The following is a 72,089-nucleotide window of genomic DNA, read 5'->3' on the forward strand; positions in this document are numbered from 1 at the left end:
CGCTCAACAAAGAGCGGTTGATCAGGTTAGCAATACTCTGTGAAATCTCGGTAGCACATGCTTTTAGAACAAAAACTGATATTTTATCTACACCTACAGATTTAGTATTTTTCAATTTGTTTATAACTCCCAACACATCATTTTCGGTTACAAGGGTAAACTCAAAACTCTTGATTAATGGTATATTGTTTTCTATAGGGAGAGGCGTATCAGGAATTTCTTTTGCTAAATTACTTACTACTTCAGCAAAGAAGGTATTGAAAAGATTAGCAGTATCAACATTACTTTCTGAATTAAGCGCAACTATTGGCGTGTCACGTTTCTTATTTGGAATGATAGATTTTAATGTCTTCCAAGTCTGTTTTGGATTAGCACTAGAAAGTGAGAATTTATCAGAGTAGTATTTTCTCTTTGCTTTTCTTACATCAGTAGTAACTTTATTACGTAGTACTCTATATTCACACATGAGTTTTTCATCTTTAAGTTTACACGCTCTCCGTTTCAGTTTGTCACGCTTTTTCATGAGTTTATAAATACCTGCATTCATCCACGGAGAGCCCCTAGTACTTATTCTTTTTGAACGATATGGCATGTGTTTGTCAACAACTTGTAACAACAGATTTTGCCATAATTCAACAGCTTCATCAATTGAATTGCACTGATTTATATACTCCCATTTCTGGTTGCGAATATCATTTCTAAACTCATTACCATTAAGTTTGCTGCAACTTCTAAAGTTAATAAATCTGGGGTGTGATGAAACATTGGCATTCCAAATTAAAAAACTAATAGAATGGTCACTCAATCCATTATGAAGTACTCCATAACTCTTTACGTTTGGGGAGTTATTAGTTAAGAGATGATCAATCAATGTAGCAGAAGCATTTGTAATTCTGGTTGCTTCATTTGTGTTAACTTGAACTAGAGAATACATATCATTGATATCCATATATTTCTTACTCATACTCGATAAAGGTTTGGCCAGTAGGTCACAGTTTACATCTCCTACTAAAATTGTGTCACAGTTCGTTATGTCAATAAAGCTAAGAAACAGCTCATATAAATTAAAGATTCCAACGTCTGAAGAGGGCGGTCTATACCAAGTTGATATGACAAGGGGTTTTGCAAGCTAATACACCTTTATTACAATTGCTTCTAATTCATCTAAAGTTTCATGCGTTAGTTTCTCAAAATGTAGAGATTTGTGAAGATATATGGCGACCCCGCCTCCCTGTCTATTTCTGTCTTTCCGAACCAAGTTAAAATTGTCAATCATGACTTCATCATCATAAATAGATGCATCTATTTTGGTTTCATTTACAGCAAAAACCTGAATGTTATTTGATTTTACAAATGTCCTTATTTCTTCAATATGTTTGAGAAGACTATTAACATTTAATTGAGCAATCTTAAGACCATTACCTTGCAATTCATGGTAGTATAAACCCCTAGAGGTGTCCATTCTTGTGCTATTTGCTTTAACATGGACATTATTTAACTCTAGATTAATGGAAAGACCCAGTTCATTATAGAAAGGTAATTCCTTAAGAATACAAATGTTACATTGCCAGCCAAAGAAATCCTCTGACGGATCATCATAGATTTGGGAGGAAATACCAGCACAAATGATGTGAAGCCATTGGTTACACTTAGTACACTTCAATCCCTTTTGATTATTTTTAACAGCTTTCATACAACAGGCACATGGGTAATTGTAGACGTTAAAGACCATACGTAAACAGTTCAAATTACAGTTTTAAAAAAAAGATACAATATTATTTAATATTAAAAAAAAAAAAAAAAAAAAAAAATACAGTCAGTTCGAGTTCTTCAATCTTCTTTTAAAAGATCGGTTAGGAATAAGGAAATCAATCGATCGTAGACCATGTCTCATTGTATCTGCAAAGAATTAATTCACTTATAGCAGTGCATGGTGAGTGGCGTGAAAAAGAGAGTTTGTCCGTTATTTTCAATCGGTGGTTGTCATTCGAAGCACTGACCCGTTCGTCGAGAGCTATCTGTACGTAGAGCGATTCACGATCCGAGAAAACCTATTGCCGCGGAGATGTAAAGCTCGTTGGTCGGATTAGTTCCATAGTTACTTGACGAGTGGGTCACTGTATTCTTCCCTAGGTTTAGTGATGCGTGAACCACAGACTAGCTATACACCCAGGATAAGAAGATTACGTCTATACACACACATTGCGATAGCTCCAATTAAGTTGGCATATCATTACACAGGCATGAACTTCGGGCCACTTAAAAAGCTCTCCTCCAACAAAAGAGGAGGGGCTAACTGAATAATGGAGAGGATCCATCCACACCAGCTTAGCGTTAAGACGAGCGCTTAGTTCATTCTTGTAGGATGATGGCTAATGAAGAAGAATTCAAGCTTTGCTCAATTTGTGTAGGTCACCTTCCGTAGTCATGGTGATTCGCTTTTTCGTTTGTTTTGATATGGCAAGGATGCGGCCATCTTGGGTCCATAATGCCTCAACCTGTTCCCTGTACTTCGTTTTCACCTTCCAGAAAAGCTCCGTTCGTCTTCTTGTCAGACTTTCATGGATATAGATTGCCTCATCCTGACAATGACGCAATTTTCTCCTATTTCTGTAGATTTTCTCTCGTACATGGTAATTTGTGAACTTTACAATCACACCTCTATTTCTCTTCTCTTTACTCTGACCCAATTTATGGCTTCTGTCAATTTCTCTGGCATCTAAAGCAATGTCTAACTTCTCGGCACACATTTTGATGATAGTTTCGTTAGTGTTTTCGTTCAATTCCTCTTTTATTCCGTTGAATATCAAGGAATTCCTTCTAGAGTATTGTTCCGACTTATCCTGTTGATCTAATAACGATTGCATCTTTGTTTCTAAAACAGTTATTTGAGTGTCTCTCGCCTGCAATTCAAAGTCAATATATTCGCGTAAGTTTTCTGAAACTTTCTTCGCAATCATTGGTGTAATTTCTTCTATCAAAGTTTTCTTAAGTACACTCACCAGCTTATTTATCAAAGTGTCACTCTCCAGGGCTCTGTTCAGTTCATCCCTTATGCTATTCGTAAGCTCTTCAGCTTGCAGTTTCAAGCTGCGAGTTGTAGTCATCGCGAAAAGATGATATACAGGTCTCCAAAAATCCAAAGATTAGATAAAAATCAAGTCCAAGAACATCAGCATACGGAGGTGAACACTTAGAGCTGGTAGTTAAAATAACAAATTACACTGACATGCACGCTATATCGAGGGATAATACACGGTCTATCGGTCTATCGGTTTGACGGAGCGCTTTAAAAAACACGTCCGTTCATGTCAAAACGGTAAGGTATCAAGGTATCATTTGTGACGTCACACACGGGACACGGCTGGCTAGCTGCAGACTAATACACGCGCGACTCCGGTACCGAGCTGTTTGTCCAGTGTGTGACGTCACTATTCAGAGCTCGCTACGCTCGTGTGTTTGGCTTACGTTCAGGGGCGCTTGGGGGTCTAAGAAGGGTCTTGAAAAATTCCATTTTACGCCTTTCCATGATATCTATATGATTTCTCAGCAAGTTATTCGTGTTTTTCAAAAGAAAATCTTTCCATCCATATTTAATTTGTTCTAATTATCAGTTTTTAGTGAATTTTCCCCGCCCCCCCCCCAGTCAGTGTTATTTAGGGTACGCCTATGCTTGTTCCCTCTTTTTGAAAGCACCACTATCTGAGGACTGCCAACATTTCCGAACCCCCCTTTCGCGGGATTTTCCTGCCTTGGAGACCCCCCTAAATCAGGAAAAATGCTTAATGTACCCCCCTAAATTCGGAATAATTTCTCAGGAGTCCAAAGAGATGAGAAAAAAAAGAAAAACACCCCTTTTTAAAGAAATCTCCGGGTGAAAAGTCAAATACACCCTTTTTTTTTAGAATTCTCGGGCCGGACTTTGTCGCACGAAAAGTACCCCTTTACCGGACATTTTGGTAACACGCATGCGGTCATTCCGACCTCTGAGTGGGGGGGGGGGGGGGAATTTTCTTTGTGTAGCTCCTTTAACACTAGAGGCTGTGGCATGCCTACTGTCGTGGGGGAGGTTGGGGGGGGGGGAGGCTTTCGTAGGTGGCTCACTTAAGCCTATTTCTAAGCTGACATGGAAGGAATTATAATAAAGAAGGTTATCAAATTAAACCTAGGGCTTACATGTACACATTTGTGAGGTTATATATTGTTTTTGTATTGGGAATATGCCAGCTTTGGTTAAGCAGGGGCCTACAATTACCCCCCCGTATCCGCTGCTGGTTTACTTTTTAGTCAGTGTTTCCGTACATTTTTCTGTGGTCGGATACCTGGCAGAATTGATAGAGTATAATGAGCGATTGCGAGAAGAAAAAATTGAACTCCATGGTAGGCCTATAATCTATGCATACAGATCTTCCGGATAAGCGGCATAGGCATTTGAAGATTGAAAGGAGAAGATGATCGGAAAAGAAGAGGAAGAAAAGAAAACAGATTTTTCTATTTTTTGGAAAACGTAATTTTTCACCATTTTTTTTGTCTTGTGGAATAGCTCTGCTCTATAGTATCACAGTACTCTATTAACATATGAGGCAAATTGTTATTAACTAGATTAAACATGAAGATAGAAATTAAAAGCAATGAAAATTATACACATTTGGGAATAGCAATCTTTTAAATAGTGGTGTTGTACGAGTTGTCCATTCACTAAATGTTATAGCACGAACTTCCTATATGTGAATACCAGTGGCGGATCCAGGGGGGGGGGGGGGGGGGCTGGGGAAAAAAAGCATGTAAAAACACGTTGATTTTGCCTTTAGGGAGATGGGCCCTAACCCCTGGCGCTCAAGGGGGGGGGGTTGTGATTTTTTGAATTTTCGAGGGCCAAAAAAAAAATACTGATCCTATGAGATAATGTTTGACCACATTGAACAAACTGAAATCGGTAACTAAGTCTATTAACCATTCAAGAGGTTACCCTCGCATGCCATAGTTCGATGGTTTACCTAGTAATATATTATGATTAGTTGTAATAAATGCTTTCTTAAAATCGATGAAGATACTGTAAGGGGTTAGGAAATTACCCTGGCTTTTAACCTGTAGAGGGCGGAGTGCGGAGACAAGCCGACACGCACTGTTTGCTTGTACCTCTCACAGGTGAGTTGACTAAACTTGAAGTTTGGACCACTTTTATGTTTATTAAATATTAATATAATGTTATGCTAAATGTTTGTTATGTAAATTGAGTATTGTTTCAGAACGATTTCAGTGATTATTTTGCTGTATCATGTGGGTTGATATGATTGTAGTGGAATCGGGGATTTAATGTTAAAAGGTGCGATGCTTAACGTTATGATTTGTTATAGGGCCTACATTCATTTATATTGTAGTACATGGTCATGTACACTAAGCAATTGAACGCGGTACCAAAATTGGGTGTAGTGCGTGCGCGCTAATGTTGTACCTGGCCCCAGGGCCAGGGCCAGGGCCAGGGCCAGGGCCAGGGCCAGGGCCAAAGTTACGCTCTAATTTATGTGATGAGTTAGTTCTTGGTTCAGGAACAAGGTCAGTGAGAAATATAGGGAACATAGGAAGAAATGCATGTTGTTTGCATTTTGGTTGCTAAGGGGATATTAATTATGGCACATCAAACAGTGACGATTGAACTTTGTTTGACTATTTCACCATTAATGGGTTTCTAGCGCCCTCTATCATTGTAAACCTTATTTCTCATTTTGCAGATCGCTTTAAAAGAATATTGTTACATCTAAAATTGATATGGAATAATAGGAGTAAGAGCAGTAGTGAAGGTAGGCAAGGAGATTGTCAGACTTTGTTTGGATGTAAGAAAAGTGTGGAAGATAGATATTTAGATTGGAGTGGTTGATGAAAGTTGTATTTTTGATGCAGATATAAAGAGATTTATAGTTTCCAGGATTTATCAATATATTTTGATATTTAAAGCAGATATATTTTGTCTTTGTTCCATTGTTATGATATTGTCAGTTTCATTATTCATTCTATAATATGTGCTTACTTGTGTGTTGGTTTATCCAAATTTGTGAATGTGTTGCTTTATATGCGTTTTATATTGACTGTTACTTATTTGTTAAAGTATTTTGGTCAGGTATTTACCTGTGTTAATGTTGAGAGTTTCAGCTTAATTGTACTGTACAGTGGCAATTGGTTTTTAAAGGGCAAATCTACTCGTTTTATATTTGATAAAATGACGTTTTGGGGAATGCATGATCTCCATGATAATGTGATACGTAATGTGTCAGTTACTGGTTAATACTAATAAAGTGACTATTTGCTTGTCCCCCTCACAGGATCTGTATGTCTGTCATTGATCTCGAGATCTCGACCATTTCACAATACCGAAAGTTACTTTCCCCTGATCTATGTATTTCATTTCAATGTTGAATTCATCAAGTTAATAAATGACAATGTAGTACCATGTTTCTTCCGAAATCCATATTGATTGTAATATAATGTATCATTAGTTTCTAAAAATGAACTAATCCGATATCTATCAATTTTTCTAAAACTTTTCCTATAACAGGTTGAACGTATAAAATTGGTCTATAGTTACCTGGATGTAGTCTAGGCCCTTTTTTATGAAGGAAAGTAACGTTTGCAAATTTTATTTCATCTGGAACCTTGCCAGTTTCTTATGACAATTAATTTAAATATATATGCCAGTGGATGTGAAATTTAGGGAGCACTATCTTTCATCAATTGCTCTGGACTGTTATCGCGACGACATGTCTTTTTTGGTATCAAGTAGCAAAACTTGACTTCTAACTTCAACTGCAGTAATTGGTTTCGAATTCCAAAAATATAGAAATTGCTCTATATTTAGTCTGCCCCAAATAACCACCATATGCCATATTTTCATTCGGCAATTCATTTGCTAAATTCGGTCCAATATTTACCCCGAAAAAGTCAATAAATACATTATCAATATTAGATGCAGATATAATTTGCATATTTTCTCCATGAACGTACTTAATAAGTCTATCCACCTCATCACTTCTCGGTGATATTTATTTTCCAACTTACGATTCATTGATAATGGCCCGTTATTATTTGTGTCGTGCATATTATTATTTAGCAATTGCAATAGTAAATACTCAATTTTCCCTTTTTGAGGAATATTTGTCAGTACATTTCCGTACTCTTTGTACTTATCAACAAGACCCTGACGATGATTTGAAATAATAACTTTTGAATACATCGTAGTTTTACATGAAAAGATGTTATGATCCCTCGAGATATATCCATGTCATACAAAATTACTCGGTCTGTGCAAGTGGGCAAACAAAAAGAAAAGAAGGTCTACTCTTAAATATCATTTTTCACAGGCGCAATTGATCCGACGTCCATGTGCGCACGTGCGGGAGATCTGGGTATACCCACTTTTAAAGATGTAGACCAGCCTAACATCGAATTTATTTGAGCACATGCAGAAAAACACGGATTAATAACTGAAATTAGAGAATATATTCATGAAAAGTGAAGTATACTAGCTCATTTATTTTTAGAGATCCCTGCAAAAAAATTCTTGGCCAACGGTTCTCTCAGTATTTTGTATGGATTCGTTTGTTATTTTTTTTCTTCTTCAAATTACTTCATCGAATTTTGATGAAGGTGTATAAATCCAAATTAAAATAATATATTTTAAAAAGTCCTGAAATAAATGAATTATCATTAAAACATATGAAAACAAAAATAAACAAAACAAAAATTGTTTAGCTTTATAAAAATACTGTACATAAAATATGATTCAACAAAAAGCAGTAACAAAAGTATGAATATCCATTTGGGTGATGATCGATGTAGCTACGTACTGCAGACTACCTGAGCATAGTTATTTGTTTTATACACCCCGGGCCAGGGGCGGCGCACAGTGGGCCAGGGAGGAACCAAAGTGCGCCAAAACTTATTTTTGGTGATTTATGTTTTTCAATTTTTTTTTGCCCAGTTGATAGGTAGTACATTTAGGAATACCACAGAAAATGTTTAATTCCGGTATGCACAATAAGGGTATAAATTTACTCCTTCAAACAGCAAAATCCTACATATTCACAGCTTTAGTGCAAAAGTGACTTATTTTATAAATCTTTCAATTTAACATGAAGCTTTTAAGTTATTGATATGAAATTGCTCTCACATATTCCTGATAGTTCATTTCGTTGCATGATTAGGTTAAAATTAATAGAAACACAATCTTCATGATGTATTATAGGGTAATTCACTGAAAAAAATTGTTATCCATGTTTTTTTATAAATCCAGAGGAAATGTTTAGATTTCCGCAGAGTTCTGCTTAAAATTTAATACCACCATTTTCTCTGATGCCTAAGCGTTAGGTGATACCAAATTTGGCTGCCCGATCTTGCCCGTTGTTATGTTAGAGCCGATTTCCCTTGCCACATTGCCCCGAAAAACGTGTTGTTTTTTGGGTCCGCGGCTGAATCATGAAGGATTTGCGGTACGTGGGGGCGCGTGACACTTGTTCTGACACCGCGGACCAAAATAAACACATTTTTCGGGGCAATGTTGCAAGGAAAACGGCTCTAACATAATAACGGGCAGAATCGGGCAGCCAAATCTGGTATCAACTTAAAGCTTAGACATCAGAGAAAATGTTAGTAATCAAATTTAAGCGGAAATCCCTGGAAATCCAAACATTTCCTCTGGGTTTATACAAAATAAATCCCCAAAAATGAGTTTTGGCGCACTTTGGTTCCTCCCTGGCCCACTGTGCGGCGGAGCGTCATCCAAAAATTGGGGGGGGGGGGGGGGGGGGGGGAGGGGGTGCACCAACAAAATAGGGCACTTTCTGGAAAAGGGGGCACCTGCAATGAGAAACCTATAAGCGGAAATATACAACTTTTAGACATTGGAATATATTCCTACGTTGTGATTAAATTATGAGGGATTATTTCAACACTTTTTTCTCTCTTTACATAGTCCAAGATACTACTTCAGCATCATTCTTTGCAGTAGGGTGTGATGGTCTGAATATTTATTTGCGAGAAAGAGGTCGCATTGTGAACAATTACATCTTATTAAGAGGAAAAACAATAGTGGTGGGGCTTTTAGCACACTCTAATCATCAACGACTAAAATGAACATTTGATAAGAAAATTAATTATATAAACTCTAAATGCGGGGAAATGAAGAAAAACTTGCTTTAATAGTCGCTTTATGGACGACAGCGTAGGCCTACTTCTTATAAGCTCTCTCTCTCTCTCTCTTCCCTCCTCCGATATCCCCATCCCATCTCTGTCGCTCTCGTTCTCTCTTTTTTCTTTTCTCTCCTCCTCTTAACCCTCTCTCTATTCATCCCTCTCTCTCTCTCTCTCTCTCAGCATAACTATCTGTCCCTCATCGTTTCGCAAATACAGAAGACCGACCATAAGTGTACAATGTCACCAACAGCACTTTATCATTTAGCAAACTTTTATTCATCAAAATTGGTTTCAAAACGACACTCAGCGTTGACCTATGACTGCAGGTTTGAAAGCAGTTAATTTCTACTTTGACATTATGTATGACACTTTTAGTTCAATATGAATGAAACATGTAAAACGACCGATAGAATTTAAATAGAGAACAACATAAGCTTAAAAAATAAAAACACAGTTTCTTTTTGAAAGAAAAAGAAAGACAAAATACCGTATGGTAGGCAATTAACATGTTTAAAGTCACTAAAGTTTTCTTTGATTTAAATTTGTAACATAACACTATATTTCTTTCATTATCAGAGTATCACTTATGAACTAAGACAAATTACAAAAATGACAGATCCTTGCCGTCACAAAATGTAGAATGTACACTGCCCTCATAATTAATTCATACATAATCATGTTATCATCACAAAAATGAACGTTCGTAATCATTTCTCTCGCACGTGATTACTAATCATATTTAATTGCAAGAAACTCTACAACACAACGTATCACCAATATACAAGCAGATGGTATCTCCGAAGTCGCTTACTAGCTGTAATACATAAACATGATACTCAAGAAAACGTATGTGTGAAAAATTCCAGACTGGATAGCATTGTACGGAAGCCTCAAGGAACGTCATACATACTTGAGGCGAAGAACAAGCTCTATAGAAAACTATATACAAAACTATTTATAACACAATATACAAAATCACTCTAAAAAATGTGAGGTTGCACAATTCTTGGATACAAACATCGAAATAGTATTACATGTATATATACATAACATTTTCTTTCCATTTTAATTTTTAACTCGAAATTAAACAAACAAAACTCGTAAAAAATTCGTCTTTTACATCACAAATTTCGACTAGGCTTATAGTCTCAATATTTCCATACTCGTTCAAAATATACATTAAAAATATCTGAATCCCAGAATAAGATTACAGTTATTTCACAATCTGTTTGTAGCTCATGTTGGCGATATTTGACACATATTGTACGTGAAGCATTGGTGTCAGATGAATCAAATGAATATCATGTGAAATTCCAATTATTTACAAGTCTTGTAACATAATTATTACAACAAACTGCAACGTTACCTTGTTACAAACTGTCACTCATAGTTTTGTTTTAAAACAACTACAACAGTTTCTGTTGGAATGATATAATTGTTTTCATCATTGACATACTATATTTAAAAAACATTTCTACAAGTAAAAAGCAAATGTCCGTGGTCGTTTCAAATATGAAACTTTGTTTTGTATGAAAATCTGGAAACATGTATGCAAGGGTAACAACTAGTGTATAAATGGAAAATTGAGAATTATAGTATATTCTCCAGGTAATTAGATTGATCAGTGTAGCGACAGTCAAGAAAACAAAGGAATCTTCAAAATATCACAAAGAATTCTGCATCATAATATATACATACTCATTAGTAGACGATACAGGTAAACATGTCAGTGTGACAACAATAACAACAACAATTTAAAAATCCATACATAAAGGCATACAAAACTATACAAAGGGGGTTATACTTTGGAGAGGTTTGGCACAGATACTCTCAGTATTCTGTAAAAGCATTTTCAGTAACTTTATATAGGCTATGTACAAAAGAATACTGTTAATTTCTTAAAGATAACACTCATCTTCTGTACTAACTTGAACTAGACCTTGAACTTTGAACTTTAAGATTTGATCCAACTCAACAACATGTTAAGCGACTTTCTTGAAAAATTTCTTGAAAAACGAAAGAAAAAACATTATCAAAATAACTGTACAATATTTTATACACAATCGTGCAAATATCAAACCAACATTGTATTTTTTATCATATTTTGCTTTTCCTTTTTCTTTTACTTACTCATCTGCACATAAAGAATATAAAAAACAATTATATACACAAATGCACATCATAATTAATATAAACATACACATACTGACAATGAAGAAAACACACACCCTATAATAGCTCACAGGAGTGGTACGCTCTGTATACAAATAAAAACTGCAATAATATATTGTCAGTCAAACCATCAAGAGAGTCAATCAAGATTTTCCAAATTCGTGAAATGCATCATTTGAGATAAAATGGAATATGCCAATCTTCATGAACGACACATAATTCTCGGTCATCAATTTGAGCGCAAATTCAAGGGTAAAAACCCCGCTCTTTTCATATTTCAAAGTGTGAAGGAAAATATACCAAGTGGTGTCCGAAATATTGTGTGAACGAAATTCAGTGAAATTCAATAACATTACATTCCCTGTGCAAAACTATATACAGTGTATGTTATATTTGCGCAATATGATTTTTTGTTGTTGGAAGTACAGTGCATCTTCATTGATTATGTTCTGTGTTAATACACGTGACAGAAATCTTCGTAATTTATCCTTTTTCTGTAATATCACCAAATGTTTTGTACATACTAACTGAGCTAAAGACACATAATATACAAGCGATTTATTCCTCTCAGTACTAAGCTGCAGTCTATAAGTATAGATGTCTGCGAAAAATACATTATAAAAACATTCACTCTTTTCATTCAGTAGTTGACTGATTTATTCACTTTTCTTCGTGCAATCCAAATACTGTAAATACTTCAAGTTAAAAAAAAGGTGTCAGCAAACAATGTTGTTTCTGCAGTTGATATTACACTTATGTACAAACGTGCGATATAATATATATATATATATATGAATTCACCTTCTAAAATGCATCATTATCAACGCGTCCATGAAATGTCTTTTATTTTGAAGCAAAAAACAACAATAACAACATCCCTAAGTCTTGAAAATATTATTCAATATTATTTCAATGAGTTAAAGTTAAACATGAAGTTCATGTAACAAATAGAATTCAGGAGAATAGAGTACATCCATTTATCTTGTCTAAACTCATCCAGATTACTAACATGATCTGGTAAGTTCCGAAGTGCGAATTGCCATGATAAAACTTTCGCATGAGTGAAGGGAAACAAACGACCCTTTTTTCGCAATTCAGCTCAAATTCTTACAATATAACGGGTCTATATTACAGGTAGACTATTTACAGTTAATATTTTTGTCAATGTTGTTGCGTTGAAATAGTTCAACCTTTAAGTGTTTGAGGAATAATGCAAAATTCTTCTATATAAAGATGCACAATGTGCTCTCTGTACATGAAAGAATCTGTGTCAACAAAGAATGATATATAAATAATATTACATTAGTGACAGTATTTACATGTGTACAAAATAGTATGTAATATTTGTATGATATGAAATCTGGAAGATACTACATTTAAATCAATACATTGTATTGTGGAGCCAATGGGTTCATTATATTCTGTTGATAGAATGTTTTGACGAAATCAGAACAGATATAAAATATTCCAGAGTCTCGCAGACTATTGATTATGTACAAAAGTAGAAAACTATTTATATTTATAAAATCCTCCATCATATGATTCTTAAATCAAAAAGTCATTCATCATTACAACATTATAATATATCAATGCAACTTATATATGTGAATAGGTCAGTGAGAATATAGTACATCAATTATGGTCTTCATAACAACAATATAGTTGCTTTTAACATTATAAAACATATATTCACAAATATTACGATATATACAAATATCTTCTTCTACAGTAGTGCAAAACCAAAGAAAATTTATATCACAGAAAGGGTGTGCACTTAATAACAATATTGGCAAAATATATTACAGCACATCTATCAGTTTAAAGATGACTAATTCAGTATTGAGTCTTTTTTTTTAAATGCTGCAAATTCATATAAAGACATCTAAACTGAATAGCTATTATTTAATGTATTCATTGTATCATAATTCAAAGCAAGATAAACCCAAAATTCACGTTACAATAGTAAAAGATGGACATTTAAAATAGCTATCATTGTATTTACTCAGTGAGGGCCTAATAGATACGGTGTCGCTGATATTACACATAAACTCAATAATATATGGTACATATCAGTATATCTGACAAAAGTAAAAACAATTTTTTTTTAAGGGAAATAGTATTTCTATCTTTTGTAACAAGTCGATTCTGTACGGATGACAGAAATAGGATATCCAAAATTAAATCTTATCAATTTACATAAAAAGACTATTCTTAATGATATTTTAATACGCATGCGCTGCGTCGATCAAAGCATCTAGCAGGTATCGGTAGTGTCTCTGTTGTGTAGTGCGGGATAACCTTCCCATTTGTTCCAACATACAAATTGACTAAAATTTCACATTTTCAAAAAGGTATGACTCAGATGGGTCTATTCTTGATAGGTTGCTATCCATAATATATTTTGAGTAGTGCCCTATTAAGGGAAAAGGCAATTAGGAGTTATCCGCAACTAGGTCACAATCACAATTATCAACGAGCAGTTTATTTGAGATCAGCATAGACTAAGTGATCTCATATTTCAAACATTCTTTACTTTCTTATTATTGGTCCTATTTATTTCAAACTTTAAATCAAATGTCAATGCACATGATTAAAAGTACTTCGTTCGAATGATACATAAGTTAAAGAAATATGATATCGACCAGTGTGATAGGAAGAAAAGGGCCTGATTGCATCAGTAGTCAATTCATAAATCTACCGAATTTAGTATTATTCGATTGGTTTTTAGTCAAAAGTGATATTAATAAGCCACTACATAGATAGATTCTGCGCATGTGCAGATAGAGATCAGACGAATATTGGATACGTGCTTATGAAATTTATGTCATCATTATTAATGTATGCACCGACAGTTCTAAGGAACACAGGTGGAAGCATTCTTCTCAAGAGGGCGAACAAATATACATCCATGACTTTGGCAGCGATAATTTTAAAGTGCACAAATTGGGACAGCTCCATGTGTAAAATATCTGTGGATATTTGGGGTCAAGTGTATCATGGGCTAACTACGAACTGGTCTATTCAGCGCGATTACAAATACTGTTACCGCTATCATAATTAAATGTACATATCAACTCATCAAATCTTCTCGCAAGAGTCACTAGAATAATTTGCCACCTACGTTTTGCTTCGATTCCACAATGCAGGTATGTCGTTAATGTAAAAGCAGTGGAAACAAAAGCAATAGTTTTGTACCAGACCTAGCGTTCATGATTTCGACGGAACCAATGATGATTCAACGACTGCAAGGATATTACGGGCGAGCTGGATCATTTCCTCACCTTTGGTTTGGTCTATAAAGACCTCGTGAGGAATCTGTGAAGAGGCGCAACTATCCGGGTACCGAGCCTGTTGATCACCCACGAGAGAGCTGAGCTGGCATATGTTCTGGAGAAATTCTGAAGATTGTACGTGTTCACGCACGTGTTCACTCGCGTGTTCACTGACGTCACGGGCTAGACCATCAATGCTATGGGTATTACTGTGACATCCTCTGATGGCAAGTTGAGCAGCTTTGAGGGCCTTTTCTACACTCTGGTGGCACTTGTACGCTACCCACTCTAGTGACGGCTCATCGTGTGGTTTAAGATCGTGTTGGGCAGCGCGGAGATCTTCCTGTCCCTGGCGAAGCCAAAGGAGTGCTTTGGGGATATTTGGGAATCTTCTTGCTACTTCTCCTTGATTATACCGTTGTTGGTCTTCCCTTGCTCTCTGCTCAGCTAATTTGGGAAGGTCTTCATATGATGAATTTTCGAGTTCACTCTTGATATGTTCGAATGCTTTGTCAAACAGTTCCTTTGGACCTTCTGGATGCTTGTCGGAATGCCATTTTAGCATCAATCGGGGGAGAGCCTTCTTTGTCAGCTCCGCTGGAAGCTGCCAGATCTCCTCCAATTCTGCGGTCACCTGTCGGTTTGCTTCTTCAACATCCGTTAGAAGAGATGATTCCCGATGACCAGAAAAACACGGTCCAGCACCAACTGAGTTTACTTGGTCAGATAGAACAGGCTCCATACATGATGTGTAGTTCGGGATGTGAATCTTGTGCATGTCCAACACATTGGCCTCTATCGGGCTGTCCTTTCCAATGTCGATGAGATAAACTGACTTGAGCGACTCGTTGCATATCCTCTTGACCACTACTGCGTATATGTAGTAATCACCGTCTTCATAGGTTTGTGCGTACCCTACGTAATCGCCTGTGCTGAAAGACGTCCAGGGGTTTTGTTCCATGAGATGGTAGAGCTGTTCTGGAATAGTACTTCCAGGATTAGGCAACTTTAAATTTGTGTCATCTTCCATAAAAGCAATGCCGAACATCGCTAATGCTTCTGGGATGGTAGCTGAAGAATCTTGAGATAGCAGTATAGACATATAATTTCTATCCTCAAACAAATTTCCAAGGACTTTGTTGACATGGATTGCAACACTTACTAGCGTTACCATCCTATTTCCTACTTCACTATGTTGTACAAACAGCTCATTATCACTGTTGACGAAGGAAGGTACTTTGGTTTCACTACCTTCTATGTCTTGGCCATTGATTTGCAGAATCGAATGTAACTGCTGGATACATGTAATCTTCAGGCTAGTTAGGAGATCTCTAAACTGTTTCCTGGTCTCCCCGTCAACTGCCCGCCTGTTGTGTCTCATGATGGAGCAAACCGCCTCAAGAAACTCCTTTGACTGCAGGATTTGAAGTCTCCTTCCAAACCCACACGGTTCGTTTCCAGTCAAGTAACACTTTCGTGAATCGTTACCAGTCTTGCTCAACATTTCATTTACTTCCGTGCTTACTGCTTTCGGTTTCATCCTTTCGGGAAGCCTGGCGATAGCTTCTTGTGCGATTCGTTCATGACTTGGAAATATCTTGACGAGTGGTTGATTAGATCTAAGGAGTCGGTTTGTGTAGTGGTCGACATCATTCACTAGAAGGCTTTCTGATCGTTCCAACCTTTGCTGACATGAAGGTAGATACAGGGAGTGTCCGGGAACAAATGCAGCAGCTATCTGTTCAGGATCGGTCTTTATTAACTCTTCATAAAGCCCAAACGTGGCCCTGTCTACAATGTCTACATTTGGGTTTGACCATGCACTCGGTCCCCTTCTGTAGAGGCTTTCAAGAACAAAAGCATATTGGCGTATGGAAGGTTTCACTGTTCCGCCAAGAATTTGAAATACCTTTAAAAAAGGAACCCACTTGTTTGGCAGCTGGTAGAGAAAAGGCTCTAGATTTTCATCCGCTGTACACGAGATCTGTTCTGCAATGACTAAGCGATGCTCATCCTCGAGCTCCAAAAGGACGACAGGAACGTTTCGCAGCTCGTCTCTGATGATACAGCACCTTTCACAGGGGTCTTCCTCAGAGCAGTTTTGTCTTGCGCACTTGGAGGAAACGAATGTCAGTATTTCCTGTAGTACACCTGCAAGATCTTCAGGGGAAGATATCTTCCGGTCATTCTTCTTTTGGAGTCTGTTACATATATTCCGTAAATGCTGGATAACGATCATAAATTCGGGTTCCTGTGCAACGCCCATTTTCTCATCGAACGTTTTGTTACAAGAGTAGCATTTCTCTAAAGCCGCATATTTTGGCAGGACGCTAATGGTGGACCAAACAAGTTGTGTGTGTTCGAAAGAACTTGATCCAGAATACCTCATGAGAGTTCCTTTCTTCATGAAGGGTGGATGAATAGATTCCATCTCCTGGCTGATCCCGTCACTAACAAGAAAGTCAACCATACTGACTTCCTGTAGGAGAGAAGAGTCTTTGTGAAGGTCACATGTCCTTCCAAGTTCGAACACAAGGGCATTGGACTTCTCTTTCATCTCTTCGAGGTCAGAATGTGATTTCTGTACTTGCTGGGCGAAGGAGAGGAATAATTCTCTAGTAATAACAACTTGTAGTCCTATTTCTCGAAGGAATGGAAGTCCTAAAGAATTTTTGACGCGATCTGGTGGAAACCGGACCTCGTTCCACATTAGAGAAAATAACTGGACTTGGGGGTCATAGAAGTCCTCGGCCTTCAGCAATTCCCCATTTTCACCGGTTATGAAAAGCAGGTGACTTAATCTTAATCTCCGAATAGCTTCCTCCCTAGTTTCACTAAAGGACCTATCTGTGTTATCAATGGGTAGCGGTAGTAGTAATTTCTTAATCCGCACAAGATGTTCAAGACGACTGTCCTCGCTGAGTTGGTCAAAGACCGGCAGAATATACTGTACATACACGTCAATCTCTGTTGTATCAGTCAATTCTAGCTTCTTGTATAGAGATTGAAGCGATGTGTTGTACTGCAGAAATATAGCGCGAGTAGTACTAGTCCATTTATCTTGTTCCTTTTTTGGAATCATACTTGGGAGGACAAGAACTGTGTCAAAACCTCTGATACTGACAAAGTCACCTGCAATCGATTTGAAGCAAGGCAGGCTCTTCAACCTTTTGAGATCAGCTTGGCTTCCACAGTTACTTAAGAATCTCAGGATTTCTTCATGTTGATCAGCTTCGAGGTTTCTGAATCTCTTGACGTCTCTATCAACCCAGTACATCAAGGCATCTAAAACCCTCGTGCTATCGCCCTTGTGTGTGACGAGATGATGTATTAAGCTATTCTTGTCTTCGCGAAGAATGCATTTCTCGACCTTGTAGACGTTCAGTGATTCAAGTGCTGAGTAGATTGGCCACCATCTCTTTTCCGACTCGGTTGGTTGGACTATTATTGTAGAGGATAAACTGATAGGTGCCACAAGCTTAATTTCCTGAGGATACTGAGTTTTTGTTTCAGTGACAGGTAATATCGCCCAACGGCCAAGTTCAGCTCTGATATCGTGAGCAACATCAGTCAACGTGTTCGTCTCTGTGCATAAGGATTCAAGAAGACTCCACAAACGTTCAAACCATTCAGATGAAAGTTGGTTCTGAAGCGTTATTATTTCATCTGAAGCACACTCGAGATAAGGGTGGCAATCATCAAGAAGCGCAGATACTGCTCTCACATCAAGCTCACAAAAGACATTGGTATTTCGTGGTAGAGTGTGTAGAAAGTTGATATGTAGAAACCTATGACTCTGAGGAATGAAAAGATCGCAGAATTCTGATGCAAAGACCCGCTCATCACGTGATAACCTCCTCAAGTTCCCATCCTGAGTGAAGAGCAATGGCAGTCTGTGGAGATTTTCATTGAAGTTAGATTGTGTTCCCTTCTTGCAGTAAGCTATGAGTCCCTTCAGTCTCTTCTCGTCGTGGATCCTTGATTTTGAAAGTGTCATTGGTAATTGCCTCTGAAGGGGGTTGTCTCCGCAAAGGAAAGACACCACATTTGAAGGTAGAACTTCAAGAACTTTATAGTTTCCTGATTCATGGTTCATGGTTTCCTGATTGAGATGCTTGCATGCTTTGCAGAGACGGTGCATTATCCATGTCGGAGACTCTAGTAATGGAAATGTGATTTCGATCAGTGTCTCCTTCAGTTTTTTCACATTTTCTTGCATCTCAGCCTTCGAGGAGCTACTTGTAGGGAATGTGAAGTGATCACTCATTTGGTTTGGCAGTGTGTTGAAATATCCCACCTTTGATTCGTCTGGAGGCTGCATGTGCACGACTGGGGTCTTCCATGTTAGGAAAAAGTCGTTGTTGTCATCATCTTTTCTGTATAGAGAAGGTAATAGCATCAGGGCTTCAGAGGCAACAATTTCGTATACAGTGGCTTCAAGTGTTTTCCAGTAAGACCCTTTCTCGCCGATGTTAGGAAAGAAGGTATGGTATTTCTGAAGGAGTTTCAAAGTGTGAGCTTTTTGTTGACATGACTTCGATCCTGACCATTCATATTTCCTGACAAAGAATCCCTGTATCCACAACAGCAACTTCACATAAGCCGGTGCAATAACTTTCTGGATGAGGTGAAAGTTCCACTTTGTTTGTTCATCTGTTTTGCTACCTTCCCACAAGTGTCTTCTACTCTCATGGTCTAAGGCAAAGTATCCGTGTACGTGAACTGGAAGTCCCGTTGCAATGGGAAGGGGTAAGAAGCAGAAAGCCGTTCCTTTGAGTTCCTCTTTTTTACCTGTCAGACGGGCAGCAACAGCCCCCACTGGAAGTAGTTTACGTTTTCGCATTATGTTTTCTTCAGCCGTGTCTGCACTTCCTACTTGCTGACATATTACCCAATCCTCATCTCTTCCTTTTCCTTTCAATCTCATCTGGTATATGACTTCTGCTGGTTCTGGTTGCCAGGTACTGTCATCCTTGGCTGCTCTGCTGATATCTTGAACTTTGCGCAAGAAATCCATTTTCTTTTCACCTTCCACTTCGGTAATCTCTGCTGTGATAGCATGAGTAGAGCCAATCACTCCTGAGCTTGTTAGCTCTGAAATGCTGATTTTAGTGATGTTTTTCAGAAACAAAAGACTCTCGAATGCAGCATTCTCAAAGTCTTGTAGTAGCTTCCGAATCTCCCCAGGTCGCCATACGTTTTTGCTAAGTGTTGAAGCTTTCTCCCGCAATGGAAAACGAAAAACAGTATAGTCCTGCTCTCCATCTGCAAGAATGTCTTCCAAGTAGCATTGAAAGATATCTGGATAGGAAGAACGCACACTGCCATTAACCCTTATCTGACGGCCCGGCTTAGTCGATGTTGCTCCCGGAATATACTTCTGCAGAGGGTCAAACATGCATAATCGTTCACCTTTGGAGATGAAACTTGGGCAATCCGTAAGTTGATACACCGCATTGAAACCGACTCCATAACGGCCTATTTTTCCCATATGATCAGCTTTGCTACCTTCTCCAAGATTCTGTATCCCACGAATATCTTCATCTGTAAAAGATTGGTTGTTGAAGACACAAAGAGCAGGACCCTGCAAAGCTTTCATGCTATCTCCTAGAAGTTTATTTCCATTATGTGAGCGAGGATCGTAGACAAAATGGATTTCAGTTGCTCCGGCATCGTCAGCATTCTGAAGAAGTTCCTTCAGAATTGTTTCATCAGATGGGTATGAATCGAGAATCCGCTTTATACGGGTTGTAAGTTTCTCATGTTGGCCAAACTCTTCCCCTGGGAAATCAATATCGTATAACTGGAGCATCTGTTGTCGAACATCCTTCACTTTTAGCTTCTTTGCAAGCATAAAACTGATTTTCATGTGACACTTATGGAGTTCGATTTCGTCGTATTCAAACCAATCAACGTCAGTGTAGCAGAGATCTGATATAGGCCTCATGCACTTGTCCTCATCTGGAAGAAATGCATCTAGAGGCCGTCTCCCATCATCATCTTTGAGGAAACTAGCAAGTCGATCGGCAGCTAGGATAGCAACCTCCAAGACCTCATCATCTAAAGGTTCCCCACTGCTATCCTCGTGTATAGATTGGAGAACACCTTGATAGTCTCCGGCATCAAATTCCCTCTTCAATGCTGCACGTTCCAGAAGAATGGGATATTGTTTCAGGAACTGGGAAGCTTTAAATAGATACGGTGGAAGATCTCTACCTCCATCGGCAACCACAGAGGCCACTACAAACTTGCGATCTACAAGGAAGAACGATTGATTCTGAAGATCTTCGTTAGAGATGTCTGGACTATTTTCTTTACAAGCAATTTCAACACGTTCGTAGACCGCTTCGCTTATCATTTGTAACCGATTATCAGAAATGGATTCCTTATTCATTTCGTAGTGACTACGAAAGTTCGAGAACTGCTTGAGTACACCTTGAACAGAGGGATATTTATCTGCAAGACCAAGACAGTGCTCGACTTTCCTTGGAAGCTTCCACACTCCTGATTCATCCACAACGTTTGATGTGCTGCTTACCAAATATCTTTTAGAATGAGAGTACACATCGTTAGCAGATGCATAAGCACAGTCTGTTTCCACCCATGGTAGAGCTGGATCTCTGTTTTCGTTACACATGATAGGCAAGAATGGGATACTCGAAAGCCGTTCTTTGAGGAGTGTTTTCTCATTCCAATCACTCCCCAACATCTCCGCCAGATACTTCAGTACAGCATGGCATCTCGCTTGAGCTACTTCCATACAGCTTGAATGTAGAATGTGAACAGTCTCGCATCGCTCGACGAAAATATCTTCATGAAGATAGTCTTTCATCATTCCTAGCTTAGTTAGTGACGCCAATGTGTTGATGTCAGTGAATTTTTCTCTCAGAGGGAAAACCTTATCGGACTCCGAGAACAAAGGTGCAGCTTTGCCTTTCGGGTGTACTAGATCACAAGGTTTCCGCAGTTCAGTTCCCCCCTCTACTGGTATGCATTTTACATCTTTTAGTTTCTGCTGTAGTGTGTCTTCACTGTTATTGAGTGCAAACAAAACCAGTTGATTTCGGATGCTGTCGGGCATCTGACTGATGTGTGGTAGAAAAACTTCATTGAAGAACCTGTTGAAATCGTAAGTTCTCTTAAGAACTTCATCTATCACCTGTACTCTCTTTAGGGCTCTCCACGTTTTCTTGGTCAACGACATCACTTCCATTGAGGGGAGATGGTCGCGTAGTACCTTCGTTACCACATCACTGACTGATGTCTCTTTCTGAACTTCTTCACTAAGGAACACAACATTCGTGAACTGATGCGATTTGCCATCTTTCCAGAACAATGATGGTTCACGGCCATCAAACCCATGTACTATTGCTTTGTAGAAAGCGTCAAACAGAACCGAACATTCCGAATTATTTGGTACGTCATCAATATCTGGCCACAACTCCTCATGAGACATATCTGTGCCGTATGTGTCCTTCACTTGTTGAATAAACTCACTGTCAGACAAGAGTGCAACGTACGCTCTGCATATCACATCTGTAAGAAGTATGTGATTCCATTTCTCAGATATCAACCTTCCATCGGGCACTGGCATATGAAGACTCCGCCGATCCTCTTTTACAGCGAAAGATCCGTTGATATGTACCGGGAACAAGCTGGGAATTGAGAGGGAGAGAAAGCAGTACATCTGCTTCTCAAATTCAGACATTGGTGGTCTATGAAAAGGAAAGGCAACCGCACCTTCAGGTGAAAGTCCACACTCTTTGCCATCCGGAGATTTTGCAAGAGATGCTGCCTGTTCTGAAGTCTTGCATATCACTTTGACAATGTCCAGGTCTTCACTAACTTTTGGTTTCTGTGACATCATTTCATTTCCCTTTGCAGTCATTGTGCAGTGGATTGATTCAGTTGAAACGACGGTAGTATCGTCCTTCATCCTCGGAGATCGCATAGTCTTTTGTATGGTGAGTAACTCCTCAGCCCTCGAAGGATCGCTAGAATTCTCAGAAAGGTAGAACAGGGCAACCTTCTTTACCTTTTTGGTGAACACCAGGAGGTTTTGTGATGATTCCCACATTTTCTGCATCAGGTTGATCAGTTTCTCCCCATCGTAGCTCTCCTTGCATATTTGGCTTTTCTGTGCAGCTTCTTTCGAACGGAGGGGCAGTCTAAAGAGTGTTCCGTCGTAGTTGAATGGCTCATTTCCTCCACTGAAATTGAGCCCGAACACTCCCTTGAATGGCTTGAACTGATCTGGGAATCTCCGGAGTGGTTTGGAGCTATTCAATCTGAGACGTACACCGGGTTGACTCTTGTTCGGGAGAACGCTTCCGAGATGTGTGGTATGAGGGTCGAAAAACTGCATGTAGTCCCTACTAACAAAGCTTGGAACATCAGTTATGCGGTACACCGAGTTGAAACCGGTCCCAAATTTCCCAATCTTTTTAGCGTCCTTTTCCTTGGTACGCCCTCCAAGCCGAAGAATATTCTCAAAGTCTTGGTCTGAGAATACAGCATCGTTGTATACCCAAAGGGCTGGTCCCTGACAAGACTTCATTTCAGGATCGAATAGTTTCTGGTTAGCATTTTCGTTATTTCTCATGTCGATGAGAAAGCCGACTTCCTGAGCTCCTGCATCTTCCGCATTCTGTATCATTTCACTAACGATGGCGGTGTCCACATAGTTGTTCTTGAGAATATTCCACAAGCGAGTAGTCAAGGGTTCATGCTGCCCAGCTTGTGTAAAAACGGGCAATTCTTCTGAGTCTAGAAGAAGTCGACTGACAGGTCGGACATGAAGGAATATTGCAAGGTCCATTGAGATATCTGAATGAATCAAAGTAAAGTCTTCATCGTCATCCATCTCCTCATTGTCGGTGCTTTGTCTCAACCAGTCTCTGTCCACGTATGCGCTCTCATCAACTGGAATGAGACGACATTCTCCTTTTCGCGATGGAACGAGTAATCGTAACACAGCTTCTTCTGAGAGCTCTTCTTCGGCACGTAGATGGTGCAGGATCTGCAGTACAAGTTGGCGCTGTCCTTGTTGGAAGGCCACATCATTTTCTGAATCGTCACATCTTTTTTTGATCTCATGCAGTATGTCAACCAGAGCATTGGAGTTTGCCGCCATGTTTTTTTCAACTCCTAGCGCTTCAAACAAGTCTGCAAATGCAATAGTAGATGGCGGAATAGATGCCATGTAAGGAGCCAAATGAAACGGAGGTTCTACCACACACATTTTGCTTGGTTCCGAAAAGCCACTTCCATTCCAGATACAAACTTTAGCTCGATTGAGGATGAGGTTCTTGATGTTCTTGTCCTGGCGCCACGATTCCATTAGAAATGAATAGATCTCCTTAAGCATTGGTACTATATCAGTAACATCTTCCCCAGTTCTGTCTTCTGCATACCTGACACAGTGATCTAACTGTGTCATGACGTCCGAAATTATTGGAGATGGGATATTCATTCCAATCTTTGTGTAGACTGAAGAGAAACGACTCTCGTCCTCCTGGGAAGTAAAGCATCTAGAGGCTCCACATATCAGTACATCTAGCTTCTTTTCTCTCAGAATTTCACGGGGAGTTGACAGTCTCGTAGAACGTTTACCATACCACTCAATAGCTGAGGGGTAATACTCTGGATGAGACTGTCTGCAAGGAATGCATTGCTTCTGTTTCATACGATCAATGACAGATCTTTCGAGAAGGCTTTGGTTACTTGTGAGGAGCTCTAGTAGCGTTCGAGCCTTTTCTGGGTTTTGAGATTCATCAACCATCTCAACACATGTAATCAACTCGGATGAAGTAACTTCACTTGGTTCACGCATGCCAAACTGTTTGAAAGCTACTATGAACTGAGGTGAATCAAATGGTGCCATCGGAAATACTCCTTGAGAGGCAAACAGTTCGTCAAGCAATGGATCACTTGGATCAAGGAGTTCACAGGGAGACAGTAAAGAATTATTCTTGTTGGGGATGAATTTCATATGACGCAGAATGCCTACGCTGGACTTGCAGTTGATCTTGATATCTTCCCAGTGCTCCATTATCCACTGCAAGACGAGCTGTTTTTCTTGCTTGGTGTACAATAGCCCTTTTTGAATTTCTTCCAAGATTTTCATTATCACCTGATATTTTGATAATAGACAGACTTCTAACTTCTGTAGCAGACATTTAGATTTTGTTCTTCCATCGATCAAGAGCCCCGTCAACTTCAGTGGAGCAGGAATATCGTCTTGGCAACAATCAATGTACCCTTCGCATTGTTCAATGGTGACTAAAGGTTTGTTTGAACTTCCGGTTCCATCGACTCTTTCAAATAGTGGTAGGCAACTTAGAAGTTTCTTACCATCATGGGAGAGTTTTGCCTGTGCAAGATATTCTACGAGAACATCTCTATCAATGGTGGAGAAGGAATGGAATATCTGGACCAGTAGTTCAACATCTGAAAGCAGGAGGCATTTAACTACCCCTTCTGATGTTGGCATCTTGATATATTCATCACGCATGATAGCTGGATGGCGGAGAACATAATCAGGGCAGTTTGTGACTGTCACTCCAAGCTGTTGTAGAATGTTTGCCAGATCATTTGTCAATGTGAGACTTTGGTGACTTCTCTGGATAATTCCCGACTTTGGGCACAGTGGTAGTAATCTTCTACCCTCATCATCGGCCTCAAACAACGGTACAAGATGGATACCTTCAAAGAGAAGTAACTTACTTGAACTCTCTCTGTACAGCATTGACCAGACCTTTTCAAGCCATGTATTTAGAGAAGGCCCGTCTGTGTCTTGTACCCAGGTCCCTTGATCGTCTATCCGAGTTTTCATACTGGTCTTCAAGAGCTCAGCTACTGCATCAAGGGTTAATGCGTTTAGCTGATAACGCCCATCTGCACATGAAATAAAGAATAATTACAATTGTTAATTTATTTACACAAAAGTTAATCGTTTCTGTATTTGCTATGCCTCTATTGTTGAAGTTATTGTATAAACTGTCAATAAAGGTTATGAAAACATTCCCATGAGGTCGTATTTGGCATCACTTTTAAATAGTAGGAAAATATAAGAATTAAGTTTCGACGATGCCCGACTAAAGAATTCAGGCTATGCATAATCCGCTCAAATATTTTGCCCATTTTTAAAAGTCAATCTATCCAGTTTGCACCAATGAATGTACTTTTGTGATACAATCTAGTAAATCGAACGAAAACAAATCAAAGAAATGTGCCTGCGGCAGTTTCTACAGGAAAGTGGTTGACACTTCGCCTCCCCCCTCCCCCATATATCAGTGAAATAACTCATTCCATTTTATGGATTAAAACCTGATTTTCAGATACCTAGCTGTATTCTTTCTATTCGAAGGAAAAATTTCCACATAAAATTGTGACGAAATTAATATAATCATTCCAGCCGTAATTAACAATCTCTAAGTTTATCTTAGATGAGGCCACTTTCAATCATAATCTATGTTGCTGAATTTCTCATCTTTACCCAAGGTAATTCGGTTAGAGGATAAAATAATGAAAACCAAAACACACCCATATTTGACAGGAGTTCATGAAGCGGCTTGTCCTCTGGTACCGTTCTGATGAATTGATGATTTCCTCCTAGGATAAGCTGCCGGTGGAACTTGGTGGTTGGTATGTACACTTTCTTTTCATCAGAACTCGAGAAGACGTGGACGCTTCCGTCATCGAGAGGAAGAAGACATAATCCTTCCAGATCCTGTCTGGCGTCCTCTCGCAAGATGAATTCAAGGATCAGAAGCTTTTCATCAGCATTGAGCTTGGTCAAAATCGCAGGATCTTCACGGAGGCAACGGCAAAGGCTGGAAGCAGAAACAGTGGATATCTGATCTTTGTAGAACTTCCTGATGGCCTGTCTGCACACATTGAGAACCCTTGCGTATGCAATGCCTTTGATGTTGAAACACTTGAGGATGGCCTTTTCCATATCTTCATCCACATTCAATTCGTTGAAGTGGACGTCTGCGATGTTCATCCACCCATTATTGTCGCTATGTATGATAGTTTCCTGGAAGAGAGCATTGTAGAATGGTTCCAAGAGAATGTCCCAGTTTCCACGAACCTCTTTATGATCTGGCCACGATCGATAGATGCAATCGGTGGTCACTTTATCCTGGGAGGTGTGAATACTAATGGCGTATTTGATCGCGTCGACATATACAATGGGAATAAGTTCTCTCACAAGAAGTTGGTTCCATTGTGCTGGAGTGTCCGTTTGGTCAGGTCCGGGCCACTTGATCCCGCGGCGATCGCTATTGACAGCAAAGAATCCATGCACATGAACTGGTAAACCCGTCTGACTCTCCTCACCAGGTGGCAGGGGAAGAAAGCAGAACACTCTACCAATGTTGTTATCCTCTGCTTCTCCTGCTACATTGCTTGGTTCTGAAGAACTCACGGGAATAGCAACAGCTGCCCACGGGAGATAACTTTGCTTCTCGGCCAAATCGGAAAGCTCTCGAGACATGCTATCACCCGCGATATGATGACTAACAACCCAGCGTTGTGCCTTGGATGCCTCCGGTGTTTCGGTAGTGAATGTCACACAATCAATCAACTTGATTGGCCCTCTGCGCCCACTGACATCAGAGCAGTAACTTTCTAGACGTAAAGAAAATTCCTTTCCCGGTGGATGTGTTTCTGGATCGTGTTCCCTTCGAACTCGTACAACTAGTGATGGCTCTTGCAGACCGGATGGCCTCTTTAACACCTCGATGTTATTCAAAGAGCGCAAAAACAGGATAGCAACATCAGCATCGGCTCGAAAAGCCAGGAGGAGCTCGCTTAATGTGCCTTCATCGCTGTATATTTTGTCACTTAAACTATTTGCGGTATGCCGCAGAGGAAATCTAAACAACGTGCCATCGAAATATCCCGTCGAAATTCCTCCTGTTACTCCGGGAAATATGTTGTGATAGGGTTGAAACTGGTCTTCGTTATTCGAGAATATGTCGCTGTCGAATCCGAGACCAAATTGCCATCCAGTTTTGACTCTACCACGCTTGTCAAAAAAATGTTCCTCTAATGGATCAATGAATGCCAGCTTTTGGTCGCTCATGATGCTCGGTAAATCTGAAAAGTAATTGAAAATTATAAAGAATAATAAAACAATAATGCGCACAATGCAAAAAAGTATATAACACAACCAAATGATTGATAAGATCAATGTTTCCGTATCGAATAACTTAACATGACGCTTGTTTCTTTTGAATCATTTTTTTCAGCAGCTTTGTCTGAAGAGACCAAACTCGCCAGTAACTACTATTATCAACTATTACTATGGTGATTATGCTCTGATTTTTCAAACTCACTTAGTTTTATCTTAGAATAGCAATTACTTCATCTTTCACAGATAAACCACTTTCCATAAAAGCACATTTTAATAGCCAATAAGCGCTGGAAAACAACCCCAGAGTATCAAGACCTTTGCCTCAGGAGGGGCTAACTACTCTGATCTATAACGAAACGACTTTTAAGGGTCTTTATTTCAGCACAGGCAGGGGGTGGGGTGGTATCACCAAAGTGAAATATTGTGAGAATATAAACTAGGTCATTATAGGAACGTGTCGGGAAGCACACAACTATAATGTTGTGTGCTTCCATTTTTTCGTATAATGTATATATTTGTACTTATCGTTCTCACCTGTTATGTGGTACACGGAGTTGAATCCAATGCCGAAACGTCCAACCTTCAAGCGATCCGTCTTCTTCTTGCTGCGGGCAGGTGTCTGAATCCCATCCCAGTCGGCTTTCTTGAACTTGGCGTTGTTGAAGGAGTAGAGGGCTGGACCTTGGTAAGGTGCTAGAGAATCTCGGTACAGTGTCTCGGTCCCATGGTGCCGTACGTCATATAGGAATTTGACAGTATCTGCGCCGGCATCCTCGGCGTTCTGAACAAGCTCCTGCAAAGGCAAAGTAGCGTCATTTTTTAACAGGGCTTGAGCTCTTCCAGAAAAAGAAATCTAGGACCATGTACAAAAAACTTGTTCTATTCATGTTTCGTACCTCACATTAATGGCAAACCACCATTCCCAGCGGGGGCCACCCCTCTTTGTTTAGAATTTAGCTAACTCGTACCATTTTGAATAATTTTTTTTGTAGTAGGTCGAAGTCTATGAAACCTAGACAGCTGCATAGTACATGGCCAATACATATTAGTCAATACAACGAGTTTTGATCTTGAAAATGATATTAATAAAAAGTGCAAGCTCCATGCCATTTTATTCTCCACATCAAAGGCGGCGCTCTGGGGGGGGGGGGGGGGGGCAAGTGGGTACAGTGCCCCAACACTTTTTCAAGTACCCCCAAAAGTGCACCTTTTCACTATAAATAAACGCCCCTTTTTTTCTAATAAGTGCCCCTTTCCCCTTTTTCATTAGTGTCCCTTTTTATTTCTGATAAATGTCTTTAATCGATTTTGACAGGTACCCTTTCCCCTCCGTAATAAATGTCCCCTTCCCTTTCTTATAAATGCCTTTTATCACCTCCGATGAGTGCCTCTTTGTAAGTGTGAGAAGTGCTTCTTTTCACCTCTGATAAGCGCCCCTTTCACTTTGAAACGTGCTCTTTATCCCTTTCTAATAGGCGCCCTTTTCCCTTCTGATAAGTGCCCATATTTTTCTTTGCAATAAGTATCCCTTCATCTTTCATATTTCCCTTGCAAAACGTACATCTTTCCCCTCTAGTAAGTGTCTATTTCACTCTCTGATTGTCCCTTTCTGAGTATGAGAAGTTCCCCTTTTACTCTGACACGTACCTCTTTCATTTCTAATAAGTGCCCTTTCACCTTCCTATAATTGCTCCTTTTTACTTTCTTATAAGTGCCCATTACCCTTCTTCTCAAGGGGGGGGGGGGGGGTATGAGTACAATGCCCCAAATTTTATGAGAGTGAACTGTGCTTATTTTTCAGAAATTTTTAGTAATTTAAAGATCATTCGGTTAATCGCATTATAACTAAGAACCGCAGTGAATGGTTTACCTTTATGATCTGGCCGTCACTATATTCTCTTAAAATGGTCTTTAAGTAGTCTACTAAAGGTGGAACGGATATCCCAAAATCATCTGGAAAAAAGAGAAGAGAAATTGTGTAATGTATTGAAATACAATTGTTTCTGATATATCTAGTTATAATGTTTTTAAACAAAAATTCACCGAGCATATGTCATGTTTGGAATCATAAAAAACTCTCCGCCTTTCATTAACAATATGGACTTAACCGAGAAAGATATGATTCATTTACTAAGCTAAAAATGATTCTTTGATAAATGTTTTGAGGGCTTAATTCATGAATGTGTTAAAATGAATTTTACTCACGGTCTTTGTCTTCTCTCTCTGCCTGTGCATGTGAATGAAACGGTGGAAAAAGAGGTAAGGAAAATACAGAATAAACCGATTCAGCATATTATTAAAACACAATAAAACTGCAGTCTTTGTACTCAGATGCTCTCCATTACAGTTGCGTAACATGAGTCAAGCTAACGTGGAGGCACTATCATGGGGGGGGGGGGGGGGTTGGGAGTGTGGGAAGGGATCCCATCGTCTTTTTTTCTCGCCCTTTTCCCATTCCTCTCTTTCTTTTTTCTGTCCTTTTACCCGCTTCTTTCTTTTCTAATGTTTTTCTTCGTGATTCGATTGCTCGAGCAGATGGCCCCTATCATCCCCTACCTACCTGCAACTAGGCCCTAAATCGGAAGGGGCATCCACAATTGTGGCCCTTTTGACCAAAAAAAAAGAAAGAAATATTTCAAAGAAAATTTGAACCAAATTGGTGTCATGTATGAGAGAGAATTAAATTACCTACACTTTGTTACCAATTTCAATGGAACATCCAATTTGTAAGTAAAAAAGCATTTGGTGAATTAGTGTTTCTTCTAAAAAATGAATTTGATCGAGATTCTTTCCCATATAACAAAATCAGATAAATGTATTTTTGTAACTTTGCGGGCATTCGTCCACCTTCAAGAACAACATTTTATGCAAAGGAGACGTTTATACCTCTTTTCATTGAAAGATAGAGTCCCAAAGTTCTTGGCCAGCTTTGTATACTACTGTATTGAGGAAGTGTTTGGTGTGTTTAAATCTAGTTTTAAAGATAGATTTCAAGTGAAACCTCAAATCACCATGGGTTGATGTCATATGATGGAAATTAGATTACCTCTAGGTTGATATCAATTTCGTTGAGTTAGGGAATGTATGTGTGTGTGTGTGTGTGTGTGTGTGTGAGAGAACACGGGTGTGATATATAGGTATTGGAATGAATAGGTGTATTTTTTATATTTTTTTATATTATTGCCTGGTGGTTACTATTATTCAAATTTCATTTAAGCTCATTTATTTCTTAATATTTGTACAGAGCCTCTCCTAAAAAGTCCTTCCAACGTACTTTTTATAGTATTCATTATGTAGGCCTAAATATTAGGTTACATATAGCTCCGGTTAGTCTCATTTGACAACGCCCCCTATCGTCAGAGTCCAGCAGCCTATAAACATGTTAGCCTATGGACTTAAAAAAAAAAAAAAAAATCGTTAATCGTCATTTTTTGTTTAAACGAAAAGCACATCCACCCCGACGTACGTTATCACTAGCTCTTTCATTGGAACCCTCATGTCCCATTGACTTTTGAAAGTTTACCCACTGTAATTTGGTCAAAATAGGTCGCCAGCTCGCCATTGCCTATATAACATATGTGCAACAAGTCGAACTTTGGACGCAATTTGCCACTCGATTTAAGGTTACAAGTCCAGCACACGAAGGATAACAAGCATGAATTATCATAGATCAGTTCTGATTTGTTCATTATGTCCATTTCAGCCAAACCCCCCCCCCCCCACCGTAATTTTTCCATTTAATAGTAAAGGCAAGCATTTCGCCGAGGTAGGCAAAAACATGAATATTCATGAACACCATGGACTATTCGATTATTAACAGAGGAGTGCTATTGTGCACCACATCAAACTCCCCTACTTTCAGTCAAGTATTTCATTGTATTATGTAGTTTGGTAGGTTTATTTTACTAACTGTTTAATTATCAGATATCAATGATAGTTTAAAGATATGGAAAAGGTTCTTGTATTTTATATTTAGCAAAGCAATCTCAAATACAAAATCACCAACAAGTGTCGTCTGATCCGCCGATTGTCATCTGCTATATAATTACGTTCAAGGCACATTTATCTGTGCACTGTGATGTACACAGTTTACTCGTCAGTGTAGATTTATTATTAGCCATCTGTCATGTATTAGTCTGTAATCGTTGACACACATACAATTACCACACACATGAACACTCTCAATTCCCCTCCCCAACACACCATTTCCGCACACCCGGTTCACACATCATACCCAATGGCATATAAACCCTGCAACATATAGTGGAAAATTCTATTTAATATGTTAATGAAGACAAAAAATTAATTGAAAAATTAAAAAAAATTGAAGTAGGCCCCCCCCCCCCCGCTCCACATCTGCCAGTGTTATTATGATCACGCAAGAGCAAGTTTTTAAAATTTTCAACTTCCAGAATAACATGACGGCATGTGATTGCGAAACCGGTCACAATGTCATCGCGTGATCATTGTGCCATTGCGAAATACATGCCCATGTATCGGAATGAGTCGCGTGCGATTAGTTTTTTGGTATTAATGTATTATTTCCCTAAGCTAAATCTCCCACCACTATTTAATGACATGTTTAAGGTAAGTTCTTCTTTCCATTCTTGTAAAACAAGAAACAAATCCACTTTGTACGCACTTCATCGACCAAATATATTCTCCGTTTCCAAGGTGTTCATGAATGGAATTCACATAATGATGTTATAAGCAGTACAACTCTTACAAGGTTCAAATATCTACGTAAACAGTTATTGTTTATACGCAAATGTTGTGTACCGAGAAGAAACTTCTTCATCTTTCTGTAAGCTTTTATTTATTTTTCTATAGTCTCTCTCTCTCTATAATTTTCTAACTCTTTGTCCCTTCTTTTCTTCTGTGAGACTGTTCCGCGTGTGTCATCTGTGTAATAAACTGATGAGTGTTTTGTGAGGGTGTGTGTGTGCGCGTGTGTTTGTGGGTGGGTGTGAATACGGATGTGATATAGGTATTTGAAAGAATAGGTGTACGTGGGTGTTTATTTTTTAATTTTTTAAAATATTATTGCCTGGTGATTACTATAATTCAAACTTCATATAAAGATAAGACCAGTTATGGTCATACGATTGCAAAAAACGTTGTGGAATCGATCAGAAAAGGTTGATCATCTAGCATATAAGTATTGGAGTGTACTGCAAGGTTCTGGAATCATCAAAATGATAAGAAATTTGGCCCAGTCTTGGTAAAGTTACAAGCACTGTACACAGAAAGATGTATATGGTACTACGCACACGTGCGCGACACGTGCGTTTATCTCTCACATACCAATAGATAAACTAATTTACCAAATATATCAATTAGTAGGTGGTTTCCCGGCAAAATCTTTATCATCATGTGTTAGTCAAAACATATTATTTCACATGATTGGTAATAAGAGCTTCCATTTCATTTCTTGAAATTGAAGCGTTTCCAATACTGGCCTTTAATTACCTTTAAGCTCATTTATTTCTCTATATTTGTACGGAGCCTCTCCTTATAATATTTTTTCTTCTTCTTAGTGGTACTTCCAATCTTCTTTTTGTTCACATGTATTCATTATGTAGGCCTAATTATTATGTTATTAATGAGAAAAAAAAGAAATTTAAATTTAAAAATAAAAACAATTGAAGTAGGCACACTAGGGGCAAAGACCGGCTGTGCCCCCCCCCGCCCCACATCTGCCAGTGTAATTATGATACCGCAAGAGGATATGTTTTTACAACTTTCAATTTCCTGAATAACATGACGGCATGTGATTGCGAAACCTGTCACAATGTCATCGCGTGATAATTATGCCATTGCGAAATACATGCCCAGGTATCGGAATGAGTCGCGTGTGAGTATATTATTGCTTCGTTTCTGATCAGGAAGTTCATTGGATTGCAAAATGTACATGGTTATGTTCACGGTGTTATCTAATAAAGTCGTCTGTTTGGAGCCAGAAGGGCATTAACTCATTTTATTTGAGGGGGAAGGGTGGGTATAAAGACTGGTATCATCTTGTAGATCTCATTCTGTTTTTTCTAACGCATTTGATAAAACAAAATGTAGTATTTTAATAAATTGCAATTACCAAGGGGGCGAAGCAGGTTTTCGAAACGGTTGTTGAGTATCAACGTGGTCAGGGCACCTCCCTGCACAATGTATAGGTGGACTATTTTGAAAATATGCTGCTGGTAAAAAAGTAACGGCCATTTATCAAAACGGCCGCCATGTATAACTCATGTTAAACCATTTTGGAGATTTTTTTTTTTACAGAACCTCATTTTACCATTTGTGAGGTGGCTCATGAAGAGAATTAAATTGTCTACTAGATGATTTCACATTTAATAGGTTTGGGGATGGATTGTGTATCAATTTTGAGCAAAATATATGATTTTATAAAACTATTTCTCCAAAATTATGAATTGCGCTAAAAGAAACATGACTTGCATTTCTAGAAAACTGTCCATAAAATTGGTTTATATCATTTCTAAATACCAAGTTCATTGTTTTTTTTTAACAAAGACGTTATAGCGCTTTAAAGTTGAAACTTTGATATTAGCTGTAATGGCAATTTTAGTTACTAAGAGCTTTCTTCTCCTTACCAACGGTAACATAGTGAGATGAAAAATAGAATATGTAGCGAGTAGATGCTAACATGAAGCAGATGACAATTTGGATAGGAAGTATGATGTTAGATGATGCAGTTTTATCATATTTTAAAGATATCTCTCTTAGCTCCCGCTACTGTTGATACAATTTGGGTTTGGTTTTGCTTGATATGCTATTCTGGATGTATTTATGCATACAGGCATTTAAGCTTATGTAGGAATATATTATGATAGTTTATGATAATTCACTTTCTCATGATACACAATGAGAACTTTAAGTGTTCTTCGTTTGTTATTCAATTTAAAGAATACTCATTTATATGCATGTATGTGTCTACTTAATACATCTAGTATAACTCAAATTTCATTAAGGAGACGCATACTTCACATGCACAAGTTAAACTTATAGTCAGGTGGCTTAGCGAAATTATCGTTACACGGCGGACAAAAGCGCCATTTTTGGTACAGGGCTTCCTTTCGACCTACTGAACGATATTAGCCTAGGAGCCCTCGGCAAAAAATTAATTTAAAGGTGTGGGGGGCGGGGGCGGCATTCCGGAGCCCCTTAATAAAATATAAGTTAAAATAACATTGATCTGTTGTTGTACGAATGTAATTTTTGGTACAGGGCTTTTTAGAACCATCTGAACGATGTTAGGGTTGCAGCCCCTTCAAAAAAAAAAATATATAGGTGTATTTTTGGGGGCCGGGGCGTCGTACCGGAGCCCCCATATTATATATTCTGTAAGATCACATTGGTTTGTGATTATACGACAGCCTGTTTTTGTACAGGGCTTCCCAAGGACTTACTGAAAGATAGTAGGGTAGGACCCCCTGGCAACAATTTCATATAAGGGTGTAGGGGCGGGGGCGCCATCCCGGAGCCCCCCAAATACTATAAAGGTTAAAAAAAAAAAAAAAATCTTGCACAAATGCAATTTCTGGTACAGGGCTTTTTTTTGACCTACTAAACGATGTTAGGGTTGGAGCCGCCAACAAAACATTTATATAGGTGTATTTTGGGGGCGGGGGCGCCGTACCAGAGCCCCCGTGTTAGATATCATGAAAGATCACATTGGTTTGTGGTTATATGACAGCCTTTTATGGTACAGGGCTCTCTTATGACCTACTGAATGATATTAAGGAAGGAGCCCCCGGCAAAACAATCGCATAAGTGTGAAGAAGGTCGGGGCGTTGTTTCGGAGCCCCCGTGTTGATTTTGTTAAACCTTAATAATTTGCATACTCTGGGGGTAGAATGTTGCCAGTCGCCAGTAATAAGTCTTAACAACAGAACACGCTCATGTCAGGTGGCTAAGCGTTACTATCAACTAATCATAGCCTAGGAGCCTTTCAGAATTTTTGAAAAAAATCATGTAAAACACAGAATTCCAAGTTAGCTGACATTTGTGACATAATTCCACTCATTCCTGAGAATCATAAAAAGTTTTAAATGGTTACGAAATATATGTATAGAGGCCACTGATCAAATTCAATTCAAGTTTGGATAAATTGCAATACTACAAGTGGACCTAGCTACAAGCAGTTTCACCAAAGTAATCATTGAAATGTGTGACTCTTGGATAATTGGACATTATAAAAATAACAAAACATTTTTAATTATTATATATACCGTTTTTATTCAACTTTCAATAACAATCCACCCTCTTCAGGGGCGGATCCCGGAATGTTTTAAGAAGGCGGGAGGAGAGGGTTCAGGCCCAATAGATTTTTGTTCACAAAAGAAATGAAATAAATAAACTCATATGCGCAGTATGCTTTCTAGCACTTATTCCAAGCGTTTACCACATACCATGTATAATCCATGGGGGGGGGGGGGGGGTGCGTTGACCACCACCTCCCGGATCAGTGTCTGCTTTTCTGATTTGAAGTTAAAGTTGATCACCCATTTTAGTAAACATTCATTCGTTCTCAATAACTAGATAAAACTTGCGTTTCAGCAAAAAAAAACAATTCTTAATTTTCATGACTATATCTCACATCACGGAGATTAGAGCATTGCATGTGGTTGAAATGGATTGCAGTGTAAAAGAAACTTTCATAGTTTTCTCAATTTTCTAAGTATGTGGGATTGTTAAGTGATGTTTAATAATAAAATCGCTTACAGTTTACAATGTTCTATGTAGTACAACTGCACTTGCAAAGTGGTGAGCAGTCCAAATTTGCTTTGCCGCATTTGCAGTTGGAGCAGTCACCTTTGCATGAACATCTGATAAGTTCACGACATGATCTGGAAATCTCTGGAATTGTCATCCAAACTGGTACCCATGACTCTGATATTTTGGTCCAGGCAAAGTCCTTTGGAGAAGGAACCACTGGCTGTGTTTGAGTGCAGGTCGTCCAGATTCCCGCTTGATACACTGCACGGCGGACATGCTGGAGTAGTGCATCCTTGGTGGGTGGCAGTTTGTCCATTGCTCGATTCTTATGGCAGAAGAGTTCCTGTCTTGTCTTGTTGACAGAGTTCAAAGGACTGGTTTTGTCATACAGGATAACAGTCAGTCTCTCGAGCTTTAGGAACGAGTCGTCGTTGAGTTCCAGCATCTGGAAAGGATGGTCGGCTAGAGACACAAATGTCTGTGTGACGTCTTTATAGATCTGCCAGGCCTGCCAAACTGACTTCTTGCCCTTGCCATTGAAAGCAGAGGTTGTGTCACAACCTGAAAATGCGTGGAACATGGGTAATGCACGTGATTTTTGCTGCCCTAGGCTCGAGTAGATGGCGTTGATGTGGTAAAACCTGTAATTCTTGCCCATGCCAAAGGCCACCCAGATGTCAGCCAAAGGTTGAGTTGAAATCAGATTATGGAATGTGCCAGCAAGGATTACTACAACATCTGTGTCCACAGTTCGCACAAGGATAGTCTTTCCCCCGTGTTTCAGAGAATGTAGCACATGAACCACAACTCTAGTGTCCGCCTCCTCGTGATTACAGTTTTGCATGGGGATGCCAGTACCAATGGATGCCACAGATTTCCCGGATGTGACATATACAGCTTTGGCTGGCGGCAAGTTGAAATCCTCAATCTTGGAAGTCAAAAAGGCAAACAGCTCTTTCTTGTTGAGTGGGTCACGGAGAAAGTCCATCCAATTGCCTGGTAGTTTGGTCTCACCCGATACTTTCCTGCGCACACCCTTGCCTCTCTTTTCCCGGGTAGATTCTTTCAAGCTATCTGGAATGTATGTGTCCCACACGACATCCAACCTCATGGCGTCCTGAAGCTGCTTCTCCAGGTATGGGATGAATACCCTGTCTGCATACTCATGGAATGTGCTGACGCTGGTAGTGGGCAGACAGTGTACGATGACGGCACCATCCAGGACTTTGCAGTCATAGGTTGAAGGTGGCTCTGATTGACCAGGTTGCTCAAGACATTTCAGCAGGTCCGACTTCGTGCTGGGCAAATGAAGCTTGTTAAAGTCTGAGAGGGAAGGAGGGAAGGACTGTATCTCATGTGCAAAGAACTCTGCCAAGTCACCTTCCCGGTTCTGCATAGATATGTACAACTGGCCGAAGAGTGCCACGTTGTTTTGAAGCACTTTGATCTTCTTCCCCTGCTTAGATGTTACCTTCCGTTTAGGTTTACTGAATAGTGCTAGAGAATTCCTCTTGATTGGGTCATGGATGGAGTGGCTGCGAACATCAAGCACATTCTTGACAAAGTTCTTGTACTGTTTCCTGCCTGTATCCTCCAATGTGTGCAATGCGGCTACCACTGATTCATCCGCACAGTTGCGACTGTCAAGAGTTACTAGTTCGGAGAAATCATCCAAGAAGGGATTGCCCATTCGTCTGATGGTATCGGAGAGGCTGACAACCTGTCGCTGGAAGGTCTTCTGTGTTGAGAGACCCTGCTCATGATGCTGGAAGTTCTCCGGGATCTCTGTGTCATCATCAGGAAGGTATTCTTCTTCGAATTGCTTTAGCAGCCTGGACATCTCTGGTCCCGAAAGCATCCATCGTCGAAAAGCCACAGGGTTTTCTGTGAGTCCAACAGCTCCACCAGAACCTTTCACGATCTTGTTTTCCTGCTCATGAGCTTGATCAAATGGGATTGCAGAGAATTTGTTTCTTGTCTTGGAAAGGACCCAGTGAGAAAAATTCTCAAACTCATCCTTGATAGTGTCGGGCAGAGACTTCATATCTCTGATGTGAACTGGCATCCACCGTGAGTAGTTCACATGATCCAAGGCAAAGAACAGTGGTGTGAGTTCCTCCAAGACTTCAACATACAAAGGGAAATTCTTCTCTCTGTGAGCCCTGATGAAGATAAGAATGAGGGTTTCATATCTCATGATCAGGTCCCAGTACATGAAAGTAGGACTTCTCTTCTGCATGTTGTTTTTCCAAGCCGTGAAAGATTCTTCATCTTTGGGGCCGTCGCTGTGCATGAAAGCCTCACTCTGAAGATTGTGCAGAGTCAAGACAGTGATTTGGTGGGCGCGCCTAGTTCTAGTTAAGTGTGCTGCCTTCAGATACGAATCGGCCGTGCCAGATGACGCTACCTCTGCCTCTGTGAGGGCTGTGGTCCAGCCAGAACCTTCTAAGACATCCCCAAGTGTGTTCCATAGTGCCATTTCTGTGTGCAGACCTCCTAGCATAACCACATGCACTTTCTCACCATGAGTGTCTGGCCATTTCCACTGTACAAACTTTGCCAAGGCAAACAGAGGCTGGTCAAATGTCGTGACTGGGATTTGTCCTGGGTTCAGAAATTCGACAGCTTGGCTCTCGACATCCATGCCATGCTTAATCATAGCAGGAGTTGCAGACTTCTCATAAAAGAGAGGAAGGAGTGCACATTGTGCTGGAGGGTCTTCTACCGGAGGTTGATTAGAGGCATGATAGGCAGCCCATGAAATAGTATCTCCACTGATGAGTTCTTTTGTCTCTAGAAGTGGCAGTGAATGCTCTACCCAACTGTGTTCCCCTGCTTTGGCCGCATCTAAGCACCTCTCGAGTGGAAACACTTCACTTTCTGGCACCGCAACAGCAGTTGTCTTCAAAGCTGTGGCTGGTACATAGGCGTAGCTATCAGGAAGAGCATGCTTTTCATTTCCAGAAGGTGGTATCACAACAGGTGCTCTGCTCTCGCCAGGTTTGGCCTTGGTAGGCAACTGTAAAAGGCTGATTCCAGTCCCATGGAATGATGTTTTGGAAGTGGTTGAGCTCGGGTTGTGGTCTAGGTTGTCGAGGGCGCCAACAGTGAACACACCTTTCCGGAGGCTAGCCGGAGACACCACTCCATCTTCTACAAAGCGTTCACAGGTAGAAGTTGCGATCCATTCCTCAATCTCCATAATCCTGTCATAAGAAATGCTGATGCCAAAGTGATACAACTGCGTGATGAGCTTCTTGCTTCTAGTCAGTGCATGCATACTGATGCCAATATAGATTGGGAGGGGTGGTTCACGCTCCAGAGTGTGTCTGGTCTTCACAGTGGTATCAGATGACCGTTTCTTTGTATTGTAAGTGATGCACTGGCTGATTGTGAGGCAAGCCTGGGAGTCACGCTTGTCTTGATGTTTTAAGTTGGGACCATTCAAGATCATGGAGACAAGAGACTTGATGCTTGAGGGCAGTGAGTCTTCCTGACATTCTTCCGGGAAGCAACCAGTGAATTTGAAGCCTTGATGGTTAAAGATGTCTTTTCTTATTATTGTAGCAGCATTGGCCAAGATAACAGCGTCTGCTGAGAAGTCTCGACTCGTCAGAGCTTCTTTCAACATATTGTGCATGCCTTCCTTGAAAATGAGTACAGTGTTTTTCCCAGCATACTGTTCTTGTGCCTCTGAGAAGCGTCCTAGCAAACGAACCTTCAGTCTGGTCTTGTTGACTTGTTTCTTGATACCCAGTTCTTTAAGACGAGTCACATACAGATCGTGAACCTCATTCAACTTGAAGAGGAGAGTTCCAGAATCCACAGACTTCTCAATGTAGCTGGTCAGTTCCACAAATGCCCGAGACTCGTTCATTTTTTCATCTGTGTTTTCAGCTGCTTGGCCTGCCTTGCGGGTATGACTACGGTAGCGATTTCTTAGCTTGGTCAGACATGTCAGATGGTATTTTGCCTCCATTGCAATTAGATCTCCCCCAACTATTCTAGCCATAAGCAGGGTATCATTTAGCTCTGTGATCATGTCCCTGATATTTTTGTCGGTATCCAAGGTTGAAACTTCATGGAGAACATTTTCTTCTTCACCTTTCTCACAGAATATACACCTTTGAACATCTAGTGATTTGCGCTTACTGGGCCTTTTCTCTTCACCATCAGGGTTAGGCTCTCTCTTCTTATTTGTCTTTGCCAACTTGGAATTGTTAAACTTTAAATGGCAAGATTTGTGCCAGGAGGCAGAATGAGAAACAAAATTGTCAACAGTTTCATCACTCCCAAAATAGAGTTTCACAGGAAGAGCACCAATATTCCTGAACTGTTCTACGTTGGTCAGGAATGATGTGTAGGCACATGCCTTGTCAACACTTGTCCTAGGACTCTTTAAGGGACACTTCAAGGGTTCAGCAGTGTCGTGCTGGCAAATCACACAGCGATCCCAATTTAGCTCCATGTTTAGTCACACCCTAAAAAGAAACAAATGTATTGGAATACTATGAAAGGTGTCCGAGGCCACTACAATATTTAGTAGGATGTAGGTTCAATGAATTCAGGCTGTTGGCTCATTAATTCATGTCTCATATGTTACCTTCTTTTTTCTGAGCAGAGCTACATATTATGTGTGTATCAAAGTAACACTCGACAAGTTAAGCCTAATGTTCTCCATCAAAATGATGATGAACTATAATCAATCTGTCTAGCCCATTGCCCTGCTTCATCTATACTCATCAATGCTTTGATTTTCTTTCACAACTGTTTATTTAATTATAGACTTTTCACCCTATTAACAATCAATGAGTTCCCTGGCAACATAACACAAAAAGACATGAACTCACAAGCATTCATAAGCACGCCTGTTAAATTTACATACACACACATACAATCATTCATATTCATACCAATCTACCCCTATGCAATTCAACACACTGCACAGTCCCAATTTGGGCGCATGCACTGCCAACTACTCAACTATTATGCAATGTGTATCCAACACACTTACTATGCACACACAGCACATCATTTAAACTTTCTTGACCTTTCCAACTCTAAAATCAGTTTTGTATAGGAGGACACTAAACCACAAAGTTGTCATATAGTCTGTAACTATCAAAGAATGTAACAAGTAAAGAATGATACCTTATCTCTCTATTTGAATAAAGATGTTTATGGATAGAAATCTGATAAAAATAAGGTTTTTTCTTACCTGATACATAATGTGCTGGATTAGTGAACTTCAGATTAAGTAGGTCACAAATGAATGGACAAGAACAAAGAACGCCATCACTCATCAATATGTGCTTAGTGTCTGCTTCAGAATACGTCTTACATGTTAATACTCTTTATAGAGACTGGAAATATCTAAACTCAAACAACAAAAACAGGCAATTATCAGAGTAGTGGATAAATTGAGGGGAAAAAATAAAATTTGTGAACATTTTATAAAACAACACTTCTCAAGGAACTAACGGCTCATCACATTAAGTACCCATTATATATAGGTTTATGGTTCAATAATTACTTTGGTAAAACTGCTTGTAGGTCCATTTGTAGTATTGCAATTTATCCAAAGTTGGATTCAATTTGATCAGTGGCCTCTACACAAATATTTCGTAACCATTTTAACCTTTTTATCATTCACAAATGTCGGCTAACTTGAAAATTCTGTGTTTTACATGATTTTTTCAAAACTTTCGAAAGGCTCCTAGGCTATGATTAGTTGATAGTAACGCTTAGCCACCTGAAATGAGCGTGTTCTGTTGTTAAGACTAATTACTGGCAACTGGCAACATTTTACCCCAGAGTATGCAAAGTATTAAGGTTTAAAAAAAAATCAATGCGGGGGCTCCGAAACAACGCCCCGACCCTCTTCACACGTATGTGATTGTTTTGCCGGGGGCTCCTTCCTTAATATCATTCAGTAGGTCCTAGGAGAGCTCTGTACTAATACAGGCTGTCATATAACCACAAACCAATGTGATATTTCATGATATCTAACACGGGGGCTCTGGTACGACGCCCCCGCCCCCAAAACACACCTATATAAATGTTTTGTTGGGGGCTCCAACCCTAACAGCGTTTACCAGAAATTGCATTCGTGCAAGAAAAAAGTTTTTTTTTTTTTTTTTTTTTTTTTTTTCCTTTATAGTTTTTGGGGGGCTCCGGGATGATGCCCCCGCCCCTACACCCTTATATGAAATTATTGCCAGGGGGTCCTACCCTACTACCTTTCAGTAGGTCCTAAGGAAGCCCTGTACAAAAGCAGGCTGTCGTATAACCACAAACCAATGTGATCTTACATGATATATAATATGGGGGCTCCGGTAAGACGCCCCCGCCCCCAAATCACCCCTATAAACATTTTTTTTTTTGGGGGGGCTTCAACCTTAACATCGTTCAGAAGGTCCTAAAAAGCCCTGTACCAAAAATTACATTCGTACAACAACAATTCAATGTTATTTTACCTTATATATTATTTAGGGGCTCGGGGATGACGCCCCCGCCCCCACACCTTTATATCAAATTTTTACCGAGGGCTCCTAGGCTATTATCGTTCAGTAGGTCCTAAGGAAGCCCTGTACCAAAAATGGCGCTTTTGTCCGCCGTGTAACGATAATCGATAATTTTGACGCTAAGCCACCTGACTATTATGAGCGTTTATAGCATGGTTTATAGTACCCGTTTTTTCATCATAAATCGCGAGCCACAAATGTATAAATGTTGAAATATAAACATGTATACAATTTAAATATGATTTGCAAAGCATATTGCTCAATAAATTATGCATATTGTTATTCTGGTGTGATAAGCCATTTGTCACATCGAACACCCAAGATGCTGGTGATAATATCATATGCTTTTGCGTAAGATAATTAGGGGTACATGTTTCATAATGTTGTGATATTTTTCTATTTTCAATCACATCAATGATAATTTATAAAGGCAAATCAAGCCTGCCCAATGTGTTAGGCCTGCGTTTCAAGGATACATTTTGTAATTATTAGTACTTACTAACAAGTTTTACACATGAGCCTTTATTTGTATAGATACATTTATAACTAAATGTAAGGTATTCATGGGTGGCTTGCATAGATAGAACATACACAATGTTCTTGGACGGTGCGGACTATTTCACATGACCTGTGTCGTTGATTGAATGGTCCTTTTTCGTGATTTAATCTTTGTTGGCTGCCTCGCTACGGGTCTGTTCTTTCGCCTGCTACGGGTGATTGTGTTTCGGTGGTCGGGTGAATGGCGTACGTTTCTTTGTTGCTAGGTGAGACAAGCATTAATGCCTTTCCTGCCTGGTGGCACGTAGTGTGCGCGGTTTGCTTTCTGGCTGTCGGGATGCAGTTATTCGTGGCGGGTGGGTTGAATGGCTTTGAGGCGGGGCGCTCGTCTGGGCTTAGTGCATTGGATTCGGTTTCGTGTGTTCTTGAATTATATGCCAACAAGGTTCTGGCTCGTACATACAGCTGCTCGTACTCTGACTGTTGTCAATGTCTCCCATAATTTGTTTAGTCTAATCACGAGTGCAAATTAGACCTTTCTGTTGGTTAAGTTTAGGATCTTTTTTCTTCTTTTTTTTTTAAAAAGAAAGTTTTACATATTACATTACATGAGGTTATTTAAAAACATAAATGATATTGCATGTTTAAAGTGCGCATTAGATTGAGCTTAATCTCTATACTTTTTCTTTTAAATTCGATTCTCTATGTTCACAATTCATGATAAAGTTATGAGAATACCAAAGAGATAACTCGATATACTTGCATAATTAATTTGAAAAGCTGTATTAATGTCCCATGGGCTACAACACTTTGCTTTTGAGACCTGTAAGTGATTATGATTATGTTGCCATTTTTACCTTTACTTATGTTTTCTTACAACACTTTTATTTTCAGCACTAGCACAACCATGTACACAAGAACGTACACACGTTCACAGAATTACATGCACAGACTCACACTTCCACACATGGACAAAAACTCACACAGCGTGCTCTCTGTGGTTTTTCTTGTATACTTGAGATATTCCAGAATTCTTAATGATTTTTCCTAACGCAAATTTTGACCAAGGTTTGATAAATGTTGAAAGCAAGTATTATACAGTAGAAGAATTTAATTCTAGTTTTAATTCATCCAATAATAACGATCAAATGTACGATGATTCAAACTCCATGAATCTTCAAGCCAATCCTGACTTTAGCCTATTTCACGTTAATAGTAGAAGTATGAATAAGAATTTTGAGTCCGTACAAGAACTTTTTTTACAATTAAATAACTTCCAGTTTTCCATAATAGGCTTATCTGAAACTTGGCTCCATAACAATTCCCCACCTCTATTTAATATACCAAACTATCACATGTTTCGTTCTGATCGTGACAATGGTAGAGGGGGCGGAGTAGCGCTATACATACATAATCATTTTAAAATTAAAGTTAGGTCTGACTTACACACTGAAGGTGCTGAAGATTTATATATTGAAATATTAAATGATAAAACCAAAAACATAATAGTTGGCATAATGTATAGACCCCCTAATCATAATGTAGACATTTTCTTGGACAATTTTGATAGATGTCTTGATACTGTTTCCCGAGAAAATAAAGAAGTTTATATAATGGGCGACTTTAACATTAATCTTTTAAATTCTGATGATAACCACATTGTGAAATTTAGTAGTACACTGCAATCTTACGCATTTAACCCACATATTGATAAACCAACAAGAATTTCATGTATTTCTCAAACTCTCATTGACAATATTTTTTCGAATGTAGCTCATAACAATTTTACAAATGGTCTGTTGTATTACGATATTTCTGACCATTTACCGATATTTATTATTTCTAAAGTTCACCTTGTTAAAAAAATTACTAAAAATAATTGTGCAATGCATAGAAAACAAACAAAACATAATATTGAATCATTAAACTTTGATTTAGCCAAAGAAGATTGGGTCGAGGTATTATGTGTATCTGACGTAAATGTAGCATATGAAAAATTTCTAGAAATTGTATTACATTATTGTCATAAGAATATACCCCTTGTCAAAATAAAAAAAAGGTAAAAAGGCCAAACAACCATGGATTACTAAGGGTATTTTGCGTTCCATAGTCGCCCGTAATAAGTTGTATAAGGAAGCCCTTACAAGTCAATGTAACGACAAGCTTAAGAAGTATAAAACGTATAGGAATCATCTTACATCTCTTATACGATTGTCTAAGAAGTTATATTATTCTAACAACATAGAAAGTAATAAAAGTAACAATAATTTATTATGGAAAACTGTAAAGGAACTCTTAGGCAAGAAAAAGACAGAAAGTAATAAATGTTTCTTAATTGATGAACAACAAATAACAGATCCAATTAAAATTTCAAAAGCTTTTAATGAGTATTATATAGATGTAGGCCCTAATTTAGCAGCTAATATTGATTCAGGTGACATGGACTACAATAAGTCCTTGAATTTCCCACGTGAAAATTCCTTATTTCTTACTCCAACCAATGATTATGAAATTATTAATGTAGTTCAACACCTTAATTCTACAAAATCTAGTGGCCATGATAGTATAAGTGTTCACTTATTGAAACAAATAATCTTTAATATGGTAACCCCCCTGACATATATATTTAATTTATCAATTTCAACGGGTGTATTCCCACATTTGCTTAAAATCGCTAAAGTGATTCCTATTTATAAAAAGGACGACTCCTCAGTAATAAGTAATTATAGGCCAATTTCATTATTACCAAGTATCTCTAAAATTCTCGAAAAAATAATATATAAAAGACTTAACACTTTCTTACAAAAAAATAATTCATTGATTCCTAACCAGTTCGGATTCAGAATTGGTCATTCTACCGATTACGCAATTCTGCATATGTATGATAAAATAATTGAGGCTTTTGCGAACAGTGAACATATTGTTGGAGTATTTATGGACTTGTCAAAAGCTTTCGATACGATTGATCATAAAATATTAATACATAAATTACAATACTATGGCGTAAGAGGTCAAGCTCTTTCATGGTTCACTAATTATTTACAAGACAGACAACAATACGTATCTTTCCAAAATCATGAATCAACAAAATTAACAATTAAATGTGGAGTACCGCAAGGATCTATATTGGGTCCATTGCTATTTATTATTTATATAAATGATATTATTGAAACCTCTTCACTTTTAAATTTTATCATCTTTGCTGATGATACGAGTATTTCTTATTCCCATAAAAACTTTGATACGCTCATAACGCGGTTAAACTGTGAATTAATGAAAATTTCTAGGTGGTTTAAATCTAATAAATTGTCATTAAACCTTAGTAAAACAAATTTCATTCATTTTAAACAGACCAACGTACATGATATGAGAAATTGTAATATTGAGATTGATGGCTTGCCTCTCATTGAAAAACAATCTGTTAAATTTTTAGGAGTCTCTATTGACTCTCATCTAAATTTTAATGAGCATATACGTAATATACATACATCAATATCAAGGAATATTGGAATACTGTATAAGTTAAAACAAATTCTTTCTGAAAGATCTATGATTATATTATACAATTCTCTAATTTTATCACATGTGATTTATTGTAATATTGTATGGGGTAATTGTAGCTTAACAAGAATTAATTCCTTATTTTTGCTTCAAAAGAGAGCGATTCGCATGATCACTAACTCACATTATATATCACACACGGAACCTTTATTTCAGCGTTTAAAAACATTAAAAATACAAGATATCCACATTTTTCAGACATGCATTTTTATGTATAAATATTCTCATAATCAATTACCATCCCTATTTCACAATATTTACAGTTTAAACTCAAACATTCACACATACCCCACACGTTGTTCAACAAATTATCACTTAGAAAATCCTAAAATACTTTTAGCACAAAAATCAGTAAGACATCATGGACCAGATGTTTGGAACTCCTTACCAAATTCAATAAGGCATTGTTCATCTCTCTATTCTTTTAAAGCATCTCTCAAAAAAACTCTTATATCGAAGTATCTACATAACTGATTTCAACATGCAGTAGGCAATTGTCAAATTTCGGTCACATTGCAACTCAGTTTTGCAATTTTTTTTTTCTATTTCGTATTTCTTAATTTCCTTTATTGTAAAGGCTGTATTTGTTTCTACTCGACTATACCACACAGAGCTACGTACACTTCCACTATTTGTTACAAACACATACAAACACGCACGCTCGCGTGCACGTGCACACACACACACACACACCCACACATGCACACACGCACACACACAATATATATATATATATATACACTTGCACAACACACTCACCAACTCATACACAAAGATCGCTTGAACACTTTTTCATTTTAAGTTTTACCTTAAGATTTTTTTTTGTTTTGTTCTTGTTTTTTTTTTTTTTTTTTAGGCCGCCATCCTTGTCAAGCTTTGCTTATGATTGCGGTCTCCTGCACTTTTCCACCAGAATAGTTAGGATAATACTTTAAATTTATGATAATATGTTATGGAAATAATAAGTTTCGTTATTATAATTATGTACATATATTATGTAAAAAAACATTTTGACATGAAGAAATTATTGTTTGTTTATGTTGTATTATACCTTACATGTATATTATGTTATTTGTTATTCAGTTATATTTTATTTGGAAAAAATGCAGAAATAAAATCAAATCAAATCAAATCAAATATATAATATGCCTAGCAACCGAAATAGTACGTGCTCTCAGAAACCAAATTAGACTACCGGTCAAATAATACATGAAATATGACCTGATTCAAAGTGACAGACATGACTTGCAGTCTGAAACATGTACATAATGCATCTCGAGGGCCTTCGGTCTAGTGAACCCTCTGAAAAGTGATTAGAAGGCCCACGAAAATATTATTATTATTAGTAGTATTATCATTATTGTTGAGATTATTGTTCTTATTGTTATTATCATTATTATTATTATCATTATTAGTAGTATTATTATCATCATTATTGTTATTATTTTTCTTATTGTTATTATCATTTTCATTATCATTATTGTAATTCTTTTTCTTATAATTAGGTGGTCTGTCGATGACAGATCACCTATTGATTTCGTTAGAATTTTCTTTCTTTATTCTTTATTCTTTATTCTTTATTCTTTCTTTATTTATTTTTATTTATTCCGTACACTTTTTTTGTGTATACGTTTACTCGAACTCGACCTGGTCAATTTCCTTCAAATTTCTGCTAGTCATCAGGCCCTATGATATGAAGTTCCCGAAACCTTTTTCAAGTTCATGGGGTCATCGTGACGTCATCCAGGCGCCATTTTGTAAAAATCAGGTCATTATCATATCTCAATAACGAGTCATCAAAAATAAACCATATTTGGTATACATCAACTTCAGGTCAAAGGTCAACTGAAAATTTCATCAAATTTTGCGCGCGCACCTCGACGCGCACGTACGCGCGCATTAAATTTTTAAAATGCTCAAATTCGTTCCAAATTAATTTTCTATACGTTTCAGGCCATTTTAAGCATTTTGCAAAAAAACGCGCGCACGCACATGCGCGCGCGTTTTCGCGCGTAATTGCATCTTCCAACATAGAATCGCCAATTTTTTTCTGTCATCATATTTGACACATTTTTCCAAGCATTTTGATACCTTGTTCAACTTTTTCTGCCCATTAATAACGGAATGAGCGTCCGTTTAAGATAATTACCGTGCGCGCGAGCTTTTGTAATACATAGCATACATGGGCAAAAACATGCCTGTACAAAATCCATTGTAGCGCTTTAGGATTTAAGGTGACCCCAAGTTTTTTTTCATATTTTGATAGAGTATGAATCGGAGATATGATTTCATGTTTCATTTGACCCTCAATTAACTCATGACGTCATCATAATGGCCTCCGAACTCAAAATTTCAATTTTCATATTATGACGTCAGCAGATTTTTGGAAAATTGATTGTATCTCTGCAAATGTTGATCAATTTTCTTCCAAATTTTGATATGATCTAGCTTAGACAATTCTCTACAAATGCAGTCAACACAATATTTCATTTTGACAAAGGTATCATGGCGTATTTTTGCGATTAAAGGTGGCATGTCAATTTTTCACATTTTGCGTGTATTCTCTATCGGACATGACTTTTTCTCAAAACTGGATTCTACATTCTCGTCTTTCGCGAGCAATATCTCCGTCGTTTTATCTTTATTTACGCTGAGCTTTGAGTATGTTGTAGCTGAGACAATAAGCTATCCTAAGTGTGCCCTTTATTTTTCATTCAGATGCCGGGATCATGCTCATATTTCACTTCCAAAGTGGGATTTGAGAATTCCATTTCCCGTTTACGTGTAATCTCTATGGGAAATGTTTTGGTATATCCGTAACGCACTTGACTTCCGACCTCGAGGTCCCTGGTTCGAGTCCGGGCGTCTCCAACAATTTTTTCTTCTCTTTTTTTTCTTTTTGACCTTTCACTGTACCATCTCCTTTCAATATTAAAACACGTACAATCGCAAATAATGTAATAAACAACCATATTTACTTTATTATTACCCTATTATCACTTGATCCAATATTTTTTGCGTGCAATCCTTATGCGAGATGACTTTTTCTCAAATCTGGATTCTACAAAATCTTGTCTTTTGCGAGCAATATCGCCGTTATTTCGGCTTGATTTTTGTTGATTTTTGAGTATGTTGTAGCTGTGACTATAAACTATCTAAATGTTCTCTCATTTTTGTCAGTCTGATGTCATCATGGTCTGTTGATGATAATCATCAACATCATCATGATGATCATCATCATCATCGTCATCACCATTACTATCAAGATCATCATCATCATCATGATGATCATCATTGTTTACATGTCTATATAACTTCTCCCTTTCTCAATAAAGTAAATATTATAATCTATCATAAGACTTGAAGACAGACCACCTTAATCGTCCTCGTGACGATTTAAATTCTAGTTATTATTACTGTTAATATTATCATTATTATCATTAACATTATTAGTATTATTAATCATAATAATTTGTTTTCATTGAAAGCATAGGTCTCGCCGGCTGTTTCATGTGCAAGAGTGGTTAAAGTCGTCAAAAGAACAGTGTCCCTTCCATTCTAACTAAATTGTCATTTGAAACATGTGCAATCATATGTATTTTTTCGGGGTGTTTTCTGTTATTCTGTTTTATTTACTATTTCAGGCGTAAGCATTTTTCATCAGGGATGGATCCAGGATTATATGCAGATGGAGGGGAGGGGGGGGGGGGGATGGGGGGGGGGGGGGGTGGTGTGCAATTACCAAAATCTGTGAAAAAGCACATTTGAAAATAAGTTTTGACAAGTAAGCAACATCGTTCAGGTGGCCTAACATACAAAGGGGCACTAAAACAAAAAAATGATAAATGCATGGTGGTTTTTAGATATTTTATTACTATTACCTGTTCATTGATTTTATTCAAATTTCATTCATGCTCGATTAACTCTTTATAATTATTTGTCAAGGGCCCCTCCTAACAGCTTTTACTTTCTAAGTGGTCCTTCCAATGTGTATTTTTGTTAGTATTCAATATGTAATTATTATGTTTTTAATGGAGAAAATTTTTAATTGCAATTGAAAACAATTTGGAATATTGCAGTAGGCACAATAACTATTGTTCAGAGGCTGGCTGTGCTCCCCCGCTTCTGTTAGTGTGATTATGATACTGCAAGTGTACATTTTTTAATTTCCTTTTAACCATATCATTAATCTCGCTATGATACTGCAAGTGTACATTTTTTAATTTCCTTTTAACCATATCATTAATCTCGCTGAAATTGAATAGAGTCGTGTTTTCGGGGTCATTTCGTAGGGAGGGGTTGGTAAACATAAAACATGTTTAATATATATACTGTTTTACTATCATGTTTTTTTTTCTTTCTTCTCTCTCTCTCTCTCTCTCTTTGCTTTTTCCTTTTTATTCGAAAAGAAAACAAAATAGTTGTAAAATAGTATTACGAGTAATTTAATTTATTTTTCATCCCTGAATATATTTCAGAAGAGACATGCAATAGTACGTTAGTTTGTGTCATTTTACTGGTTATTGTCATCTTTACTCTTACACTCAATTATCTTTGTAGGACTTTAATCTTGAATTATTTTATCCAATGTTATTACAAAAAATGAGAATGATACAGTTTGGATTTTAATTAATAAAAATTTGAATTGAATTGAACTATTTTTTTTACAATTTTCAATTTCTGGAATGATATGGCGGCATGTGATTGTGCAGCCGTTCACATTTCGGTATACCCAAAATCAGGGTGCAAAACCATTGGCACTTGGGTCCAAAAATAAAGTATGCAATATAGCAGTTTCATCAACCCCAATTTATTCATCCATACCCTAGGGTTAATACCCTGCAATATCCTGGAGGAAACTATCTTGGTTATTATTTTATGAACAGCAACACAACAGGGGGTGGTATCCTGGTAGTTGTTACACTACACAAAGCTACTGACATGGAATTTTCAAGCATTGTTTACCTTAACACACAAATATTTTGCACTTCTTTGGGGAATTTCTTGACCATTTGTGAAAAATTAAAACATTCACACACACTTCAGTCCATAAATTAGATGCAGTATATACACATCAGAGGTATTTAACACAAGGTCAAATCTAATAAATGCCATTTTTTTTAAAACCTGAAACTTTTTAAAAAGCCAACCAAATATTGGTAAATGAGACAAATTCCAAACTTTAGTCCCATCTGTATACATATGAAAACAAATCAAATTGCTAGGAAGGCTCGTTTCATATCATAAGTTGTCCAAAAAAACTTATGTACAAAATCCTATAGGATGTTATGGACACTACATTTTACTCATATAGTATACATGCTATTCTTTTTTTTCCTGCCATCATTGTTGTTGCTGCATATCTTGAGGCCAACAGAGAGTATGTTTTCAAATCCGTATTACCAAGTCTCTTGGATAGAAGCAGAAAAATCTGACAAACAGAAAATACAAGTTGTTCTATGTCGTTCCAGGGTTGGCCCCATTGGGGTATTTTTGTTCTTCTTCTCCATCTTCTTTGTTCACTTTTAAACATTGAAAGAAGCCTAATTTAGTCATAAGAACATGAAAGAAGCATAACTATTTAGACAATTATGGAAGATGAAGGAAGACATCTTAATATATAATGATATAACGAAGGAAAGCATGAGGAAAGAAGGAACAAGAGAATAAAAAAGATAACAACTTAAGAAAAGAAAAAGAAGAATAAAGAAAAGGATAATAATTAGAAATAAGGAAAAGGAGAAATAAAAAATAAAAAGGGAAGAAGAGACAAAAAAGGGAATAATACAGTACATTATGTAGCATAATCAAGGTGAGCCTCTAATTAGACATAAGCATGGAAACCCTAGATATTTGAAAATACGAAAAGACAACCTTTACTGTACCAGATTTGCTCAGTGAGACCGAAAAACAATATGTTTGGAAAAGAAAGTTCACATGGTGTCCTTGTATATTATGTGGTGCAGGATTCAATGTGCGTTTGGAGAAGATTGCACTGCATGTGTTGTCCTCGTATCGTATGGGCTGCAGGGTATATTCAGTATTTTTATAACCCGTGTTTAGGAACTCGTTAAAATAGCGTTGGAAAATTTGGGGTCTTAAAAAGACCACAGTCTGTAATAAATTTGTATTTTGACTACCTTAGTGGTATACTTGTAAAACCTTAGACAGTGTACGCCGAAAAACAGGAACGAAGCATTTTAAAAACTGAAGAAGTGGCCACAAACCATTTGATTAAATGACTTTAATTTAATTAATCTATAAGCAAAATTATGAATTAATCAATAGTCATTTCTCTATTACCATTCTCACACAGCCAACACAAATGAAATTCAAACAAAAGTTGCTGCCTGATGAAGAACTCATATGGTCCAACATTTCAGGCCACAGGACATTTGATTAAATGACTTTGTGTTTCCAGGAGAGATGTGTAAAACTGTAGGTAGAATAGTTGCACCCTGATTGTGGTTTACCGATTGTCATCACGTGATAATGCCATTGCGAAATACATGCCCCTGTATAGGAATGAGTCGCGTGCGGTTACACAGTGCGACCCAGAATAAACGAAACCGAGAATTATGGACGTTTCATCATAATTTAATCACAATTATAAACAATAAATGACACTCATATGATGCATATTTCACGCATGAGTGATTAAATGCAATTTGAAGGAAGGAAACCGAAAAGCCATTTAGCGGGCGGTATCTGAATTTCGAAGAAAAATTCACATTTCTAGAAAGGTCATTTTCTGCTCTTTCATATGACACCTCAATCAGAAAAAAATGAGCCAGGAATAACCAAGTTCTGTTTGTTTAAAGTGATGCTTGCATTTCCATAATTTGATTAAACGAATTCGTTTTCACTGGCTGCCTGCCGTAGCAACAAACGGAATTGACAAAAGACTTAACTCCGTTTCGTTGACGATCAGACATAGACGAAAAACTTCATGCAAGGCTGATTGTCAATGAAACGGAGCTAAGTCTTTTGTCAATTCCGTTTGTTACTACGGCAGGCAGCCAGTGGAAATTAACTTTTAAAATCAAATTATGGAAATGCAAGCATCACTTTAAACTAACAGAGCTTGTTGGTGTCCCTTCTTAAAATTGCTTTTAATCACTCATGCGTGAAATATGCAACATATGGGTTGCATCAAACGAAAGATGAGGATCTAAGCTTATGTGTCATTTATTAATTATAACTGTGATTAAGTTATGATAAAACATCGATAATTCTTGGTTTCGTTTTTTCTGGGTCGCACTGTATTGCTAGGTTTCTGATCAGGAAGTTCTTGGATTGCAAAACGTACATGATTATATGTTCGCGGTCACATCTATTAAAGTCGTCTGTTTGGAGCCAGAAGGGCATTATCTCACTTTTTGTTTGGTGGGGTGTAGGATACAGAGAAAAATACTGGTATCATTTCGTAGATTTAATTCTGCTCTTCTAACACATTTGATAAAACACTATGTACACTCTAAAAAAAAACTGCTCAATTTGAGTCAAAATGTTACTCTTTTGGGTGGTCAAAAGGAAACCACCCGACTTTTGAGTAAACTTTACTCAGCATGTGTTGAGTAACAAATCTACCCATCTGTTGAGTAAAAATATTACTCAATAAAAGACTAAATCTCTACTCAGTTTGAATGAGTCAACCTTTACTCTTTGTTTAGCGGTTTCCTTTTTTACTCAGTACTGGGTAGAAACGTAATCAACTCATGTCGAGTAAGAAACTGCTCATGAGTTGAGCCAAATTTTACTCAATTAACGAGTACATGTTTTGACTCAAATTGTTTGAGCGATTTTTTTGCTCAAATATTGAGTATGTTTTCTGGGTAACGCTTAGTTGCTCAATCAATATTGAGTAAAAACATGTACTAAGTTAAGTACATGTTTTTACTCCATTAGGGGTGCAAACCGATGCAATAGCAGCACCTTTAGGGGTTCAATCCTGCACCCTTTAAAAGGTGCAATCCTGCACCCATCATCGAGGAATACTGGTAAAATTTGCTCGTACACAAATACATATTAAACATGCATGATGTTTCTTGGTTAGTAATCATATAATCAATATATCTATTGCTAAAACGTGAATGTAATTGTAACATGATCAGACAAAATAATATATTGGTTAATGATTGCCAAAAGAAAATACAAAATCAAAAAATTGATGTACATTGTCATAATTTGCTTAACAAATCATGATAAATGTATTTTTATGTGAACACGTGGAAAGTAATCATGAATATGCATGCAATATGCAAACTTTTATTTTGCACCCTCTTTTGGTCGATAGGGTTCATTTTTGTGGGAAGGGTGCAAAATCTTATATTGCACCCTTTTTTTAACCCCTTTTCCTTCAATAGGGTTCATTTTTATGTAAAGGGTGCAAACTCTTATTTTGCACCCTTTTTTGCACCCTTTTTTCTAAGAGTGTATCTCAGTTCTTTCGCATCTTTCTGCACGCGCACATGCATGCACGAGACATGCACATGACGGACAATGAAAGAGTACAAAATATCCAGTTCCTTAGGTAGACAAAGGAACATACAGCTGCTATTATGTAAAAATGTGTAGAACAGGTGTCACATGCATATTGACAGCTAGTTGCACGTTCCATCGATCCAACTTTCACTCGCACCCGAGGTAAATTCGGGTAAGAGATCAATGTTGATTTATTTATCACCTGCCGCAGCGTAATACCCAACCGTAGTTTACTCAAAATTGATACAAACGAAATTCCTACTCAATGTTGAGTCATTGATTTACTCTTTATCGAAGGTAACAAATTACTCGGGTGACGAGTACCACTAAAATCAAGGTCTTACTCCAGCTTGAGTACTGAATTGCTCATTTTGTTACTCAACTTGTTTTACTCGGCACAATTTACTCGCTGACATTAAGAGTGTAGTATTTGAATTAATTGTAATGTTTTCAAATCTGCCTTAATCAAAATTGTTATGCCACCCCGTCAGACAAACAAACCGAATCAAAATTGGTTGCCGAGTAGTGGAGCATTTTATATTCAAAGAAAGAGTGACCGTTATTGATTGAAGAAAAACACTGCTTCATTTCGTCATTGACAGTTAGAATATTCACACAAAACCTTTTTTTCAAATTGTAATAGAGGCCTATGGGTAACAATATTTGAGATAATAAGAATCACACCCAGGAACTCCCCATATGTACTTCCGGTTTATAGTCCATATGTTGTATGAGAGTCAATTAAAGACATTCATGAATTGCAATTATTAAAAAAAAGTAATATTATTGTATGTACAAAAGTTATTGTATTGTATCGCTATAGCTAGCAGCAAGTGGCCCGGAGCAATATTCGTATGTACTGTTTAATCCCAAGGATTTATTACACTCTCATAAATTATTGAAAGTTAAATAAAGCTTACCATTTTCGATTCAAGAAATCGACGCTAATCATCTAGAATGTTACACGTTTGTCGATCAAACTGGTTGATCTTTACCAACTTCACGGCCAGAGACTCAAAGGGTCCAAACACTCCAACAGGAAGCTTTGTTTTATTCTTCGTTGGGCAAACATTATAAGCTCGGTGCAGATGGCAATCATGACCATCAAATGAAAAGCATCCATGGTTACTTTGAAGACCTCATCGAGTCATTACAAGAAACTAAATGACGACATAACGGTGATGCGCGGGCTGTGATATCGTCCCGTCTTTTCGTATTGGGGGTCTCGGGAATCTCTCAAAACGTCCATGTAAGACTAGATCACCGAATTAAATGTCCGAGTTCGCCGGATAAGGCATAGCACATGCGCAGATAAATGCAATAACATGAAGTGCATGCATGCATATAATAAAGACAGCCCCGGTCCCATTTCATATTCAAAACTTCATTCGATTACAATTTATCTAATCGAAATAATATATACTTTCCCGAACAGTATGACAAACATAATATACAATACCTAAAGCCTTGATCAGAGCCTAGATCTGTCAGTTTGTGGCTGTGTCAGGAGCGGCTAAAGTCTTAGCGTACTTGTATTCTCATAATATTTCAGACTGTTACGCACAACGACTAAAAAGGGTTTGTTCCCGAAACAAGGGGAATCGGTTAGGGGAGGGGGTGATGTGACAACTGTCGGCCTGTGTTGAAAGCATGCATGGGAAGTGAAGTGTGCTCGAGCAAGGTTGGAGGGTTGTGTAATTTCAGCCGTGCTCCCTACATGCATTCCCTTCACTTACCCCCCCCCCCCCGGCTTTACAAAGGCCTGTATATCAACAGGATTTTGTTGTTGCATTCATTTGTCTTTTCTTCCTCACTTTTTTGTTTAGATTAAAGAATAGTTCAGCCGGCAAAACTCCTATATGTTATATTCTTGTTATAATATATTACTCGCTTCCCCCTTCCAATCACCCCCCCCCCAAAAAAAAAAAAACTTTCATCGCTAAAGCTCACACATAACTCTGACAGAGGCGGCTGACGAGCAAAGGGAGCCCTTTCTTGGACTTGTGCCCCCTTCCTAAATCGACCAGATTCTTCGACGACATGTCTGGTATAGGGCAAATAAATGCGAATCAGGCCCGGACTTTACGGTGCATATAATTGCTAGATCATGCGATTGAGGTATACGTTAATGGTAGTTGGTAGCGCGGGGAATGGGAAGCGTTTAACTTTTTGATGTAAAAAGTGCCTTTACCGAAATTCCCCAAAGTTTTTCAAAGAACAAGAAAACAACATGTTTGCATAATTATTCGGCCTACCTACGTAAGGACTTGGCACACCTACTACTGAAAGTACAGTGCGCATGTCTCTTCCTCTTCCTCTACTTTATATCAATTATCCTTGTTACTTTTATAACAAAAAGCATGATGCAAATCATGTTAGCATATCTCTGTCTTTTATAATAAAAGGTTGAATCGTTCATGTTCTGTGCTTCGCTATTTGTATTGTCATGATTGTTTTTTTTTAACTTTTACTTCAAAGCTGATTATATGGGGTCTACATGTATTTGATTGTGAGCATGGTTGAGTTCAATACTTTGATTAGATCTACCTCCGTTCATTTTGATCTTTGTTAATATTTCATGTTAAAGTATGTTTCAATCTATTAAAATATATAAATAGTTCACCGAACTTGCTAGTTTGCTAGTGAGAGGATAGTTCGAGAATGGAGGATGGAGGACTGACTTAGCTTTATGTATATAGCGAGTGTGAATCACAATTTTGATCAAAAAACTGGATTCAGTCGCTCCAGGTAGCTGCATGGACGAACAAAATATGACTAATCCGTGACAATATTGCAAATAGTCTCCATAAAGATACAGTGTAATTGAAACTAGAGGCTGTGGCATGCCTACTGTCGTGGGGGGGGGGGGGGAGGTTAGGGGGGGGGGCTTTCTTACGTGGCTCACTTAAGCCTATTTCTAAGCTGACATGCAAGGAATTGTAATAAAGAAGGTTATCATATTCTACCTAGGGCTTACATGTACAAATTTGTGAGGTTATATTTTGTGTGTGTGTTCAGAGTATGCCAGCTTTGGTTAAGCAGGGACCTACAAGCCCCCCCCCCCCCCCCCATCCCCCGTATCCGCTGCTGGTTTACTTTTTACTAAGTGTTTCCGTACATTTTTCTGTGGTCGGATACCTGGCAGAATTGATATCTATAATGAACGATTGCGAGAAGAAAAAAAAATTGAACTCCATGGTAGGCCTACAATCTATGCATACATATCTTCCGGAAAAGTGGCATAGGCGTTTGAATAATGAAAGGAGAAGTTGATTGGAAGAGAAGAGGAAGAAAAGAAAACAGATTTTTCTGTTTTTTGGAGGACGTAATTTTTCACCTTCTTTCTGTCTTGTGGAATAGCTCTGCTCTAGTATTATATCACAGTACTCTATTAAAATATGAGGCAAATTGTTATTAACTAGATCAAACATGAAGGTAGAAATTAGTAAACCATGAAAATTAAACACATTTGGGAGTAGCAATCTTTTAAATAGTGGTGTTGTACGAGTTGTCCATTCACTATTACGTTTTATATCCCGCATACTAAGAATCTTGCAATCTGATTGGTCTAAACGAGGTCATATGATCATTGATAGATTTCCCATCAATTCATGGCAGTGAGCTATATGTGCCAAAGTACTATCTACCTGAGATAGTACTTTTGTAAAGTTATTTTTTGCTGCTACCCCATTTGCCCATATAAGCCTATAGCAATGTAGATTACGCGAAATGCCAGTGTTAAACTAGTCCAAGTCAACGACGCTTAATTTAAAGCGTTTGAAAAGTCAAATACGCGCGCATCAACTTTATTTCATGTATGCATGTTGTGCTTTGAACCTAAAATCGCGTAAACATGATACAAATGCGCTGAAATAAGCGCAATCGATGCATATCATTAGTGCGCGACAAAAGCAAAACAAATTAAAACCACTTACAATTTTGTGGCGGCGCGACTTGCGTCTTAGTTTCTTATTACTACAATACTAGCTCTAGATTTAGATCTATCTAGACTAGCTGTAACTGGGCCTAGATCTAGACTTTTGTTTGCTTCTAAACATTTGTCATTTGGATAATATTGGATTATAGACTACTGAGAATGATGGATTTACATCATCGTAAGTATTTTTGTTGACTTTGCCTTTGGATCAACGATCATCATGAGTGATGCGCGGGATGAAGAAATGAATAATATGCTGGATAATGCTAACAGTACTAATACTAAATGACAAATCAAATATGTTTCGAAGGTTTTTACAGATTTTCTGATGGAAATGAAGGTTGAACATATTAAAAATTTGGGACAAGATATTAAACTTCTCGACAGTCTTCTTTGTAAATTCTATGCAGGAGCAAGAAATCGAAATGGAGATCTTTATTCAAAGAAGTCAATGCAAGCAATCAGATACGGCCTTCAGAGAAATTTCTTGTCATCACATGAACTCGACATTTTTAAAGACAAAGCTTTCTCAAAGTCTGTAAGAGTATATTCAAATCAGTTATTTCACAACTGAAATCTGAGGGTAAAGCAAATGTAAAACATCACACACCATTTAGTACAGCTGACACGAAGTTGATCCAAGAAAGTCTCGACTCAGAAACACCCGAACGACTGCAGCACAAAGTGTTTGTGGATATCATGGTATATTTTGCAAACCGGGGGATGGAGAATCTTCGTGATCTGACACCTAATGACTTTATTTTGAATGAAGTCGACGGCCGTCATTATTTCAGCATTGTTGACAACTCACAAAAAATTATCGCGATGATGACAGCACCAGCCAAGGTGGAAGGATGTTTGAAATACCTACGAATCTAAACTGTCTTTTGGAATCAATGCTGAAGTACAAAGCCAAGCTCAATTCCAAATGTAGCTGGTTCTGGCAGAAACCAAACAAAGCTCCAACAACTAATGTTTGGTATGATAACTATCCATTGGGCGAGAACACTTTGAGCAAAATGATGAAAATCATTAGCCAAAATGCCAACTGTTCAACACCCTACACCAACCACTGCTTGAGAGCAATGAGCGTCACTATCTTAGATGAAGCAGGTTATTCCTCCCGGGACATAATGGCTGTGTCTGGACACAAGTCAGAGGGTAGCATTAAGCATTATGCTCGCACAAGTGTAGCACAAAAGTCCAGGATGTCGGATACTTTATCTTCTGCCTTGCTAGAGTAGACCTAGATCTAGGCCTAGAAAATACCATGGTAAACAGGAGTCTAGATCCAGGCCCAGATCAGGAAGTTCAACAGCCAGTGCCTGTGGTGCCTGATACTTGTGTTACTGCTTGTACTAGTACTACTAGTAGTAGAGGTGAGGATGTTGATGTACTTGAACTAGATGACAATATTCAAATTTCCTCCGCCGGATCCGAAAGCCAAGTCGAAAGGATACTGCACCAAATGTCTTCAACTATAAATGCCCAACCATCATCAACTTCAACTCCAACTGCTAGCAATTTGCATCTAGGCCTACCGAGTTCTCCTACACAAAATGTCAATATCAACCGAAACTTCAGCAGCCAAGCATCCTTCCAATTCCATGGATGTAGTGTTAACATTTATAATTCAAATTAGCTTGTCATTCATCTATAGTGTACATAGACATGTTGTTATGTGTTGACAATTCAGTTCATCGTTCTCAGTTTCGGATTTTTACCAGTTTACTTTAGTTTTATTGACCAAACAGTGTACAGAATAGGTGTTGACAAGTTCTACGTTCTCATCTCAGTTTCGGATTTTTACCAGTTTTGTTGGCCCATATATGTAGACAGTGGAACGATAACAAGTTAGGTAAGTTCATCTATAATATTAATTTCAATCAATTAATTGTTATACTATGTTGCTAAAGAGTCTAGACCTCTAGACCTATTTATGCATAGGGTCTAGATCTAGCCTCTAGACTACTACGACTACTAGTAGAAATACGCACCGCGAATAAAAACTAGGGGCGTAGACTGAGCACTACGAAGGTACGAAAGCAATCGATAGAAACACTATACCGATATCTGCTGAAGCTAAACTGTCTGCAGAATCAGTACACCGCGAACGAAAACCTAGTTGAATCTTTTAATAATGTAAAATTCACTTTAAATAGACATTGCCGATGTGGGATATGAAACAAATATGAACCTCCTTTACTCGGGCAATGGATACAAACTATCATCGCCTCGGTGATCTCGGGGCTACCATCATCCCTCGCCTTACGGCTCGGGATGACAGTAGCCCCGAGATCACCTCGGCGATGATAGTTGTACCATTACCCTCGTAGTCTGTTAATATTTGCTTAATAGCACGAACTTCCTATCTGTGAATACCAGTGGCGGATCCAGGGGGGGGGGGGGGACATGTAAAAACACGTTAATTTTACCTTTTTGGAGATGGGCCCCCACCCCTGGCGCTCAAGGGGGGGAGGGGGGAGTTGCGATTTTTCGAATTTTCGAGGGCCAAACAAAAAAGTACCCCCCCCCCCCACTGAGCGAATTATCGGCCGGCGCGAGTTCAAATTTTCAGTAGCAAATATATATATATATATATATATTGCTCTCCACCCCCCCCCTTCCCCCTTTTCTCCCTCTGTCGCCGGCTGGATCCGCCCCTGGTGAATACAATATGCTTCTTAAGAATGAAATAGGTTAGAATCATCGAAAAACAGCCGAAAATTGAAATAAACAGTAACTGATAGCAGATCATTTTCATAGATCTAAAACAGAGTTGGCCCTAACACTGATCCTTTGAGATAATGTTTGACCACATTGAACAAACTAAAATCGGTTATTAAGTCTGTTAACCATTCAAGAGGTTATCCTCGCATGCCATAGTTCGTTGGTTTACCTAGTAATATATTATGATTAGTTGTATTAAAGCCCAAGTCCACTCCAAAAATAACTTACTTTCAATAGAACCAGAAAAATCAGAAAAAACAATCAAAAAAAGTTTGAGCAAAATCGGATGACTAATAAGAAAGTTATGAATTTTTAATGACATGAATTTTTTTTAAATCATTACACAAATTGGCAACTCACTCATGAGTCTGTGACGTATGGTCCTCACTATCCACTAATTATTTTCTTTATATTGATAATATAAATTTCCTATTTTCACCCTAAGAATCTTATTTCTTCACACCAGCATCCAAGTTAGATTGTTAGTAATATGTTTTTGTGTGGATGCACAAATAAAAAGTAATTTTTGTCCAGTTAAATCATGAAAAATTGAATTTTGATAAACTATTTATATAAAAATCAATAATTATGAAATACAATATTCGGAAAATAGTATCAATTCTTCAAAATTCATAAAAGTTTTTGGGAAATGTCATGCACGCAATATGATACAAATCATATAACCTGGGCAAAGGCATGGGGAAATCAAGTTTTGGGGGATAAAAAGGGAAATTAATGGGATTAAACTATATAAAGCAATTGATAAGTTGTGAGGACATGACGTCACAAACTGATAGCCATCTTGGCAATTTGTGTCGTGATTCTCATTGTTCCATAGTTTTACATACTTTTTCAAAAATTCATAACTTTCTTATTAGTTATCCGATTTTGCTCAAACTTTTTTGATTGGTTTGTCTGATTTTTCTGCTTTTATTGAAAGTAAGTTATTTTTCGAGTGGACTTGTCCTTTAAATGCTTTCTTAAAATCGATGAAGATACTGTAAGAAGTTAGGAAATTACCCTGTCTTTAACCTGTAGAGGGCGGAGTGCGGAGACAATCCGGCACGCACTCTTTGCTTGTACCTCTCACAGGTGAATTGACTAAACTTGAAGTTTGAACCACTTTTATGTTTATTAAATGTTAATTTAATGTTATGCTAAATGTTTGCTATGTAAATTGAGTATTGTGTCAGAACGTTTCAGTGATTATTTTGCTGTATCATGTGGGTTCATATGATTGTAGTGAAAGCGGGGATTTAATGTTAAAATGTGCGATGCTTAACGTTAAAATGTGCGATGCTTAACGTTATGATTTGTTTTAGGGCCTACATTTATTTATATTGTAGTACATGGTCATGTACACTAATCAATTGAACGCGGTACCAAAATTGGGTGTAGTGCGTACGCGCTAATGTTGTACCTGGCCCCAGGGCCAGGGCCAGGGCCAGAGTTACGCTCTAATTTATGTGATGAGTTAGTTCTTGGTTCAGGAACAAGGTCAGTGAGAAATATAGGGAATATAGAAAGATATGCATGTTGTTTGCATTTTGGTTGCTAAGGGGATATTAATTATGGCACATCAAACAGTGACGATTGAACTTTGTTTGACTATTTAGCCATTCATGGGTTTCTAGCGCCCTCTATCATTGTAAACCTTATTTCTCATTTTGCAGATCGCTTTAAAAGAATATTGTTATATGTAAAATTGATCACAAAGTCCTTCTCCAGAGGCTGCAACGGGACTTCAAGGTCGATGACACTGCACTGGAATGGTTCAGGTCATATCTTCACTGCAGACGACAGGCTGTAAACATCAATGGAACTGTGTCGGATGAAGCTTCCTTGACCTACGGTGTTCCGCAGGGGTCTGTCCTCGGACCGATTCTCTTCACGTTGTACACTTCCCCTCTTGGGAACGTAGCCCGTCAACATGGTCTACAAGTCCACTTCTACGCAGATGACACTCACCTGTATGTGACATTTGATCCAAGAGTGGCAACTGATGAAAAGGCCATAGCTACAAGGATGACCTCGTGCCTTGCTGATATTTGTCAATGGATGGTAAAGAATTTCATGAAACTCAATGATGACAAGTCTGAATACCTTATAATCTCTTCACCCAACATGAGGAACAAGATCAACTCCGTGGACCTCCAAGTTGGCAATGTATCTGTCTCTCCTACGGAGAGCGCCCGTAACCTTGGGGTCTACTTCGATCAGTCCATGAAAATGGACAGGCACATTTCACAGGTATGTCAGACTGCTTACTTCCAGCTTCGTAATATTGCAGCCATTAGACCATTGCTTACGAGGAAGGCAGCAGAAAGCCTTATTCATTCACTTATTTCATCTAGACTTGATTTCTGTAACTGTCTTCTAGCTGGCCTTCCTTCTGCAACCTTGAACAGACTTCAAGCAGTACAGAATGCAGCAGCACGTTTGCTTAATGGGTTGAGGAAACATGATCACATCTCTCCTGTTCTGGCTGAGCTACATTGGCTTCCTGTCAAGAGCAGAATTGAATTCAAGGTCCTGCTGCTCACATTTAAGGCAATTCATGGTCAGACCCCAGGATATGTGTCATCTTTAATCGAGCGGCGTCATCTTCGCCCTGGACTTCGCTCATCTGGCCTTACTCTCCAGATGCCCATTACTCATCTTAAGGGATATGGAGACCGAGCATTTTCCTATATTGCTCCTCGCCTGTGGAATTCCCTCCCATCATCTATTCGCAAAATTGACAACCTTGACCACTTCAAAGCTTCACTCAAAACTCACATCTTCCTTCAGACATTTAAATGCTAACTTTATTGGAGGAACTCGCGCCTTTGAATGTTTTTTGAAACAGATAAATGGCGCCATACAAATGCTGTGAATCATCATCATCATCATGGAATAATAGGAGTAAGAGCAGTGGTGAAGGTAGGCCAGGAGATTGTCAGACTTTGGAAGTAAGAAAAGTATGGAAGATAAATATTTAGATTGGAGTGGTTGATGAAAATTGTATTTGATGCAGATATAAAGAGATTTATAGTTTCCAGGATTTATCAATATTTCTAGTCTTGGGATATTTTGATACTTGAAGCAGAGATATTTTGTCTTTGTTCCATTGTTATGATATTGTCAGTTTCATTATTCATTCTATAACCTTACTTGTGTGTTGGTTTATCCAAATTTGTGAATGTGTTGCTTTATATGAGTTTTATATTGACTGTTACTTATTTGTTTAAGTATTTTGGTCAGGTATTTACCTGTGTTAATGTTGAGAGTTTTTTGATTGACTGGGTGGGTATTAAATTGGTCTATAGTTACCTGGATGTACTCTCGTCCCTTTTTTATGAAGGAAAGTAACGTTTGCAATTTTTATTTCAAACCTTATTGGAACCTTGCCAGTTTCTTAACACAATTAATTTAAATATATATGCCAGTGGATGTGAAATTTAGGGAGCTCTATATTTCATCAATTGCTCTGGACTGTTATCACGACGACATGTCTTTTTTGGTATCAAGTAGCAAAACTTGACTTCTAACTTCAACTTCAGTTATTGGTTTCGAATTCCAAAAATATTTAAATTGCTCTATATATAGTCTGCCCCAAATAACCACCATATGCCATATTTTCATTCGGCAATTCATTTGCTAAATTCGGTCCAATATTTACCCCGAAAAAGTCGTTAAATACATTATCAACATTAGATGCAGATATAATTTGCATATCTCCTCCATGAACCTACTGAATAAGTATATCCACCTGATCACTTCTCGGTGATATTTACTTTCCAACTTACGATTCATTGATAATGTAATTCAATTGACCCTTTTTTAGGGAATATTTGTCAGTACATTTCCGTACTCTTTGTACTTATCAACAAGACCCTGACGATGATTTGAAATAATAAATTTTGAATACATCGTAGTTTTACATGAAAAGATGTCATGATCCCTCGAGAAATATCCATGTCATGCAAAATTACTCGGTCTGTGCAAGTGGGCAAACAAAAAGAAAAGAAGGTCTACTCTTAAATATCAATTTTCACAGGCGCGATTGACTCTATGTCCATGTGCGCACGTGCGGGAGATCTGAGTATACCCACTTTTAAAGATGTAGACCAGCCCAACATCGAATTAATTTGAGCAAATGCAGAAAAACACGGATTAGTAACTGAACTTAGAGAATATATTCATGAAAAATGAAGTATACTAGCTCATTTACTTTTAGAGATCCCTGCAAAAATGTTAATATCTTTCAGTATTTTGTATGGATTTGTTTGTTATCTTTTTCTTCTTCAAATTACTTCATTGAATTTTGAGAAGGTGTATAAATCCAAATTAAAATAATATATTTTTAAAAAGTCCTGAAATAAATGAATTATCATTAAAACATATGAAAACAAAAATAAACAAAACAAAAATTGTTTAGCTATATAAAAATACTGTACATAAAATATGATTCAACAAAAAGCTGTAACAAAAGTAGGAATATCCATTTGGGTGATGATCGATGTAGCTATGTACTGCAGACTATCTGAGCATAGTTATTTGTTTTATACACCCCGGGCCGCGAAATTTCTATTCCCAAACAGATTTGCAATTTCTTATATTTCCGTTCTTCTCAATGACTGATATGTTCTACGTCATTAGCAGCTTGGAAAGAGTTCACAAACAATGAGACTTTGATTTGTTATTGCTTTGCCTCACTATTTATAAAGGCAAAAAAAACTGAATAAACTGCGACTTCAACCCACAACTCTATGATTGTATTACGCTGACCTTACCGATTGAGCCAACGATGGGTTGATAAAAAGTGATTGTGCATGATTTCTATAACCGTATCACTCACCCTAACGGTTACGTCATTGCTAATGACGTAACATATCAGCCAATCAGATGACCGGAAATATTAGCATTGGCAAACCTGTTTGGGGAAAAAAATTAGCCCCGGGCCAGGGGCGGCGCTCAGTGGGCCAGGGAGTAACCAAAGTGCGCCCAAACTCATTTTTGGTGATTTATTTTCTTCAATTTTTTTTGGCCCAGTTGATAGGTAATACATTTAGGAATACCTCAAAAAAATTAATTCCGGTATGCACAATAAGGGTATAAATTTACTCCTTCAAACAGCAAAATCCTACATATTCACAGCTTTAGTGCAAAAGTGACTTATTTTATAAATCTTTCAATTTAACATGAAGCTTTTAAGTTATTGATATGAAATTGCTCTCACATATTCCTGATAGTTCATTTCGTTGCATGAATAGGTTAAGATTAATAGAAACACAATCTTCATGATGTATTATAGGGTAATTCAATGAAAAAAAAATTAACTAATTATCCATGTTTTTTATAAATCCAGAGGAAATGTTTAGATTTCTGCAGAGTTCTGCTTAAAATGTAATACCACCATTTTCTCTGATGCCTAAGCTTTAAGTTGATACCAAATTTGGCTGCCCGATCCTGACCGTTGTTATGTTAGAGCCGATTTCCCTTGCCACATTGCCCCGAAAAACGTGTTTTTTTTTTTGGGGGGGGGGGGGGGGGTCCGCGACTGAATCATGAAGGATTTGCGGTCATAAATCACGGCGCGTGGGGGCGCGTGACACTTGTTCTGACAGCGCGGACCAAAATAAATACATTTTTCGGGGCAATGTTGCAAGGAGAACGGCTCTAACAAAATAACGGGCAAAATCGGGCAGCCAAATCTGGTATCAACTTAAAGCTTATACATCAGAGAAAATGTTATTATTACAATTTAAGCGGAAATCCCTGGAAATCCAAACATTTCCTCTGGGTTTATACAAAATAAATCCCCCAAAATGAGTTTTGGCGCACTTTGGTTCCTCCCTGGCCCACTGTGCGGCGGAGCGTCTTCCAAAAATTGGGAGGGGGGGGGGCACCAAAAAAATAGGGCACATTCTGGAAAAGGGGGCACCTGCGATGAGAAACTTATAAGCGGAAATATACAACTTTTTAGACATTGGAATATTTTCCTACGTTGTGATTAGTTATGATGGATTATTTCAACACTTTTTTCTCTCTTTACGTAGTCCAAGATACTACTTCATCATACTTTGCAGTATGGTGTGATGGTCTGAATATTCATTTGCGAGAAAGAGGTCGCATTTTGAACAATTACATCTTATTAAGAGGAAAAACAAAAGTGGTGGGGCTTTAAGCACACTCTGATCATCAACGATTAAATGAACATTTGATAAGAAACTTAATTATATAAACTCTAAATGCGGGAAAATAAAGAGAAACTTGCTCTAATAGTCGCTTTATGGACGACAGCGTAGGCCTACTTCTTATAATCTCCCTCTCTCTCTCTTCCCTCCGATATCCCCATCCCATCTCTGTCGCTCTCGTTCTCTCTTTTTCTTTTCTCTCCTCCCCTTGCCCCTCTTTCTATTCATCCCTCTCTCTCTCTCTCTCTCTCTCAACATAACTATATGTCCCTCATCGTTTCGCAAACACAGAAGACCGACCATAAGTGTACAATGTCACCAGCAGCACTTTATCATTTAGCAAACTTTTATTCATCAAAATTGGTTTCAAAACGACACTCAACGTTGACCTATGACTGCAGGTTTGAAAGCAGTGAATTTCTACTTTGACATTATGTATGACACTTTTAGTTCAATATGAAGGAAACATGTAAAACGACTGATAGAATTTATAAAAAGGACAACATAATTGCTTAAAACATAAAAACACAGTTTCTTTTTGAAAGAAAAAGAAAGACAAAATACCGTATGGTAGGCAATTAACATTTTTAAGGTCACTAAAGTTTTCTTTGATTCAAACTTGTAACATAACACTATATTTCTTTCATTATCAGAGTATCACTTATGAACTAAGAAAAATAGTACAAAAACGACAGATCCTTGCCGTCACAAAATGTAGAATGTACACTGCCCTCATTATTAATTCATACATAATCATGTTATCATTACGAAAATGATCGTTCGTAATAATTTCTCTCTCACGTGCTTGAAAGAGCATTACCGTGATTACTAATCATATTTAATTGCAAGAAACTCTACAAAACCACGTAGCAGATAGTATCTCCGAAGTCGCTTACTAGCTGTAATACATAAACATGATACTCAAGAAAACGTATGTGTGAACAATTCCAGACTGGATAGCATTGTACGGAAGCCTCAAGGAACGTCATACATACTTGAGGCGAAGAACAAACTCTATAGAAAACAATATACAAAACTATATATAACACAATATACAAAATCACTCTCAAAACTATGAGGTTGCACAATTCTTGGATACAAACATCGAAATAGTATTACATGTATATATATATATATATGTACATGACTTTTTCTTTCCATTTTAATTTTTAACTCGAAAATAAACAAACAAAACTCGTAAAAATTCGTCTTTTACATCACAAATTTCGACTAGGCTTATAGTCTCAATATTTCCATACTCGTTCAAAATATACATCAAAAGTATCTGAATCCCAGAATAAGATTACAGTTATTTCACAATCTGTTTGTTGCTCATGTTGGCGATATTTGACACATATTGTACGTGAAGCATTGGTGTCACATGAATTAAATGAATATCATGTGAAATTCCAATTATTTACAAGTCTTGTAACATAATTATTACAACAAACTGCAACGTAACCTTGTTACAAACTGTCACTCATAGATTTGTTTTAAAACAACTACAACAGTTTCTGTTGGAATGATATAATTGTTTTCATCATTGACATACTATATTTAATAAAAAAATTTACAAGTAAAAAGCAAATGTCCGTGGTCGTTTCAAATATGAAACTTTGTTTTGTATGAAAATCTGGAAACATGTATGCAAGGGTAACAACTAGTGTATAAATGGAAAATTGAGAATTATAGTATATTCTCCAGGTAATTAGATTGATCAGTGTAGCGACAGTCAAGAAAACAACGGAATCTTCAAAATCTCACACAAAAAATAATATCATAATATTTACATACTAGTCAGTAAACGATACAGGCCAACATGTCAGTGTGACAACAAACAGCAGCAATTAAACAATCCATACATAGAGGCAAACAAAACCATTGAAAGGGGTTCTTCTTCGGAGAGGTTTGGCATAAATACTCTCAGTATTCTGTAAATGCATTTTCAGTAACATTATATAGGCTATGTACAAAAGAATACTGTTAATTTCTTAAAGATAACACTCATCTTCTGTACTAACTTGAAATAGACCTTGAACTTTGAACTTTAAGATTTGATCCAACTGAACAACAGGTTAAGTGACTTTCTTGACGTGGTAAATAAAGTGAAAAAAGATAAGAAAAAACATCCTCAAATAAACTGTAAAATATTTATACACAATCGTGTAAATATCAAACCAACATTGTATTTTTTATCATATTTTGGTTTTTCCTATTTCTTCTACTTACTCATCTGCACATACAGGATATAAAATCAAGTATATAAACAAATGCACAAATACAAACTATGAATAACAATCTTCTTAACAGTTAAATCATATTTGTAACAGAATGCATACAATTTCTTGACAATCATAAGTGTCCTATATAATACAAGTGTACGTGGAAAACAAAGGAGTCTTCGGAAACTATTGAAGATCATAGGTTATTCTGTTCGTAACGGAACCAAATTGCAAATTCTTTTAGATCGGGGCTCCATGCACGTATGCTCAGTACAAACCAATAATTTAATATAATCAGTAGGGAAATTATTGTTTCCCTTCAATTCTCAAAGGTTACACTACATCATGTAATGTACATTATAATCAATATATACATACACATTATGATAATAAAGAAAACATACACCCCATAATAGCTCACAGGAGTGGTATACTCCGTATAGAAAGACTAACTGCGATATCATATTGTCAGTAAAATTACCAAAAGAGTCACTCAAGATTCTACAAAATCATGAAATACATTATTTGAGATAAAATGGAATGTGCCAATTTCATGAACGACACATAATTTTCGGTCATTAACTTGAGCACAAGTTCATGGGAAAAACGCTCTTTTTGTATTAACAAGAAAACACTTGTGTGAATGAATATATAGAATGCTGCCCTTGAATCTCGTGTTGAACAAATTCAGTGAAATTCAATAACATTACATTATAGTTCCGTGTGCATAACTATATACATTGTACTTTGTTTATAATTTAGTTGTAATATCACAAAATGTTCTGTACATCCTAACTGTGAGCTAAAGACACATTATTTACAATCGATTCATTCCGTACTGTTTAAGCAACAGTGTATGCGAATAGATGTTTGCGAAATATATAGAATAAAATCATACACTCTTTCATTCAGTAGCTGATTGGTATATTCTCTTTCCTACGTGCAATTAAATTACTGTAAATAAGTTCAAAAAGTGTCAGCAAACAATGTTATTTATGCAGTTGAGATCCAACTTCTGTACAAACGTGCGATATATATATATATATATGAATTCACCTTCTAAAATGCATCACTATCAACGCGTCCATGAAATTTCTCTGTCGGTATATTTTGAAGCAAAAAAAAACAACAACAACATCCCTAAGTCTTGAAAATATTATTCAATATTATTTCAATGAGTTAAAGTTAAACATGAAGTTCATGTAACAGATATAATTCAGGAGAATAGAGTACATCCATTTATCTTGTCTAAACTCATCCAGATTACTATCATGATCTGGTAAGTTCCGTAAGTGCGAATCGCCACGGTAAAACTTTCGCATGAGTGAAGGGAAACAAACGACCCTTTTTTCGCAATTCAGCTCAAATTCTTACGATATAACGGGTGTATATTACAGGTATTTTATTTTTGTCAATGTTGTTGTGTTGAAATAGTTCAACCTTTAAGTGTTTA

General features: G+C 37.8%; 2 protein-coding genes across 2 annotated transcripts; both read right to left on the reverse strand.

Annotated features, from left to right (window-relative positions):
• Nucleotides 1–14,565: 14,565 nt before the first annotated feature.
• Nucleotides 14,566–30,633, reverse strand: LOC115923720 (sacsin-like). Its single transcript, XM_030984986.1, has 5 exons — nucleotides 30,600–30,633; nucleotides 29,642–29,724; nucleotides 28,306–28,564; nucleotides 26,175–27,734; nucleotides 14,566–25,526 (listed from the first exon to the last, which is right to left on the reverse strand). Exons 1-5 carry the CDS (start codon nucleotides 30,631–30,633, stop codon nucleotides 14,566–14,568), a joined length of 12,897 nt encoding a protein of 4,298 aa, XP_030840846.1.
• A 5,627-nt stretch (nucleotides 30,634–36,260) lies between these two features.
• LOC105447085 lies at nucleotides 36,261–42,428 on the reverse strand. The gene is made up of 2 exons (XM_030984150.1): nucleotides 41,720–42,428; nucleotides 36,261–40,982 (listed from the first exon to the last, which is right to left on the reverse strand). Exon 2 carries the CDS (start codon nucleotides 40,967–40,969, stop codon nucleotides 36,521–36,523), a length of 4,449 nt encoding a protein of 1,482 aa, XP_030840010.1. The 5' UTR covers nucleotides 40,970–40,982; nucleotides 41,720–42,428; the 3' UTR covers nucleotides 36,261–36,520.
• Nucleotides 42,429–72,089: the final 29,661 nt, after the last annotated feature.

The sequence above is a fragment of the Strongylocentrotus purpuratus genome, unplaced genomic scaffold (assembly GCF_000002235.5).
Source record: "Strongylocentrotus purpuratus isolate Spur 01 unplaced genomic scaffold, Spur_5.0 spur5_scaffold_14, whole genome shotgun sequence".
NCBI lineage: Eukaryota > Metazoa > Echinodermata > Echinoidea > Camarodonta > Strongylocentrotidae > Strongylocentrotus > Strongylocentrotus purpuratus.

Excerpts from the sequence above, each read along its gene's own strand:
- LOC115923720 (XM_030984986.1), bottom strand. The coding sequence starts at position 30,633 with ATGTTGTTCTTGAAGGTGGACGAATGCCCGCAAA. Across the intron at positions 27,735-28,305 it reads CTCCGTGTACCACATAACAG|ATTTACCGAGCATCATGAGC; the intron begins GTGAGAACGATA and ends ATTACTTTTCAG. Across the intron at positions 25,527-26,174 it reads TGAACTCCTGTCAAATATGG|ATGGGCGTTATCAGCTAAAC; the intron begins GTGTGTTTTGGT and ends TTTCATGTGCAG.
- LOC105447085 (XM_030984150.1), bottom strand. The coding sequence starts at position 40,969 with ATGGAGCTAAATTGGGATCGCTGTGTGATTTGCCAGCACGACACTGCT.